Source organism: Magnolia sinica, chromosome 14 (genome assembly GCF_029962835.1).
Source record: "Magnolia sinica isolate HGM2019 chromosome 14, MsV1, whole genome shotgun sequence".
NCBI classification, from domain to species: domain Eukaryota; kingdom Viridiplantae; phylum Streptophyta; class Magnoliopsida; order Magnoliales; family Magnoliaceae; genus Magnolia; species Magnolia sinica.
Window position 1 is genome coordinate 41807275 of NC_080586.1, and position 72089 is coordinate 41879363.

At 41.3% G+C, this 72089-nt stretch overlaps 1 protein-coding gene across 3 annotated transcripts; it reads right to left on the reverse strand.

The window, feature by feature from the left end:
• Positions 1-10554: 10554 nt before the first annotated feature.
• On the reverse strand, positions 10555-55886 carry LOC131224828 (ABC transporter G family member 3). Of its 3 annotated transcripts, none has more exons than XM_058220236.1 (12): positions 55687-55886; positions 54405-55084; positions 54177-54256; positions 18581-18867; positions 18246-18417; positions 17609-17722; positions 17331-17459; positions 15474-15665; positions 14853-14945; positions 12536-12808; positions 11620-11727; positions 10555-11020 (listed from the first exon to the last, which is right to left on the reverse strand). In XM_058220236.1, the coding sequence occupies exons 2-12, from the start codon at positions 54877-54879 to the stop codon at positions 10760-10762; spliced, it is 2184 nt and encodes a 727-aa protein (XP_058076219.1). In that variant the 5' UTR covers positions 54880-55084; positions 55687-55886; the 3' UTR covers positions 10555-10759. The 3 variants fall into 3 exon arrangements, with proteins under 3 accessions (XP_058076219.1, XP_058076221.1, XP_058076220.1); XM_058220238.1 differs by having other exon boundaries at positions 14853-14939; positions 55687-55884; XM_058220237.1 differs by lacking the exon at positions 55687-55886 and adding an exon at positions 55233-55575.
• Positions 55887-72089: the final 16203 nt, after the last annotated feature.

A 72089-nucleotide genomic window follows, 5' to 3' on the forward strand; every position in this document is an offset into this window, starting at 1 on the left:
AAGGGTACTCTCCCTATTTCTGCATGCATTGAACACATATTGTTTGATTCTGGTGCATCGCATTCTTTTGTGGCTGATGATTTTTGCCGATCGACCGGTTTGCCGATGGAGTCTACTCGTGAGGGATTGTCGATGTCGACGCCCTTGGGGAAAACTGCAGTGTTAGACCGATTTTTCTTGTCTTGCCCCGTTCTGATTAGGGATATCTTTTTGCCTGCTAATCTGTTCATATTGCCAGTGTCCGAGTTTGATGTCATCCTGGGCATGGATTGGCTCGCCAAGTACCATGCCATATTGGACTGCTCCGCGGGGACAGTCACGTTCTGTATACCTGGCATGCCAGAGTTCCAGTTTGTTGCTGAGCCCAAAGGAGTGCAGCTTTCCTGCCTGTTGTTGTGTGTCATTGAGGAGTTAGCTGCTTTGAGTATCGACCAGCTGCGAGTCATTGGTGGTTTTCTGATGTGTTCAATGAGATTCCGGGGTTACCACCTCGTCGGCATACTGAGTTCCAGATTGATCTCGTGCCCGGTACTGCGCCTATTTCGAAGGCCCTGTATCGTATGGCACCGTTGGAGTTACGAAAACTACAGAAGCAGTTGGATGAGTTACGCGAGTTAGGCTTTATCCGTCCGAGCAGTTCGCCGTGGGGATCGCCGGTACTCTTCGCGAAGAAGAAGGATGGCTCGTTGAGACTTTGCGTAGATTACCGCGAGCTCAACAAGGTCACGATCAAGAACAAGTACCCTCTTCTAAGGATCGATGATTTGTTTGATCAGCTGAAGGAGGCGCAGTTCCTTTTGAAGATAGACTTGTGGTCCAGTTATCATCAAGTTCGGGTCCAAGATGAGGATATCTCGAAGACAGCCTTTAGGACGCGCTATGGTCATTTGAGTTCCAAGTCATGTCCTTCGGACTGACCAATGCACCCGCAGTATTCATGCAGTTGATGAACGAGGTATTTCGTTCATAACTCAACTAGTTTGTTGTGGTGTTCATCGACGACATTCTGATATATTCGAGGACCCGAGAGGAGCATGAGCGGCATCTGAAGATTTCCTTATAGACCCTCCGTGCACACCAGCTTTACGCAAAGCTAGAGAAGTGCGAGTTCTTGCAGGAGGAGATGAAGTTCTTCGGTCATGTAGTTACGAGGTAGGGCGTCGCAGTGGACCCTTCAAAGATTGATGCCGTGCGTCAGTGGGGCCAGCCCACGAACGTGTCCGAGATCCGCAGTTTTCTTGGTTTGGCGGGCTACTACCGATGTTTCATTGAGGGATTCTCTCATATTGCAGCCTCGTTGACCAGGTTGACTGGGAAGGGTGTCGAGTTCGTTTGGAGCGATGCTTGTGAGTAGGCATTTATGGAGCTGAAGGACCGCCTCACGTCCGCTCCTGTCCTCACTCTTCCCTTTGGGAGTAATGATTTGTTATATTTACCGATGCCTCGCGAGTTGGCTTGGGTGCTGTCCTGATGTAACACGGGAAGCCGGTGGCTTATGCGTCTCGCCAGCTTAAGGTCCATGAGCTGAACTACCCCACGCATGATTTAGAGCTGGCAGCAGTGGTCTTCGCACTGAAGGTGTGGAGGCACTATCTCTATGGGGTGAGGTTCGAGCTCTTCTCTAACCACAAGAGCTTGAAGTATCTATTCTCTCAGTCTGAGCTGAACATGAGGCAGAGGTGTTGGATGGAGCTCCTGAAGGACTATGATTTTGATCTTTAGTACCACCCAGGCAAGGCGAACGTGGTGGTGGATGCCTCAGTCGTTAGCCATGAGGCCTGATGGCGCACATGATGATTCAGGAGTGGAAGATGCTTGAGGATGTGTCAGCTTTTGACTTCGAGATCGGCTTGCAGTCTTTTATTGTACAGTTATCGAGCCTGTCGATTTAACCCTCTCTTGTCGCAAGGGTGATCGAGGCTCAACAGGCAGATGAGTTAGTGCAGAGTTATCAGGCTAAGGCAACATCTGAGAGTCAGTTAGATTAGTAAATTGGTTCTGATGGTGGACTTTGCTTCAGAGGCTGATTATGTGTCCCCGATATTCCTGAGGTGCGCAGAGATCTTATGATCGAGGCACATCGATCGCGGTTCTCTATCCACCCTGGCTCGACGAAGATGTATCGCGATATGAGGCATCAGTATTTTTGGGCGGGGATGAAGCGCCAGATAGCCAGTTTTATGGCCGTGTGACACATGCCAGCGTGTTAAGGCCAATCATCAGAGACCCCCTGGTCTATTACAGCCGTTGAGCGTTCCAATGTGGAAGTGGGAGCACATATTTATCGATTTTATCATGGGTTTACCGACGACTCAGCGCATTTATGACGTCATCTGGGTTGTCGTGGACCGTCTGACGAAGTCAGTACATTTTCTTACAATTCGTGAGACTTGGCATTCGGACCGGCTCGCCAGGCTGTTCGTTGATAAGATCGTGAGACTGCACCGTGTTCCTGTCTCCATCGTTTCAGACCGAGACCCGAAGTTCACATCTCAGTTTTGGAGGAGCTTTCAGAGAGCGATGGGCATTGATTTACAGATCAGTACCGCATATCATCTGCAAACCGATGGCCAGACCAAGAGGGTTAACCAGATCCTTGAGGATATGTTTTGGACTTGCGTGATTAATTTCTCGGGTAATTGGGATGACCATGTGCAATTGGCTGAGTTCACATACAACAACAGCTATCACGCGACCATTAGCATGTCTCCTTTTAAGGCATTATACAATAGACCATATAGATCTCCGAGTTGTTGGACCAAGGTTGGAGAGCGGCGTCTCCTAGGTCTCGAGCTTGTGCAGTAGATGTCATAGGCTATCGATATCATCAGGCAGAGAGTTCGCACAACTCAGAGCCTGCAGAAGAGTTTTGCTGATCATTGGCGTCGTCCCTTGGAGTTTATCGTTGGGGACTATGTGTATCTCAAGGTCTCACCCATGAAGGGTATGGTTCGTTTTGGAGTAAAGGGCAAGCTTGCCCCGAGATTCATAAGACCTTTCAAAATCATCAGATGCGTTGGCGCCGTGACCTATTGGCTTGTCTTGTCATCTCAGTTGTCGGGTGTCCACAACATTTTTCATGTCTTTATGTTGAGGAAGTGTAGGTCAGACATCGTTCCCGTTATTGATTAGCAGCCGTTGAAGGTTCGTAAGGACGCTTCTTACATTGAGCAGCCAGTTCGTATTCTCGATCGAAAGGAGCAGGTCCTCCGGACCAAGGTCATTCCCTTGGCGAAGGTGCAATGGGGCCATCATAGTGTGGATGAGGCGTCTTGGGAGCGTGAGGCTGAGATTCGAGAGCGTTATCTCCATCTTTTCGATGTTTGATTGTAAGTTGTATTGTGTTTTAATTATATATGATGTTATGTTTTTTATTCTCTTATGAGTTATGTTTAGTTGCAATGGTAGTGTAAATTTCGAGAACGAAATTTTTAGTAGGTGGGGCTGTAAGGCCCGTATCCTAGTTCGTACCGTTTCGTATACTCCCGTGATCCTTCTTGTCGAATTCCGGCAACCAGCGACTTATAATTGACGTTTGCGCGTGACCCTGAGTCGTATCCCGTAGATTTAAGTGGGCTCAATCCGAGACTTGTACCATTACGACTGCACTGTCGCCGTGGTTCCAACGCCGCGACTCGGGAGATGTGAGCCCACGTTTATTTAGAAGAAACACCGTGCGTTTGCAATCACAAGAGAATCTCTACAACATGTCCCATCAATCAATCAATCAATCACCTCATGTTAAATACAACAGCAACCCCAAAGTCAACTCTCTCTCTTCTCTTATACACCCATACATGTCAAGTACAACCATCACCTCACATCCATCACCTCTCTTACAACCACCCTCTCTCTCTCTCTCTCTTCACATGTTCCAAGCAACTAAAGTGGTGGACATCCAAGCATCTCCAAGGAGAAAAAGCGTTATGTGTGGCCCACTTCCCATCCTAAGATCCATCATCCTAGCCCTTCATTTCTCATCACCTTCCATCAAAGTGAGAGACATGGAGATCGGCGTTCCATTGGACCAAGAAGATCGAACGGTGGGTGTTTTTATAGGCCTAGATTTTTATGTTTTAATGATGGGCCAAGTGAGACCTACCGATTGATGGTATGGATCTCACTTTGGATCCTACATGTGGCCGATGGCCCACCTTGATTCTCATGATCATTCCATGATGGGCCCATTTTCCATAGACCCCATCATGATGTTTATTTTTCTCGCATGAATAAGGTCATCTAGACCTTGCATTTTGGTGGAGAAAGGATCTCCACCATAGATTTTGATTAGTGGGCCCATATGTAATTGGACCCACTTGATGTATGTTGTTAATCATGGAAGGGAGGGCCCATAGTGCCGGGGTGCCTCCATCACTCGTTCTCTCTCTCTCTCTCTCTCTCTCTCTCTCTCTCTCTCTCTCTCTCTCTCTCTCTCTCCCCTTATTGTTGGCCCCCATGATGTATGCAATTTATCCAAGTTGTCCACCTTCGTGGGACCCACTTAATGGATGTGTTGGATCTACACCGTCCAAGCCATGTGGGCCCTACCCTTTGGTGATGGAAAACATAAGTATCAGATTGATCTAAATCAAGTGGGCCACGTCCATGTGGGACCCACCTTGATGAAACATTTATTCACGTCATCCGTCCAGCGTCCAGGGACGTTAGACGTGTTTTGTTTTTTTTTTAAGTGTGAACAAACAGTGAGATGTACTAATAGCAAAGGGCTGCTCATGCAGGCCCCACCTTGATGTATGGGGCTGATCCACATCGTCCATCCCGTTCCCCTGTTCATTTTAGGCGTTGAGCCGAAAAATGAAGTTAATCCGATTATCTGGGGGGCCATTTCATAGAAAACATTTGTTTTTACTGTTTAAATCCACTCTGACCTTTCTATACACCGAAACATGCCAAATATTGGGCTTGTTTGATCCATATTGAGTCCTAGAATCCAATGGTTGAGTTGGATTTTTTGGATGCGAGCCCCACCTAGGAAAAACCACAAAAAAACTATTTTTAAAAAAATAATAATAATAACATGCAGCCCCTGCTACTGCTGGGCATCCAGAGGATGCTGCAGCAGCGTCCTGCTGCTGCATCTCTAAAGTGAGCCAGGGACTGTGGGTCCCCAAACGTAGGCCCCACCGTGATGTGTGAGAACATCAACACCGTGCATTTGGTGGGCCCTGTGTGACCTTATTTACAGAATGGGTGGAAAATAAACATTATGGTGGGACCCACTGATGTATGTATTGTAATTCACACCTTCCATTAGTGTGGACCCCACCATGAGGTATGTAATTTATCTATGTCGTCCATCCCTATGGGACCCACCATGATGCATGTGTTGCATCTAAACCATCCAACCATTTTGAAAGATAATTTTAAGGCTTGTGATGGAAGAAAAATGAAACAGATCTAGGATCAGGTGGACCACATTACAGAAAAACAGTGGGTTTGAACATCCACCATTAAAACCCTTGGGCTATAGGGTTTGGACTAATATGATATTTGTTTTTCCTCTAAATCCAGGTCTTTGTGACCTTATGAATAGGCTGGATGGGAAACAAACCCTATGATGGGGCTCACTGGAATTTAACCGTGGAAATCATTATCACCACGGTTAAATATGGTACGGTCCATTTGATCGTTTGATATGGTTCATTTTTATATAATACTCTATGTGGATCTCTTAAAATAGATGAGTTGGACTTGGCCCATTTGATTCGGCCCACTGATTCTGCCCATTTGATTCGGCCCACTGATTTGGCCCATTTGATTAGGCCCGATGTGATATATAAGGCCCATTGTTGAGGCCCACCATGATGTGATGTATGAGGCCCGTTGTTGAGGCCCATGGGTCGAGGACCAATGGGATGTACATTGCAATGTGTAATTTCATCATGGTTCATGTAATGATGTTTATGGCGGGCTATGACTTGGGAGCAATGATGGTTTGACGTCCACATTATAAGAATAATGTTTGTTAAATGTCCGCATTGTAACTTTTTCTATGGCCGATTGATAGGCCCATACTTGTGTGTAAGCCATCTAGGCCCATCCTTGTTGGAAAGATAGTTCATTACCATATAATATGCTTAGTATAATTCTATGACTCATGCCATACGCATCATATGTATGCTTGATATGAATAGTGACTGATCATAGCATATGTCATTGGGCAGATTATTTATGGGACTCACTGATAGGAATTACCCACATGAGCGCGTGGTACGCGCAGAATTGCTACATGACTGGACGGTGTGACTCATGCATCTCGTATATGTGTGACATGATCATTGTACACCCTAGCGACATCAGGGTCGTGGCCTCCACAGGCACATCGTGGATGACTGTATCGGATACCGAAAATACTTGGTTCTAGCACTGTGGACATTTAGGATGTCCTTAGGTGAAAGTTTTAGAACCTTTTTGGTACCAGTAGATGCTCCAACGTCTAGACCGAGTGGATACACGAGCGCCCAAGTGCCGAATACCAGTTGATCGTGTCTCCCACTGTGTCGTGGTCGGTTAGAAAGGGGTGTGGCCTTATCCGTCCGAGTGAGGGTGTTGTAAGTTAGGCTAAGTTTGACCAGCTCGCAAATAAGTTCGCTATCAACGAGCCGGGTAGGTATTGGCATACTACTGGTCAGGTGGATAGTTTGGTCTATTCTGCTCGCTAGGCTGTGTGGCTAGGGAGGTGGTAGTCAGTGTGGAGTTTACTAGACCCTAGTAATATCACAGAGAGAAACTATACTGATATGTGTACTTGATGAGGACTGGAATGGTTGTTTTGCATCTCGTATATGACATTTGGCTACATATACCTCGCATCGCATGGTCTTGGTATGGCCAATAGCATTCATGTCTTGCATCACATAACCTTGGTAGGACTGATTGTATTCATGGACTTACCCGCACATTTTTGCATTACTTTGATATTGTATTCTTGGCACTTGCCTTGTGCACACACTTACACCACCCTCTAAGCTTTTGTAAGCTTATGTACGACCGTTGCGTGCAAGTGTCGTTGGATCGCAGCAGCGCTGAGGAAGGAGTGCGTATCGGATTATTTTAGAGTTTATTTTTAATCACCTTGTATTTCCCTTTCCGCATTGTACTTAAAGTTTTTTATATAGTGGATATGTGGTGATGTTGTTTTGTGACTTGGTTATGCTTGTGGTTATGCTCCATTACAAAAAAAAATTATACTGAAAATCCTCCTTGTAGGATCCCAGGATCGAAATCTGGCATATGAATGCCGGGAGCCGAGAATGAGGCACTGCGGAGGCTGTCGGCGTCGGATCCGGCGATCGAAAATTTGTGAGCCCGTTTTCCAAGGTTGGGGCATAACATCGTATGTCCATGAAAAATATACACCCAGCCATCTTGAAAAATAATGCCACGGTGAATACACAGAAGATGCTCTGACTGCTGAACTTTTGCAGTGTGTGGCTACATCACCGAAAGCCCTATAAAGTGAGTAGAGGACTAGTGAGTATTTGTGGCCCTCTGCCAATGCCCCAGTATCCACAAATACAATAGGCCTAACCGCATCTTCCCACTTGGAGCTTGGAAGTACAATCGGGCTAAGCCAATACGTTAGGAAAGCTACTCGCTCACCGTAAGAGTTGTATTCAGCACGGGCCCTGATCTTTTGGCGTAGATTCTCTCCGTGTCTTGAGACTGGCTATTCTTGAAGCTGTGAAAGGAGTGCAAAATATGATAGATTCAATAGCAGAGAAATTCTATATAGATATGATAAGGATAGTGAAAAGGGAAATCAAGAAATATACCGCAATACTCTGGTAAAGTGGGCGAGCCGTTAAAGATGAGGTATTTTCCGAATATCAGGAAATTTGGCCATCTCTCTAAATAGCTCTATAATCGTTTTCGAGACCAATGGCTGCCTTTGAGAAGGAGAGAAGTGTGTATATTCTTCATTGGTTGGCACGGATTTATCAAAGAAACGACCAGTTATAGGGAGCTATTCTGTACAAGTCTCATAGGGTGATATTGACTTCACCCACTGGCAAATGAAAAAAAAAAAGTTTTTAGGCACCAATACTCGAGGAAGCCTTTGAAAATCATTGTATCTTTACAAAAATATTCTGAAGTAACCTCGATGGCATTATAGAGGCCGATCTCGATTAACACTACGGCGTGCTTCTTCAATATCGCTTTCATCCTGTTAGAATAGTAAGCACACAAGAATAAAAAGTCGTGGGTGCAGAATTCTTCATTACTCCACAAGGAACTCCGGTCGCGAAAACGTTGCTACACTGTCTTGTAGAAGTGCGTGGGGGTACAGAGTTTGTGGGTTATAACAGGGGATGAGGAATCACATGGGGGAGATATCACCTATCTTTTGCCTCGACCCTCTCCTCGATAAAATACCCTTGAGGATCTGTGGCTCTTTCATGGTCCAGTTCGCAGTATACATGAGCCTGTTTTGAGTCATTTGGTCAGTGGGTTCGCTTTGGAGGATGGAGAAGTGACGATGGATATTCATGGGAATAATGATCATCTTGCCTCTAAAAGGAATGTTAAACTTGATTACGTCCTGTTTAACTTTCACACTCTCCCAGGAGTTCTGAAGCCGTTTTTTGTTATGTTCCTTAATTTTCTCCTAAAATTGTTGTCCCTTAGCCTTTAAGTGCTTCTTCTTTGAGAAAGAAGGGGGCAGAGTATCTTCTCTAGCAGGAGGTCGCAGACTATCCATACAAATATTTGTAGTCGATTTTAGCCACGTTTCCCAATCAACTTCTTGACCTTCCTTTAGAGGTCTCTCGATATCTCCTATTATTATCGCGTTACGGATATGGGTGGCCAAGGCATATATGCAATCAGAGAAGTCATGAACCAGAAGAACAGGTTCTTTGAAAAAAGCAAGTTGTCTCCTCGTGATTTTCACCCTCCTTTTGGGACGGTCTTCATTTGAAGGAGCAGGGGCTGTAGATGCTGATTGCTGGGGAGGAGTTGCACCTTCTTGAGGAACGACAAGGGTCCTCTTGGTCCTAGCCATCTTGGATTACTTTCAAAATTTCGGAAGTGTTCAGGTATTCAGTGAAAAATCTATTGAAGCAGAAGTGTTGCGCGGGATCTCCGTTGCGCAAGAGGTCAGTTGTGCAGGTGTTCGGTTGCGCAAAATTAAGTGTTGCGAGGGAGTTTTATTGCGTGCAAGAGCTTCCGCCAGAAGAAAATTTCTTACTAGAAGTGATGCAGTGCTGGTATATATAACCTGGCAAAACCCAACTAGCTATTGCGTAGACCTGATAGCACATTGCTTTGCACGTGACTGTGCAACAAGTTGAGAAAGGAAATTTTTGTGGAGAATGAGGTTGATCCCACATTCATTTTGAAACAAAATTAACAGAGGATCAAGGGGGCATCTATTGGGGCACAAAAATTAGAAATCAAGACATGAAAGAAGGGGAAAAGAGGAGATTCTTATTTTTTGTAGTACGGAGGTTTTACACGGGCCAGATGGTGGCCCATTGCGCGTGCAATGAAGTATGTTAGTGCAAGAGAGGAATTCGCACGGTTGCCTATAAAGACCCTCCTCCCCCCTTCATTTGATTCATTCACAAGTGCAGAACTCCAAAGGATTCTAAAGAAATTCAAAATTTCTCAAAGGCATCTTTCAGGTATTCAGCGGAAGAAGAAGAAGAAGGAAACATGAGAAAGCACCTGTCGCACAAGCGCGTGCAATAGGAACCCATTGCGCAGCGCGCAACACATCTATTGCGCGTGCAATGGATTATCCTCGTGCATATGTTTTGTTGGTTCTTCGTAAAGGCAGTAATCTTCAATGGAATTTGATTATTTCCTTTAAGATTATCATCCCAGGTGAATCAAAAGAGTAATAGATGATTCTGAAGGATTCTCAAATCCGCACAATTCATCTTTCATAAAGACAAATACATCGCAAGCCGGAATACAGCCGAAATCATTATTCGAACCATTTCTATTACTATTGTTGTTGTATTCATCGAACATACTTCGTATTGAAATCAAGGAAAATATGAGAACATAAACGAACTTTAGAATCAATAAAATATCCGATGATGATTGTTCTTTCATTTTCCTTTGTTATTATTAAATACATATATTCCAATCGCAATACATTCGCTTCTTCTCGAAACAACCCATCAGATCCAATAGCCTAGACGGTGGCCAGAGAGATCAGCTACAGTTGAGATTGCATAGGAGAAAGGAATCATGTACTCTCCTTTTTTTATCCTTATGCATGAACTATCTTTTTTCTTTGAAGTTTGGTGAAAGCAACTTGTCCTTTTATGGGGTGAAAAGAGAGTTGAACAAATAATCTTCCTGCATAAGGAAATTCCCTATGGTTAAGGAAAGAAAAAAAAAAATTCACGGGTATGGTTCCCCATAAAAAAGCTTCTCTTCGAAGCAGTGCCACTTGTACATGTGTGACCCACCAACTAGGATTGTATAAGTGGGAACCAAAGTGGCCCAAATCCAACGACCTGAAGCTCGTGACCCCAGTCAATGCACCACCTGTGCCCAGTATCTCGACAAAAGCCTGTTAAAAAAATAAAATAAAATAAAAAGTTTTACAAGGGTTCCCTCGAAGGCCGGAATTCCAAAAAGTACAGCCCGATTGTATTGGTTGGGTACCACATCAAACCACAGTTTCAGACTCACTCGAATAAAACATCTATTTATAACAAAACTGACCGTACAAGCTGCATTACAAAAGTAGCTGAATACATGACCACTATTGAAACAGTTTTCACCTCGCCTTCGTTGTCATGTTCCTTTTAAGCCCATAAAATCTACAGGCAGCTATGTTTTTCCTTACATGAAAATAGAGCAAAACAAACAATATAACACGATACCCAACCGCCATTAGAAACAAGACCAGTAAATTTCCCCACTTTGCATTTCTACCAAGAGATATATTGTAAAATGCACGGAGAGCCTGCACACCTGAAATGGCCCTTACCTGCCCAACTGCATATGAAGTTCCAATGTACTCATTTTCTAATAGTCCCTGAAAATATGAAACATAGAAAATGGTTTATCAGGAAAACACTTTTAGGATAGCAGTGATGGGAAGCAGTACCATGCAACAAAAAGCTATGTACTTCTTTAATCATCATTATCACCATTGCGTTTGTCACTTAAAATACAAATGCACACACCCACCACACATAAGCATGCATGTACTTCAAACTCAACCATGAGGCCCCACCATGGGTGGGGTTTAACCCAAAAATCACATTTACTGGACAATCTTGACAGTCAGATAAATAGGCATTTGCTTGCTCCATTGGATGCATTGCCTACTGCTTTCTAAATGTCCATTAGATAGTCATCAGCAGAAAGTTATGACGATAGACTTGGAGTGATCTTTTAGTTAGGACCTATCACTGTTACAGACTTGACGGTTTGGATCAAGTTACATGCACACCACACATACAACCAGAGTGATCATGCAAATGACGGCACCATGCTCTGGTAACGGTAGGATGGTTCCTCGTGCATGAAAGTCTCAAAAGTCTCATGTATATGGGTTATGCATCACATATTACTGTAATATGATCATTATCCATAATCAGTATTAGCAGGAAAGGTGAGGAAATTGCTTACCTGGATGGAATAAGTATGGAAAGCAATATAGGACATCGGATACTTCCACACAGGGCCAGGCAAATCATTTCGTATTCTGAAATAGCCAGCTGCAAGCATCATAACAACCTGAGAATAACAGGAAAATATGATTGTCAGAATTGAATTTCTTCATCCTACATAGACTACTAACAACACCACCCCCAAAACAAAAACAAAACAAAAAAAATAATAATAATAAAAAATGCCAATGGCCTGATCAATTACCATCAAAGTTGGGTTCAGATCGAACTATTTAGACACATTTGTCCAAGAGTGTCTGAACAGGCTTGTTTGAATGGATTATTTTGTTATATCATCCACAACACTATATTTGAGCAAGCATATGCCGCTCTTATACACATTAGGCACATGTGGACATATGTTGCGCATTTGTAGATTAATGTGTGGTCATATGTTGTGCATTTGTAGATTAATAATGGTATATGTGACTCATGAGTTACTTGAAGATACATGGTAACACATGTCAATCTCTTGAACATGCACAGTGACACATGGCACGGGACACGTGTGTATGTACATATAGGTCTGACACATGTATGGTGGTTGAAAATAAATGGTCTCACTTATGGCACGTTCATACATGCCGCTTACATGGAAAATGTGGCACATGTGCCACGCATATGTACAAAAGATCATTGCTCCTTCATGTATATGGGAAATGGGCTAAAATCGACTTCATGTCAGGATTGCCCGATCCACAATAATGGTTAGTTTTTCAGAAAAGCTTGTCTTTGGTTTCATTGAAATTAGTGACATATCCAAAAAATGATTCTGACAACCCGTGGACATGTGCTGTGTCCAAACAAGGCTGTCCAAATGAAAGTTTTTCAGTAACCAAATCACCCCTAAATTTGTAGTAAGGGTGTGGACATACATGTAGAGATGACAACGTCAAGATGCTCTGGAAAAGCTTGAGCCAAATAGAAGCAACGACTAGCATGAGTCCTTCGTTAACCAATAGGCACATGAAAAAGTTCAACACAAAATACATCAACAAGCTAAACTCATCCCTCATCCCGACCAGGAAGTAGAAGATCAGACTCGAGGATATGGAAATGAGGAATAGGAATGGGATGCTGGCAAGAAGGTGCCCGAGTATGAATGTTAACGCCCCTGAATGCTGGTTTGACTCTTCATGGATGTATATCTGCAAGACAGAAAGCAAAAGATTAAGAATTAGGTTTTACAAGAAAAGTTCAAGACCAGTGATCACGGGTTCCCATTTCCAACTCTCTTACATAAAAGAGAGAAATTTCAAATCATTTGTCATATTGTTCAGATTCATGTTGGAAGTTATGGATTAAGTTTGATGTTAGCTGCCAACCTGATGCAACACTCTTTTATCCAGGCTGGGGACTACCAATGAGAACATAAAACTACCAGAGGGCCAATGTAATAGACTGTTACATAGGTTTATTATTATTAAGCGCTATCGAAAAGTCTATTACATAGGTTGATTACAATCAACAAGTTCAAAAATGTAGAGATATGCCTCCAGAGTATTATGTGATCATTGTGTACCACTCAAACTAAAAAGAAAATTTTATAGGATGGTTATAACACTAGTTATGCTTTATGCAACAGAATGTTGAGTAATTAAGGAATAACATGTTCATTGGTTGAGTGTAGATGGAATGAGGATGTTGAGACGGATGAGTGGCAAGACAAGGATAAGAATTAGAATGAATGCATTCAAGGAATTTAGCAGAAGCACCAATAGGTAATAAGTTGAGGGAAAGTAGACTTAGATTGTTTGGTCATGTGCAACGGAGACCAAGAACTGCACTCGTTAGAAAGAGTGAGTTGGTATAAGTTGAGGGCTCTAAAAGGGGAAGGGGAAAGGCCCAAAAGGACATGGGTGGAGGTAGTTGGAAAAGACTTGATCGCCTATGGCCCAAATGAAGTTCTGGGCCTTGATAGAGTGGCATCGTGGAAAAGGATTCATGTAGACAACCCCAATTAGTTGGATAAGGCTTAGATGATGATGATTATGAAAACATTTGTTTGGCCCATCTTTTGCAAATTCCAAGCCTGCGAAAAACCATACATATCGACTGAATAGATCCTGTTACCAATAGATAGATGACATGGTTGTAAGTTCCTCTTTATGCATCAGGTTTGCCCACAGAGTAACATCCCGCAAATGCAAAATCTACGAGCACCATAAATAATAGAAATAGAAAACCATCTGTTCTGTATAAAGCAAAAGTATTTCAGCGCAAGGATGATCAGGAAACTGACAATCGGTTCTTTTCTCAAGGTCAGGATATGCATACCATCCTGACTTGCCATGTCAGGCAGGGATCATGCTTCAGTGAACCAGACCATTAGATGCCACACAGTGGGTGGCAAGATCCAAGCCATCCAACCGATGCCCTTTTTTCTCGGACCATAACCACAAACTTTTACTCAGCCGTCTATCTGCAGACCTTTGATCAAAGGGCTAGAATCTTCCACAGAAGAGAGTTGCAGGCAATGTTTTAAAATCCGCTTGGCCTGTTTTGGCCAAGAAATATGCATCAGCTAAAAATATGAAAAACAGAGGAAATTAACATCTTACAAGTAGAAGTCGTCACTTTCATGGAGGTAATTACTTCTCCTTTCTCTTTTCTTTTTTACTGACTGGGTTTTGAGGTGACCCAGCCCATTTTGGTCACCAGTTCTGCTCCAAACCAGTTAGAATGACTGTGGGTTATCTCCTATACATGGCAAGGTACACATCAATGATCCAGATCACCAAACCATCAGCCCACTTTCTGAACTTGGCATATCAAGACAGCATGCACATCTAGATGCATCGTGACCTTATAATTTCCTCTCTTTACTATTCGCAAGCTTGTTAACAATGCTTCACTGAGAGAGTAAATCCAAGATTCTACGCCAACATCATGTAACAATTGATGAATGACTGACAGACTCAAACCCAAACTGGGATAAGTGATGAGACAAACATGACACAAGCTCCATTATGTCAAACTGTCAATGACTAATTTTGCCAAAGACACAGAGCACAGCAACATAATAGAGGTACTGAAGAGAAAAATCTGAAATATGACACCACAGACTGGCTCTGGAGTTTGAAGACTATACCCAAAGACAAAAAAGAAAACGAAGAAGTAACAAGAACAATACTAAATGATAGCTGAATCTTAAACAAAAGTTGTTAAGCAAAGATTCCACAAAAGTTTTACCTTGATTTCTTTTATGTGAGCAGGTAGTCCAGCAACGCTGAGAAGTGAAGTGAGTGATACAAAGACAAATACTGCTGTAACTCTAACCTGCAACTAAGAGAGGTCGAATAAGAAAAGATCTCCATGCCTGCACATACTCTGCATTCTTATACACCCTTGCCCACAGCAAAGACTACGTTTTGTGCCTCTATACTCCTACATAAGGTATCATTTCTTCTTGAATTGGAGGCTTTATTAGCATAGCCTTTCAGTTGCTCTTCCCCACCAATTAACAACTGCATTTAACGTGGGCCAGAATGACAGCCAAAAATCTCCAAATACCCACCATCCAGATGCATTGATCAAGGAGAATTGGCAATCCGGCAGTGGGCTTTTTCGTTCTATTGATGTGGAAAGGGCTAATTCCTTGAGATAGCAAAAAGCTTCTTCTATAAGAAACCATGTTAAGTAAAAAGATTATAGCGGAATTTAAGACAAGCATACGCATGTATGCTTATAATGTATATTTTGCGAAGATAATACATCACTCCAAGGTGTTGAGAAAATCAGCAACGATATTCTTCGATTCATTACAGGCTCCAAGGATAATTCAATGTTGATGTTCAAATTTAAGAAACTCACCCCTACAGATGACAAAGAATGACCTAGGTTGGAAAATATGGTTCCAACACAGAGTGTGAGAAGCACATATAGAACAAGTCGAAGCCAGAAATACTTCCATTCCCTTGACATTATCAATAATGACCTCCACGTTAAAACAGCTACACGTGTGGCATTACTAGCCCTTCCTTTGCTCTTGAGAAGTGGACCTTCCTGTAGCATGTCAATTGCAGATTAGTTAGTGTGGACCAATAAGCCACATTCCAACAGGTTCATTCAGCCATTTCCAGTACAAATAAAAAAAACTTTTATCTCACATGATAACCTCTAAAGCTCAAATTTCAGAAAGAAAAGTAAGAGAACGAAGATATAGGTGGGAAAAAAAAACAAACAAACAAAACAGTTGTTACAGATACAATTCAAAACAAGTTTGAATAGGGTATTGATGGAAGCTATGTCAAAATGAAACATTTCAGTGGGAAAATGAAGGACACCATGGCAGAAAATAACATCCCCATGAAAGCAGGACTAGCAGGTCAGCTTGTACCCTAGTGGTAGGGATGTAAGGTTTGCAACGTTGAGATGACCGATTCATTTCCAATTTACCCTTCACACGATCATGTATGCAGACGTGCATGAAGGCGTGCCCACACACACACACACACACACACACGCACAATGTTTTCAGCATCGACGATATCGGCTGATATATCCCATAATATATCTTGTATCCCACCTGTGCGATACGAAATGCCCAAGTAGTGTCTAAAATTTTCGCATTGCAGGATATATCACAATATATTGCATGGTCTTGCAGATATTGAGAGATATCGCGACCAGTCCTTCACAAAAAATACTTTGTTTCAACGATATCGACAGATATCGCATGAACGCATGGGAAGTTCAGGTCAGAGGGCAGAAAAAATGAAAAATAAAAAATAAAAACCATCCAAACCCCCTTCAATCAGCAGTCAATTGGCCCCTTCAGAGTATTTAGGAGTGTTGATGAACTCATCGTCACATACACTCTAATTTTGGGATTTGGAAAAGATGGGCCGATCTGCAGAAATTTGAAAAAAATTCAAAATGTATCCAAATTTCCTCAAATCGGAGAGTACCAGCATTATGTTAAAGAGGATCTTCATTGGTATCATTCTACCATGAGCTGGGCATAATATTGTCAGTTTGTGGAGCAGTGGTATTATGCTCAGCCCCGTCAAGATGGAGACGATGATTTTGAGCCACCCTGTAGCTCTATATGGGTCTAAGCTGCAACCACACACATTATTCATAGGTATATTTCTAGTTTTCCTCCTTTTTCTTTTGAATATATTGCTTGTGCGTTCATACATGTCTTCTTACATTTATAAATTATATAAATTGACTTTGAATATACTTGCATCAATTCAGTCAGACAGAGCATAGACTAGGACCCCATACAAAGGAAACCTATTATGTACACTTGTTTTTTGTGATGTTTTGATTTCTAAGTGTATATTGATGTCTTTTTTTAACACTTCCTGAAGTTTCATTGATAAATTTGACCAATTTCCCAATATTTTCACATGTTTCCCAACAACAGCGATGCATTAATGCGATCGAACCGACATATCCCATGCGATAGCCAATATGTATCCGCATCCCAAGGGTGAGATACATTACGCGACAATGATACGGAAAACATTGCACATAGACACACACAGGCGTCTTTGCATGACAATAACTTCTCATCTAGGACTCTAGGACACACTAATTCAGTGCATTTCCTATTCCATCCCCAACCAAAGGTTCTTCATAAAGTCAAGGTATCTAATATTTCCCTACAATTTATCTGGAAATAAAGGAGAAAAAGAACCATGTAAAGAGTGCAAAAAGCACCTTCTCAGTGAGTCTCTGTATCATTGATTCAACTGCGGCAGCATCACTTGATGATTTGTACGTAGCTTCAAGGGTACGGATTGCAACAGCTGTGTCCATATTCACTGATGAAAAGTCACCATGGTCATCCTGGTAAAATTGTTCCCTTTTCCTTGTCAGTCGTATGCTTGAAACCCTTTTGCAATGCACAAAGACAAATAACAGTGTGCTCCTATCTAGATGTGCAACAACATAGAAGTGGAACCCCAAATTAGAACATTCTATTTTCAAACAGATACCTGCCAATTCTTGCACATGGCTATGATCCTATCAAAATCTGTATTTATCGCTCGTAAGAAGTGATCTGATGGACTTTGCATAATGGGGCAAGGAAATCCAGCATTTGAAAAGTGCTACATAAGAAGAAGAAAAATCTGACGTCAAGTTAATTTTCTTCTCATGTGTAAGGAAATAGAAATAGTCTGTGGCATGCTCTATCAGTCTATTCACTTTGTTCAACCTTTACAAAAGACAAAGGAAGAAAAAAGTAGATCTCTTCATTTGCAAAACAGGATGTTAGTTGATGAATGCAAATTCGCGTTTCACATCATCATCATCCAAGCCTCATCCCAATAGTAGAGGTCAGCTACATGAATCCTGTTCTGCCATTACACTTATCAAGGACCATAACTTCATGCCAGTCCACCCTAACAAATTTGCATTTCACATATTCCACAAAAATATGACCAACAACCATTGTGACAGATAAACATGAAATGCATGCTGAATTTCTTGAAAGGAAGAAAAGATGACAAGCGGTGACTGAAAATGGAGAAACAGGGTCCACAAAACACCAAAATATCAAGGTCTTTTCTATGCAAACCCAACATAAGGAAACAGGGAAAACACCAGATTAGTTTATTGATAGAAACACACCTGCAGGCAAGCTAATGTTTCTCCAAAAAATAGTGTATTGCCATTAGAAAGCAGACAGATCCTATCGAAGAGGCCAAATACTTCTGTGCTACTCTGGTACATTGTAAAAATAAGAGTGCAACCAGTGCTTGCAAGTTTCTTCAGCGTCACCATCATCAGAAGTGCGGACACACTGGAAAGAATAGTAGTAACATTAAACTAAAACAGCAGGAGCTGCACAACAAAAAATCATGACTACAACACTTTGACCAGAAGGAGAACATGGTACAAATATACTACGCAAGGATAATGTTAAAACCAAATAACAATGGGTTAATAAAGTTCCTTGAAGAAACCTGTCCAGATGATAAAGAGGTTCGTCTATAAATAGGATGTGCGGCCTCATCACAAGCTCCCTAGCAATGCTGACACGCCTCCTCTCACCACAAGGGAGACACTTTGCATAACAGTGGCCACCAATGAGTTTGTCTGAGTAATCCCCCAAGGACATGGCTAGGATTGCATCCTCTACCAAACCCTTCTTTTGAGAAAAGAAACCAGGAAGCTGCAGAAGTGCCGAGTAATATAACATCTCTCTGACAGTGAGGGACCCAATCAGGCTATCATCTCTATCAACATATCCCTGCAAAACTAAGAACAGGATAGATAAGTAGGAATTCCGTATCGCCCTTTTGAAATTGGCTGAATATATTATTTTTAATCCTTAACAAAAAGAAATATGATCTCTAATACGCAATTATGATTAACGAAAATGAAACAAACTCATTTTTAGATGTCTACCAAACAGGTCCTTTCCCTTTGCTAGTGGATGATCTCAGCCATTTCTAGAACACTAAAAAATTATAATTGATGAGTTATATACTCAAAGTATTCGGTACTGGTAACAGTGGCCATAACGGTCACCACTGTTACCGATACGGTGGCGTAACGACTGTCACAACCCCTGTAATGGTTGAAAAAATAAATTTGCCTGAAAAGTTCTGAAAGAATATTTAGAAATCTAGAATAATGTAAATATTCCAAATATGTATTGATTTTTTGTTTTGAACATGTTTATGATAGCATAACAGTCCACTCTTTGGTGAGAGTGTTGTATCTGGTTGTTTGGTGAATTTGTAAACATGGTTATGTGTCTCTAATATTTACACATCATAATCAAGCATTAGAATTAGAAATCGGAGAAAAATGCATAAATACCACTTTATTTTTTGAAAAAAATGGCCATCGAAGTTTCTATTCGCCCAAATCGCTTCAATCTACGGTTTTAATCCTAAAAAATATAATAAAAATGGTTGAAATATATTGTAGAATAATTTAGGACAGTTTTTGGAATAGGAAAATTGGAAAAATGAGAAGAAAAATGAATTTAAATGGGAAAAAAATTTTTTAAAAAAAAAAAAAAGATAGCCATTTTTCAACCGTTACGGGGGTAACGGTGTTATGCCCCATAATGGCCGATATGGTCTCAGAAAACCAGCTGCAACTTTTCGCCCCCGTATCGTGTAATTGTCATGGCCATTATCTATACGTATCAACCTTTACGGTCATAATGTAACAAATACCAATGTTTTAAATATCAACAATATCAACCAATATATCACACGATATATCTTGTATCCCACCTGTGCGATACGAAACGCACATGTAGTGCCAATATATCCCACCTATTCGATCAAGTGAGCATTTTCAATTTTCGATTCATGTTTTTGTTGTAAATCACATTAAACCAGTGTCAAATGGTTACAAATCTATTATTCTTCATGTTTTCCATGAAAAATCTTGGATTTGGAACTTCGATTTTGAGATTTGGGGGAGATGGGTCAAGTTGCGAAAAATTGAGACAAATCAAAATTTCTCAATTTCTCACAAATCAATTGCAATCTTTGTATCCAAACACAAAATTAAACATGTATGTAACCTGATCTAGTAATTCTTCTTTTGCTTTTGAATGTATTGCTTGTGTTTCCATACATGTCTTCTTATGTTTATAAATTATAAGAATAGACTTTGAATATACTCACATCAGTTCAGTTGGAAAGTACATATATTAGGACCCCATACAAATGAAACCTCTATTATGTGTACTTTTTTTTGTTATGTTTTAATTTCTAAGCGTGTATTGATGTCTTTTTCAACAATCCCTGAACTTTCATTAAAAAATTCGACCAATTTCCCAATGTTCCTATGTTTCCCAACAACAATGATACATTACGCGATACAACTGGTATATACCATTCGATAACCGATATTTATTCGTATACCAAGGGTGTGATACATCATGCGATAACGATATTTAAAACATTGACGGATACGGAACACCTTGTATATACTATTACATAAAACCCTCTAGGTTATATAGGAAAACAAAAGATTTCCTATGCATCGACAGTGGGAAGCTTAATGTACACCATGTTGTGTACAAGGCCAAACGTTGCTTTTGCAATGGGAGTTGTAAGGTGATTCCAATGAAAAAATCATTGGGCTGCATGAAGGAACCAGGTAATTCTTCTCCTTTGTCTCTTCCTTCCTCTGGGTAAGGGTCTTTTATTTGCGAATCATGGTCATATATGCATAAAGGCCTACACAGATGTAAATTGGGCCATTGGTGTAGAAGACAAAAGTCGACTACAGGATATTGTGCTTATGTATGAGGAAATTTGGTCAATTGAAAAAGCAAGAGACAAAATGTGGTGGCTAAGTCTAGCGATGAGTATGGGGCTATGACACACGTAGCAGAGTTATTATAGCTGAAAATTTTGTTGTGTGACTTGAGAATCAAGGGGAATGCTAACAAGGTAGCCATTCGTACTACTTTTAGAAAAAATCCAATTCATCATGACCATACCAAGCATATTGAAGTTGACAGACACTTCATTCATGAACAAGTTCTCTCTCAAGATCTTTGTTTACTATTTATAACACACGCACGCGCGCGCGCACACACAGGGCATGTTAAGAGATGAGGTTAGAAGGGCTTTCTTGTAATATTAGTACTAGTGCTTTTGGTAGTGTATACTACATAGTGTATAGTGTAGCGTTTAGTTAAAACGCTACGTAGCGCACACTGGTAGTGTGCCTCCCATGTAGCGCACGTTATGGAGGGTTAGCATACGCTACATAGTGTGTAGTGTGTATTGTTGGCAGCGTACACTACCAGCAACTCTCTCTTTTTTTAGTTATTTTGAATCTTAGTCTTTGGGGTCTTTTGGAAATGGTTGCAACTCACATGCATCACATGTGGCAATACCTTACATCAATTTGGACCATCCAAATTATGGTCCATATCGTGCTGACTCTTCATCCACGTAGTTACACCCATCGGACAATCTTAACCATTTGACTTGGGGCTTGAAATTGTACAACTGGAGAGACTTCAAGTATGATAAGTAGTACCAGACTCATAAGTCTTTAAAAAAAAAAAATTTACTTAAACCACTTTCAGAAGGGTTTTAAAAACACTACTCAACTCTAGTAGCGTTGCTTCCGACGCAAAAAAAAAAAAAAAAAAGAAGAAGAAGAAGAAGAAGAAGAAGACTTTCGATTTCTCAAAATACAAATCCATTTGAAGCAAAATTTTAGGGGTTTGATCGGCCGTATCAGAGGATACTGCAGGTGGAATTCCAACGGGCATAAAACCAAAAACAGAGGAAAAAAAAAAAAAGGATTTCCCCAATCTGATGTTCATGCGGCTGTGGGCCTTTCCGATTTGAGATTTTTTCTTGATTTGAAAGAGATTAAAGGTATGTGAAGTAGTATCAACCTCAGTTACATTGTTATGCTTTTTTCTTCTTTTTTTTCCATATTTGATTGACACTTCTTCTTCTTTTTTTTTCATTTTTCTTCTCTACATGGTTGCCGTTTTCTTTTTCCATCTTGGGGATGTCAGTTCTGTGGAATAAGCTTGTTTGACAGTATTGGTTGCGTAAGGTCACTGTTTTACTGTTTTGCATTGAAATGGCCCACTTGTAGACCCATTTTGCATGAAAATGGCCCATTTAGAGACTCGTTTTGCATGGAAAATTCAAAATGGCATATTTTAGTGTTGCATACACTACAACCACTGTTTTAGGACTGACTAACTGAATTCTTATTACTGTTAATCTGTTAGTTGCTTAATGTTCACCTATTTTCTTTCAATAGTGTGGTTGTGGCCCTACAAAAAATTGTGTATATTTGTTGATCTGTGAATTTGTGATGTTTCAGTAAATTAAGAAAAGATTAGAGATGTTGGAAGGCAAAGAGAGAGAGAGAGATTTTGCATGGAAATATGTTATTGATGATCACTAAAAAACACATAGGAATTATGTACTATGCAAGTTTTATGGGCAAAGGTGTACGGGAGGAGTGAAGTGCTTAAACTTGGCCAAAACCCATGTTGGGATTATGCCGTGCCTGGAAGTAACAGAAGAAGCAAAGTGGGAGTGTGCAAAGGCTCTTAAGGGTCATCATGAAGAAAAGAAAAAAAATAAAAAAAATGAGGTGTTCCGTGACATTGGGAGAGGGGGATCAGCATATTTATCGGAGTCTAGTAGCGTAGGGGGTGGTGATAATGATAGTGGTGTTTGGTTCTGGTTCTGGCATGGTAAGCCAACCAGTAAGAGAACAGGGTCCAGTGGACCAATTTGTAAATAGTGAACAACAACAAGATACATTAAATTCAAAGTGGAAGAAGGAAGAGAGAAAAGAAGTTTGTAGGGTGATTGAGACATTTTTCTAGCATTCAATTTGTGCAGTAGCCCATACTTTCTTGTTATGTGAGGCTATTGGAAAGTTGCATTCAACTTGTGCAATAGCCCATACTTTCTTGTTCTGTGAGGCTATTGGAAAGTTTGGACTAGGTTTAAAGCCACCATCTATGCATCAGATGAGGAAGTGGATACTCGAGGAGGAAGTAAATAATGTTGAGGAATTAATGAAGTGGTATAAGGAATCTTAGAAAACGTATGGTTGCACAATTATGTCTGATGTTGAACGGATGGGAAAAATAGAAGCATCATCAACTTCTTAATAAATAGCTCAGCTGGAATAAAGTTTTATAAGTCCATCGATGCTTTGGATTCTATAAAGGATGGCAATTTATTATCTTGACGATGTTGTAAAAGAAATCGGGGAAGAGAATGTGATGTAGGTTATTACAGATAACCATTCAAACTATGTGAGTGCCAGGAAGAAGTTGATGGAGAAGAAAAATGTTATATCAGACTCCATGTGATGCGCATTACATAGACTTGATGTTGGAAGATATAGGAAAGATGAAGATGACTCCGAGACACTCGAGAAGGCAAGAGAAATTACAAAATTCATAGTTATGGGCATGGGATAGTTATTAGCATGATGAGAAGCTTTATAAACAATACCAAGCTTCTATAGCCAGCAATGACATGCTTTGCCACTGCATACCTCACCCTTCGTAATCTTTATAAGCAAAAAGCAGCTCTTCAAGCCGTGTTTTCATCAGAGAAGTGGTCATCTTGTGCTTGGGCTAAAAAGCCAGAATGAGTGAAAGTACGAGCTATTATAATATTTGATCTGAAGTTTTGGCCACAAGTTTCTTTGTGCGTGAAGAGCACCATGCCATTGGTGAGTGTGTTAAGCAAAGTGGATTCAAAGGAGAATATTGCATTCAATTGCAATCAAGTAGAAAAGAAATCAACTTCTAATTTGGAACAAGATAGATGAAAGATGGACTCCACAGCTTCATCACCCTTTGCATGCGGCTCGATATGTTTTAAATCCTCATATATGGTATTCGGACAAGTTCTCTTCACATCCCTAGATAAAAAGTAGGCCATATGAGTGCATGTTGAGGATGATCCCTGATAGGAAAGATCATGTTACTGTTAATATTCAATTGGATGAATATGAATTAAAAAGAGGGGACCTTGGCTCTGAGTTAGCAATAGATACCATGATTAATCGTTCACCATGTGATTTTATATTTGCACTTTTATATTCTCTATGCATAATATGTTTGTGTAATTGATGAAAACATCTAATATATTTTTTTTTGAATTAATGTGTAGATGATTGGTGGGCACGCTTTGGAGAAAGAACACCACAACTCGAGAGATTTGCAATCCGAATTTTAAGTCTCACATGTAGTGCTTCGGGTTGTGAACAAAACTGGAGTACTTTTGAGCAAGTTTCTTTTTCTATTAGTTTGATATGTTCTAAAATCTAAATTAGTTATTTAGTATATTAATAAGTTTTTTATGTGAATCATTATATGATAGGTCCAAACAAAGAAGAGGAACAGACTGGAGCAACAAAAGTTGAATTCTTTAGTTTATGTCATGTACGATACAAAGTTACGGGGGAGAAGCATGAAGAGCAGAGCTGAAGTGGACCCTATAGAGAGGATTACTGAGAAAGAAGACCCCACTTTTCCTAGAGATGCATCTTGGCTTGGAGAGGATAGACAGGCAGCATTTGATGTTAGCACCATTCCAGATTTTGATGATCCAGCTAATAGCAATGCACCATCAGATGGTGGTCCAAATCCTACCCCTTTCTCCAATAAAAGAAAGGCTACAACTCCTTTTAAGTGAGTTAAAAAAGAAATTCCAATGGATCTCTTATTAATGTGTAGGTGGTCCTATCGGATGATTTCTTGCTCCTGTTGTACAAGAGAGAGATAAGGATATACAAGAGGTGAATGATGTAGATGAAGATGTTGATGACGAAAGGGTTAGTGGAGGAATGGATGATGATGATGACGACGATGATGAGGACGATGACCTCTAGACCTCTAGAGTTTAGAGTAGAATGCTTAACATTTTTAATCTGGTTTGATTACATGAACATTATGGAACTTGTACTTGACAAATTTGTGACTAGAGACTTGGGAGATTGTATAATCTTTCTTGTTTTTGTTCTTTTGTTAGTGATCTATTTAACATCCTATGCCTTTTCTTTAATTTTTCTTTGCTATTTTTATATTTATTTATATTATTTGTCACATTTTAAATTATTTTAATTAAAAAATAAAAGTATTGTGTAGCTTACGCTACACGCTTCAGAGGGCCAAATGGTATGTTATACACTACACGCTTCAGCCCTGGCTACTCTCTCTGCATTCTTTTCTCCTCTTTCCTTCTTTTTGTCTATTTCATCTCTCTTGCAAGTAATTTACATGGTATCAAAGCTATATCATTTCTAATCTTTCTTCTTCTCTAAATGATCTTATTTCTTCTTTTCTTTCATCCCTTGGTGCCCCTTATCTTGCTTGTGCTGAAAATTTCTTAAGAAATCTACGATTCCTTTTGTATGTCAGGCTTTTCGTAACGGCCCATGTGCATGGGAAACTGAAGTCATCAATTTCTTGAATGATATCTACTCACGTGTGGGCTATTTTCCAAAATTGGACGTGGTGTTCATGACTATATTTCTTCGTGGGCAGTTGCAAGTGGTGGACCCGTGGGCTGAATCTTTTGCTTGAGGTGATATGTGCATCGTGTGAAGTGTTCAATTATGGTGTTCATCGATTGGGATTAGGTCAGCTCGTGTTTGTGCTTATGAGGCACCTTTCTTTTATTTCTTATGGAGATAAAATAAAAATAAAAAAAGTGACCCAAAATCTAAATTTATACAACTCATCTGATTTTTAGGGGTCTAGATAACGTCTATTAAGTTAAATGGGACATTATTTACAGTGGTCTAAGCCAATCCAATTTTTTCTCAAAACCAAGGGAAACTTGAGATATCTGACCACAAGGAAATATGATGAAGAATCCAATACGTCTGACCAATGAATATAGGAAAACACCCAAATTATGACCTGGTTATGGAATAATATGGAACCCTCCATAAGTGCAAATGTCATGTTTCTGCATACAGCTATGGAAGTGTGGGATGTTCTACAAGAGATGTATTCATCTAAAAAAAACATCTCTCTTAATTGTTAGTTATATAAAGAAATATCCAAGCTCTAACAAGGAGATAAATTGTTGGTGAATGCTATTCCAAACTCAAAGGACTGTGGAAAGAACCGGTGCTAATGACAGCTTGACTCGAGCATCGTTCTCTAGTCGGGGCTATGGTGGTGGCCGTCGTGGAAGTGGTCATGTTGACATGGGAAGTTACCGTGGCAGAGGTAGGAAGTGCACGTATTGTGGCTCTCCAATCATTCCAGTGAAAAATGTTGGGACCTCCATGGGAAGCCCGCATGGGTTAATCAAGCTTCCCACACTAGAGATCAGCGGGCCTCTGACTAATTCTATATCTATTGCTCCACAGACACATATGATTAGTGAGATGGTTACTCTACTTATGAAGAATATTCTAATTTACTGAACAATCTACAAAATCGGTATGTTCCTACTACTTCTACAGCTACTTCCACCCATGCGGCTACATTTGTGACCTCAAGTATGGCTTGTTCAAGATCCAAGTCTCATACTACACGGGTAATTGACTCTGGAGCATCTGACCATATAACAAGTCAATCTAATGCTTTTTTTTTCCTTTTTTTTTTTCTTTTTTTGTCTATTGATGGCTTATTAAGAAGCTCTATTATCACTTCAGCATATGGCACACATTCCAAATTATGTGAAATGGGTACCATTCATGCAAGTCCCTCTCTTTCATTATCCTCTCTTTTATTTGTTCTAAAATTTCCTTCAAGCCCTTTGTCTGTTAGGAAACTAACCAAATCCCTTAATTGTTGCTTCACTTTCTATCATTCATATCATATTTTCCAAGACTTAAAGACAAGGAGGAAGATTGGTAGAAGATATGAGCATTACGAGCTATACTATCTTGATCGTGATGTTGTGGGCGCACGCAACAGCACATAAAAACATCTTAGCTTATCAGTGATACTATTATCTCGGTCATATATCATTGAAGTTTCTTAAGAGTGTCATTTCTTCCTTGTCATTGATGTCATGTCTACAGTGTGATGTGTGTAAGTTGAGTAATCATCACCTTTTCCACCATGTAATGAGAAACGTTGTTTAGTTGTTTTCTCTTTAATTTTTTCAGATGTTTGGGGTCCAATTAAAATATCTTGTAGGTCTGGGTTAAAAGTATTTTGTTACATTTATTAATAATTGTTTGAGAATGATATGACTTTATTTAATGAAATATATATCTGAATTATTTTTTATTTTTAAGACTTTTCACATGGAAGTGCAAAATCAATTTAATTCGAAAGCGCCTGTGTCTCGGTCTAATAATGCAAGGAGTACATGTCTAAAGCTTTTAGTAAGTTCTTTTTTTTCCCCTAAAACAAGAATCCTACATTAGACATTATGCTCACACACCCCACAACAAAACGAGATTGAATGGAAAAATCGTCTCCTTGAGGTAACATGTGCTCTCTAAATTCACATGAATGTTCTTAAGAGTTATTCGAGTGATGCAGTACCCACAGCATATTTCTAGTAAATTGGATGCCCTCATCTATTTTAAAGGGTCAATCACTTTATCAAGTTTTGTTCCCAGATACTCTGTTGTTTCTTCTATCTCCTAAAATTTTTGGATATGTTTGTTTTGTCCATCGATTGGAGTCTAGCCATGATAAGTTTCAGAACTCACCACTCTTCTGACTAGTAAACATGATGTGGGTTACAAATGGGCCTACACAATCAAGTATCATCCCGAAAGTACGGTTGAACGGTTGAAGGCTTGCCTAATTGCTAGGGGTATATTCAAACACTTGGTGTTAATTACAGTGAAACATTCTCTCCTTTGGATAAGTTGAATTCTATTTGGGTTATATTGTCTATAGCTGTTAATCGTGGTTGGCCCCTCCTCCACTTTAATGTAAAAAATGCTTCCTTCATGGTGATCTTATAGAGAAACCTCCCAAATCTGATGCTCAGGGGGAATTTGACATAGTACGTAAACTGTGAAAGGCAATATATGGGTTAAAACGGTGATACAAGACTGATGCATGAACTAAGTAACATGTGAGATCAGATAACCGAATTAAGATATTTAACCAAAAAAATAGACAAACATCACTATATTCATCACATATATCATGAAAATCAAAAGAAAATCATGCGTAATCATGGCCTAAGCTACGAACATCGTAACATAAGATCATTAAATAAAACGAAACTAGGATCTAATGGATGTAGGGACATCCAATTAGCATAGGGTATAGTCTATTTTAAAATAAGAAACCTAATACATCCTGGGGTGAAAATTAAGGTTTGGGTAATTTGGGGAAAGTTAGGGATTTTAGGTTTAAGGTTGGGGTTTCGGGGATGGAGGAATAGGGTTTTGATATAATAAAGGTGGAAAGCTAAAAGGGGCAGGTCGGATTCACACGTATGGTTGTACGGTCACACGTGTGGCATGGGAGGATGGGTTTAGGCCGATTAGAGTTTGGTTTGTGGATGGGTATGGAAAGTTGGATTTTTGGAGAAAAACGATGATTTGAGATGGGAGAATTAAAAACCTGAAGAGAATACCTGGATGGAGAAGAAAAGAGAAGATGGTGTGGGGATAGATGGAGACCTCGTACATCCGTTGATGAAGATTAGCCTCGCACCAATCTTCCTTCCAAATCGCATAGAAGTGTTTTCAAATCGAACGAAGATGAGAAAGAAAGCAATAGTTTCTCTTCTTGTTTTTTAATCACAAAATTCAATGAGGGAGAGGTCACACACGCCCTTCTCTTTTTATACATCCAAGAAGTTTCAAAAATTACAAAAATCTCTGTCTTGTGAGCTTTAACGAAATTAGCCCTACTCTAAATAAAATCAACTAAAACACCCATAATGTGTCCAAATATAAAATAATCAAAAAACTAAATCTTAAAATATGATAAAGTCTAAAACTGATGTGGACGATCAACGATCAATGGCCCGATCATGTGATCCATGCGATCCAATGGCCCGATCGTCGAGTCCCTCCGATCCAACAGTCTGAATCACTCCATAAAGCAGCCCATGTGCATCTTCCCAGTGTTGGGTCTTCTAGATGCTCGCACATACACATGGGGTCTTCAGTACGATCACGGGTACTCGCCTAGCAACAGAAAAATCGGTGCAGCCTTCCTTCTCTGATACGTACGTAAGGGTGTACGTAACATGATGTCCTCATCAACTCTCCTCGGCTAAGAAGAGTTCGCCTCTGGCGGACTAAAACTCCTGTAGCGCTCCAAAATGTCTAGATCTAAATGCTATAGCTCATCCTTTGTAATCCACATACTGTCGATGATGCAGGACATGAAATTGGAATATGATATGCAAGATTTTACGCTTAGATCATACTAATTCAAAACAATAATATAAAATTTCACATCCCACACAAAAGTCCAAACATTCAAGCAAAGGGAAATCTATACGGGTCCACGCCTACACGGCTAGGACTAGATCAATAAAAATTATAGACCAAATAATGATCAAAGGGAAATAGAAATCAACCACATATACATAAGAATCAATCCCTAATCCAAGGGATTCTCCAATTTCAAATCAAGGAACCCTGGGGTGAGAAAGGGGGCAAATAAATTAAGGATAATGCAATTTAGGGCTAGGGTTTATGAAAAACTGGTATGAGAGGGTAAAATAAGAAGAAAACCTGAACCGAAAGACAGTTCCCGCGCGTGGACAACAACAATGGCCCAGACGCACGTGCGTGTGATCACGGCCGCACGTGTGTGGGGCCCACTATTCAGAAAAAGGCTACCTTAGCCCTAGTCGGCCAGGGATGGACTCTAAAACCCCCAAATCTCAGCTAGATCCGATACACGGTTTGTGCGTGGTGCTCCGCCGAAGTTTCAGCCCTCCTACAGGGCCAGAATCTGGAATTCTGCTGTAGAGAGAAGATTTGCTACAATAGATGACTGATTCAAAGTGTAGATGATGGGGTGAGATGAGAAGAAGAGATGGTGAAAGATGGGTAATAAAGATAGCGATGAATGTGGACGAATCGGGATAGATGTAGCTTCACACCACAGTAGTTAGTCCTTCGATGAAGGGAGGGCTTCACACCCAATTAGGCTTCACAAGTCAAAAAGTAGGAAACCACAAAATTTTTATTAATCTTTAATAAATCAAAAGAACTACAAGGGGTGCCTATTTATAGGAAAACCATATACCCCAAAACTCGCGCCATGTGCGCAACGTATTACTTTGCGATGAAGTAAACTAAAATAAAAACCAAACGAAGAAATCTAAAGCGTTCATGATGTTCTAAATAATAACAATAAACAAAACCTAAAATATGAAATCAATCCGACTAGTGGGCCAAGATCATGAGATCCCATGGTGGGCTTTTCTTGATTATTGAGTCTACTCTTTTGAATCAAAACTTCGTCTCCTAACTAGGAGGCCCTCCCTGGACGTTGTCATCAAGCCAAATCGACGGTGGAGCCCTCCTTCGTACATACGTGCGTGAGAGGCGACGCGTGTGCACGTGATGTCCCTATCAATTCTCCCCCGCTGCGAAGATTTCGCCACTGGCGAAATAAAATTCCTGAACCGCTCCAGGATGTCAGGATCAAGTCTCTGAAGCTCCTCCTCAGTGAGCCACGTGCTGTCTGAAACTGGGCGTGACTTCCATTTAACCAGGTACTTCTGAAACCCGCCGTCCGACGTTGAAACTATCTGATGGTCCAAAATATCCTCTATTTCCTCTCTGGGTGTGTGAAGGTTAGGTATGGGGAGCAGATGCTGGGAAGAAAGGTCAGGAAGAGTAGGTATGGGACGTAGAGGCTAGGAAAATGGGTCGGGACGAGTAAGTATGGGAGATAGAAGCTGGAAAAATGGGTCGGGTCGGGACGGGTAGGTATGGGACGTAAAGGCTGGGAAAATGAGTTGGGAAGGGTAGGCATGGGAGGTAGAGGCTGGGAAGAAAGGTCGGGAAGAATAAGTATGAGAGGTAGAGGCTAGGAAAATGGGTCGGGACGAGTAGGTATGTGAGGTAGAAGCTGGGAAAATGGGTTGGGATGGGTAGGAATGGGACGTAGAGGCTGGGAAAATGGGTCTGGAGGGGGCCATGGATCAAGGGAAAGGTCTGGGGAATCAGGATAGGCGAAAGGCTGGACAATGCATCAATGGCCCCTTGAAATACAATTAGATCCTCCACATAAAATGTGTAACTAATTCCCATGGAGGGTGGAAGATTTGCCACATACGCATTCAGACCGGTTCGTTTTATAATTTTGAATGGTCCATTGCTATACGCATGTAATTTTCAAACGGCTCCCTGAGGGTACCGCTTTGGCCTGATGTGGATCATCACAGTCCCTTACATTGAATTCCTTGAAACATTTATGTTAGTCTGCAGAAAGTGAGTAATGTTCATTACTAGTCATGATCTTTTGCCTGATTTCTTGATGCCATGAATGAATGTGATGCGCAAAAGACTCTGCAAGCTCTAACGGCCTATGGGACACTAACATAGGGATAAGATCAATAGGTTTCCCAGGTTTATAACCGGTAACAACTTCATAAGGACTGAGACCTGTGGACCTATCGACAAAACTATTATACGCAAACTCGACTATAGGTATTACAGTGTCCCATGTTCTGGTATGCTCTATATTCCTCCTAGGGGGAGACTCATCCGGTAGATTCATCAAGAACGACATCACGAAACTCATCCACTACCGGAATGGCCTCAGTGGGTAACTCTACACTAGCATCTGGTGCACTCTCTCTAGCCACGAGGCCGCACATGTTATACCCCTCAAAATAATGGCCTTGATGTCCCTCATGGGGTGGGGGTACGGGTGCATGCCCATGACTGATTCCTTGGCCACCTCCATTCATTAGTCTATCATCCCGACTACCTGCCTGAGATTGGCCGTCTTCCCTAATGGTAGGGTTTGTCCTGAGAGAGGCCTTTATTTGGTCAAGGTGTTGATCTATGCTTTGTTCCAAGCACTTACCCCAAGACTTGATCTGCTAGGACAGCTTGTTTAGTGACTCTAGCAGTTGTTACATGTTTAGTGTAGGGTGTTAGCCAAAACCATGACCCGTACATGTGGGCATACAACTTGCTAACTCCAACTAAGGACTTTCTATGATGACTATATGCAACTAAATAGGACTAAATGATCCTATAAGACTATATGAAGGAAACTACGCAGTGCTACTAAAATCCAGCAACATAGTTGTCAAAATAAGGGAATAACAGAAAGTTACAGCAATGTGAATTGCTAACTTTCTGCTAATAGAAATTTCAACAACTAATATCAGGGACTACGGTCTTCTAATAGCTATATGTGATGAACTGGATGCATGAAGGACTCAAACAAACTAACCCTAACATGTAATGTATTCCCCTATAAGAACCCTAAGCTCTGATACCAAATTTGATGCAGGACATGAAATTGGAATATGATATGCAAGATTTTACACTTAGATCATACTAATTCAAAACAATAACATAAAATTCCACATCCCACACAAAAGTTCAAACATTCAAGCAAAGGGGAATCTGTACGGGTCCAGGCCTACACGGGCTAGGACTAGATCAATAAAAATTATGGACTAAACAATGCTCAAAAGGGAAATAGAAATCAACCACACATGCATAAGAATCAGTCCCTAATCCAAGGGATTCTCCAATTTCAAATCAAGGAACCCTAGGATGAGAAAATGGGCAAATAAATTAAGGATAATGCAATCTGGGGTTAGGGTTTATGAAAAACGGGTATGAGAGGGTAAAATAAGAAGAAAAACTGAACCGGAAGACATTTCCCGTGCGTGGATAGCAACAATGGCCCAAATGCACTGCGTGTGATCACGGCCGCACTTGTGTGGAGCCCACTATTCAAAAAGAGGTTACCTTGGCCCTGGTCGGCCAGGGATGAACTCCAAAACCCCCAGATCTCAGCTTGATCCGATACACGGTTTGTGCGTGATACTCCGCCGAAGTTTCAGCCCTCCTGCAGGGCCAGAATCTGGAATTCTGTTGTAGAGAGAAGAATTGCTGCAATAGATAACTGATTCGAAGTGTAGATGATGGGGTGAGATGAGAAGAAGAGATGGTGGAAGATGGGTAATAGAGATGCCAATGAATGGGGGCGAATCGGAATAGATGTAGCTTCGCACCACGGTAGTTAGCCCTTCAATGAAGGGAGGGCTTCGCACCCAATTAGGTTTCACAACTCAGAGAGTAGAAAAACGCGGAATTTTTATTAATCTTCAATGAATCAAAAGAACTACAAGGGGTGTCTATTTATAGGAAAACCCTATAACCCAAAACTCGCGCCATGTGCGCAACCTATTACTTGACGGTGAAGTAAACTAAAATAAAAACCAAACAAAGAAATCTACAACATTCATGATGTTCTAAATAATAACAATAAGCAAAACCTAAAATATGAAATCAATCCGACTAGTGGGCCACGATCATGAGATCCCATGGTGGGCTTTTCTTGATTGTTGGGCCTACTCTTTTGAATCAAAACTTCGTCTCCTAACTAGGAAGCCCTCCCTGGACGTCGTCATCGAGCCAGATTGACGGTGGGGCCCTCCTTCGTACATACGTGCGTAGGAGGCAGCGCGTGTGCGTGTGATGTCCCCATCAGTCGAAGATCGGCTTGTGCTTCCACTTGATAAGGAATTTCTGAAATCCTCCATGTCAAGTGAAAACTGCTTGAGTATCCAGTATGTTTTAGTAGGCAAGGAAGGTAAAGGTGGTAATGGCTCGAATGATCGGTAAGGTAAGGGTCATGGATTTGGGACTATGACATGGTCTGTGGGAGGGTCTGTGGATGGATCAATAGGTGAAGTGGCACAACCCTTTAAATGTACTAGATCTTCCACATTAAAAGTAGAACTAATTCTCATGGTAGGTGGAAGGTCTACTACATATGCATTAGGACCCAGTTTTTGCATTATTTTATATGGTCCTGCGCTACGCGCTTATAACTTTTTAACAGCCCCATGTGGGAACCACTCAGGCCTCATGCGAACCATGACATAAACTCCTACTTGGAATTCATGAAACCTACGATGAGAATCAGCAAACGCTTTGTATTTTTCATTACTTAACGTTAATTTGCTTCCTGACCTCACTATGCAACTCATGTGTATGACAAACTCATGTGCGGACTCAGATGGCCTATTGGACACAAACATAGGTATGACATCTACAGGTTTCCTAGGTTTGTAGTGCACGAACTCAAATGGACTCATGCTTATGGACCTATTGATGGAACTATTGTATGCTAACTCGACTATAGGCAAAACGGTATCCCAAGTTTGGACGTGATCACCCACAAGACATCTAAGCAGATTTCCAAGACTTCTATTGACAACTTCAGTTTGACTGTCTGTCTGAGGGTGATAGGCAAATGAAAATTGAAGCCTTGTCCCCATCATGTGCCATAATGTCTTCCAAAAATAACTCACTTCCAAAAATTAAAGCGCACATCACAATCAGACACTATGGTCTTAGGTAGACCATGTAAACGCACTACCTCCCCAAAGAAAAGCTTAGCCACATTGGAGGCATTTAACATTTTCGAGCACAGAATGAAATGGGCCATTTTGGAAAATACGGTCCACAACCACGAATACGGAATCGTGTTTCTTGATAGTTTTCGGTAAGCCCAACATGAAATCCATACTAATATCCTGCCACAGAGCATGGGGTACTGGCAAAGGCGTATACAATCTTGTATTTTGTTTCCTTTGCATTGTCAGATGACAAGTCCTGCACTGCCCAACAATCTTGGCTACATCTCGCTTGAGACTTGGCCAGTAAAATCTATCCTCCACAAGAGCAAATGTCTTATCCCTCCCCAAATGACTAGCTACCCCTCCTGCATGAAGTTCCCATACTAAGAAATCACGGAGGAAGGAGGAATGCAGAGTCTGTCACCTTTAAATAGGAACCCATAGATGATGACAAACCCGCGACTGTCAATCGACTAACCGTCTCGCAATAAAGCATACAACTCACCAAAGTCTAGGCATGTAGGATACTCTTCTCTCCGCCGATCAAACCCAGTCACTTCCATTCTCATACTTTCGAGTAGAGCGCCACACGACAACTAAGGGCATCAGCAGGTTTGTTCTCGACCCCAGCCTTATGTTTAAGAACGAAAGAGTATTCCTGAAGAAATTGGACCCATTTGGCATGCCTAGGGTTTAGTTTCTTCTGAGAACTGACGTAACGTAAGGCCTCGTGGTCAGAGAACAAGACAAATTCTTGCAGTAATAAATAATGTCACTAATGGCACAAGGATTGGATGATTGCATAGAACTCTTTGTCATATGTGGAATATCGTTGTTTTGCATCATTCGAATTCTCACTAAAGTAAGCAATAGGGTGCCCTTCTTGACTGAGCACACCACCTATACCTACCCCAGATGCGTCACATGCGAGCTCAAAGACTTTAGAAAAGTCTGGAAGGTGCATGACAGGGGTTTCGCTCATCTTGCCCTAAATCTCCTTAAAAGCTTTAAAGGCAACTTTAGTCCATACAAACTCCCCTTTCTTGATGCAATCCGTGATGGGAGCCATAATAGAGTTAAATCCTCTAATGAACCGCCTATAAAAAGTTGTCAAGCCATAAAAGCTTCGCACCTCATGAATATTGCGCAGTTCAAGCCATTCAACTATGGCACGGACTTTCTCGGGGTCCACTCTCATGCCCTCAGATGATACAATGAACCCTAAGAAGATAACGCTCTGACATAAATGTACACTTCTTAAGGTTAGCGTATAGCTTTTTAGTTCTGAGGACCCCGCAAACTTGCCTCAAATGGTGGAGGTGTTGTTCCTTTGATGTGCTATAGATAAGAATGTCATCAAAATCCACCATAAGGAACTTACCCATAAAGGGTCTCAACACTTGGGTCGTCACTCTCATAAATGTGCTCAGGGCATTGGTCAAGCCAAAGGGTATGACTAGCCACTCGTATAGCTCATCCTTCGTCTTGAAGGTTATCTTCCAATCATCTCCTAGGTGTATACGTATTTGGTGATACCCGCTCTTGAGGTCAATCTTTGAAAAGATCGTGGCACCAGCCATCATGTCTAACATATCATCAAGAAGCAATATGGGAAACCAGTACTTGACCGTGATTTTATTGATGGCTCGACTGTCCACACACATGCGCCACATGCCATCTTTCTTGGGCGTGAGAAGCACTGGCGCGGCACATAGACTCATGCTCTCTTGAATGAAACCCTTTCTGAGGAGTTCATCTACTTGCCTCTTCAACTCCGCATGCTCCGTAGGATTCATTCGATAATGAGAAAGGTTAGGTAGAGTCGACCCAGGGACAAAATCGATAGCATGCTGGATGTCCCTCATGGGGTGGAAGCTCATCTGGTAAGTCCTCTAGAAATACATCGTGAAAATCATCCATAATTGGCTTCACCTCAAGGGGTCCCTCTACACTAACCTCGGGTGTAATTTCTCTCGCCACTAAGGCGTACGCCATTGAATCCACCGTAGTCTTCCTCTCAAACTCCTTAGCGTTGATCACATGAAAAGACTTAGGTTGGGATTTCCTCATTTCCCTTGGGTTACCCGACTTCCCCTCAGTTTTCTTCTCCACATTGCTCTTTGGTGGGAGAGGAACTAAAGATAATTTTTTGCCTTGATGCATGAATGAACATACATTTGAGCGGCCATATATCATCACATCGTGGTCAAATAGCCAAGGTCGTCCGAAAATGATGTGTCCAACATCCATAGGTAAGACGTTGCACCACAGCCATTCTAAATAGGATCCAAAATTAACGGGCACGAGACATTGCTAGGTAACAAGTATGGAAGATGCATCCACCGATGACACTCTATGGGGTTGAGGGTGCGGTTCAGGTTTCAACCCCAAACGGGATAAAGTGTTAGTGGAGACCACATTGGTACAACTGCTACTATCGCTGATCACCTTGCAATTCTTCTCTCCACATTTTGCATAGGTGTAAAATATCGTAGTCCGGTGCCAATCATCATTCTCCTTATCAATGGTCAAGGCACACCTAACTACTACAAGTGGTGTGGTCTCTTCTCCTTCTACTTCTTCATCACTAGCACCATTGATGTTGGGTTGACAAAATTCTTCTTCAAGATCGCCCTGTTCATCTCCTTCTTTCTCATCATCATCAATTACCAGGGTTTTGTTTCTCTCTTTTGATGGACATTGATGTGCAAAGTGACCAATCCCATGGCAATTAAAGCCTTGTGTTTGCTCACCTCCCCTAGAGCTAGCACTCGTTATCCCCTTTCCTTGACATCTCTAGGGTTGGATTGGGACCCAATTTGGGGCCTAGACTAATTCCCCACGTTAGGCTTAGCCCCTTGAGAGTAAGTCTTGACACTGGATCCCAAGAGTCAACACTTACCAACTGGTGCCTTGAGGTAGTGTTCAATGTCTTGCACCACTTGGTACATGTGCTCCAGTGTACCAACATCACAAGAATAAAGTTCTGATGGGGATGTCACATGCACGCGCACGCACGCCACCCCCTACTCATGTACGCACGAAGAAGGATGGCCCCACCATCGATCTGGATCGATGACGACGTCCAGGGAGGGCCCCCTAGCTAGAAAACGGAATTTGGTTCCTTGAAGTGGGCCCGATAATCAAGTAAAGCCCACCATGAGATCTCATGATCGGGGTCCACTAGTCGGATTAAGTTCATATTTTAGGTTCTGCTTATTTATATTATTTAGAATATCATGAACGCTTTAGATTTATTTGATTGGTTTTTATTTTAATTTACTTCATCGCCAAGTAATAGGTTGCGCACATAACGCGAGTTGTAGGGTATAGGGTTTTCCTATAAATAGGCACCCCTTGTAGTTCTCTTTTTCATTAAAGTTGAATAAAAATTCCTGCGTATTTTTCTACTCTCTGAGTTTCTGAGTTGTGGAAAATTTTCAAGTGGGTGCATAGCCCTCCCTTTTAAAAGGGTTAAATTCAAGTGGGTGCGAAGCCCTTCCTTTTCAAAGGGCTAACTACCATGGTGCAAAGCCACGTTTATCCCAATTCGCCCCTCTATTATATTTCATCCATCCCACGATCATCTTCTCTTCAAATCCGCTTGTTTTGCAGCTATTCGTCTCTCTTCAGCCAGTTTCCAGAATCTGACCCTGCAAGAGGGCTGAAACTTCGACGGAGCACCGCACCCCAACTGCACATCGGATTGTGACGAAATTTGGAGGGTTTGAAGTCCCCCTGTGGCCGACTAAGGCCAAGGAAGCCGTTTTGGGATTCAGGCCCCCACCACACGTGCGGCTGGCCTCCCGCACACATGCGCCCGACTCGAGCCCGCTGTTCTCACGCGGGAGCTGTTCCTGGTTCAGGTTTTCTCCCTATTTTCCCTTTTTTTTCTTACCTATTTTCATAACCCTAGTCCTAGATTGCATTATCCTTAATTTATTTGTCCTTTTTTTTACCCTAAGGTTCCTTGATTTGAAATTGGTGAATTCCTTAGATTAAGGATTGATTGTCATGCATGTGTGGATGATTTCTATTTCCCTTTAAGTATTGTTTGGTTTATAATTTTTATTCATCCAGCCCTAACATGTGTAGGCCTGGACCCATCTAGATTCTCTTTAATTGAATGTTTAGACTTTTGTGTGGGATATGGAATTTGTGTAATTGTTTCTGAACCAACGTGATCTTAAGCCTGAAATCTTGCACATCATATCTGAATTTTATGTCCTGCATCAAATTTGGTATCAGAGCTCAGGGTTCTTGTAGGGGAATGCATTACATGTTTAGGGTTTGTGTAAGTCCGTCATACATCCTATTTCCTCACATATAGCTGTTTAGAAGACCGTATTCCCTGATATTAGTTGTTAAAATTTCTGTTAGCAGGGAGTTAGCAATTCACATTGCTGTAACTTTCTGTTAGTCCTTTATTTCGACAACTATATTGCTGGATTTTAGTAACACTGTGTAGTTTCCTTCATATAGTCTCATAGGATCATTTAGTCCCATTTAGTTACATATAGTCGTCATAAAAAGTCCTTAGGTGGAGTTAGCAGTCGTATGCCCCCACGTACGGGTCGTGGTTGGTTTGCACCCTACACTAAACATGGAACGATTGCAAGAGTCACTAAATAAATTGTCCCAACAGATTGAGTATTTGGGTAAGCGCTTGGATATGGACCAATGCTTTGAACAACTTGATATGCGCATTACCCAACTAAAGGCCTCCGCCAGGACAAACCCCACCATTGGGGTAGATGTTCCATCTCAGGCAGGTGGCCATGAGGATAGACCAATGAATGGAGTTGGCTAAGGAATCAGTCATGGGCATGCACCCATGCACCCACCCCATGAGGGACATCAAGACCACTATTTTGAGTGGTACAACATGGACGGCCTTATGCCTAGAGAGAGTGCACCAAAGGCTAGTGTAGAGTTACCCACTAAGGCCATTCCGGTAGTGGATGAGTTTCGTAATGTCTTTCCTGATGGTCTACCGGATGAGTCTCCCCCTAGGAGGGATATAGAGCATATTAGGACATGGGACACCATACTACCCGTAACTGAGTTTGCATTCAATAGGTCCACAAGTCCAAGTCCTTTCGAAGTCCTTACTAGTTACAAGCCTAGGAAGCCTATTGATCTTGTCCCCATGTCATTGTCCCATAGGCCATCAGAGTCTGCAGAGTCTTTTGCGCATCATATACATTCATTACATCAAGAAATCAGGCGAAAGATCACTACTAGTAATGAACATTACAAATTTTCTGTAGACCAACATAGACGTTTCAAAGAATTCAATATTGGGGACTATGATGGTCCGCATCAGGCCCGAGCGGTATCTTCCGGGGGCCATTCGTAAGTTACACGCACGTAGCACTGGACCCTTCGAAATTATAAAACGAAACGATCTCAATGCGTATGTGACAAATCTTCCACCCTCCATGGGAATTAGTTCCACATTCAATGTGGAGGATCTAATAGCATTTCAAGGAGCCATTAATGCATTGTCCAACCTTTCGTCGAACCATCCTGATTCTCGTCCAGCCTTTTGTCGAACCATCCTGATTCCACAGACCTTTCCCTTGATCCATGGCCCCCTCCCGACCCATCTTCCCAGCCTCTACCTCCCATACCTACCCTTCCCGACCTATTTTCCCAACCTCTACCTCTCATACCTAGCCTTCACACACCCAGAGCGGAAATAAAGGATATCCTAGACCATCAGATAATTTCTACGTCGAACGGCAGGTTTCAAAAGTACCTAGTTAAATGGAAGTCACGCCCAACTTTAGACATCACGTGGTTCACTGAGGACGAACTTCAAAGACTTGATCCTGACATCCTGGAGCGATTCAGGAGTTTTATTTCGCCAGTGGAGAAATCTTCGCAACCGGGGATAGTTGATGGGGACATCACGCGCATGCAGGCCGCCCCCTACGCACTTACACACGAAGGACGGCCCCACCGTTGATCTGGATCGATGACGACGTCCAGGGAGAGCCCCCTAGCTAGAAGACGGAGTTTTGGTTCCTTAGAGTGGGCCCAATAATCAAGTAAAGCCCATCATGGGATCTCATGATCGGGGCCCACAAGTCAGATTAAGTTCATATTTTAGGTTCTACTTATTTATATTATTTAAAACATCATTAACATTTTAGATTTATTTGATTGGTTTTTATTTTAGTTTACTTCATCGTCAAATAATAAGTTGCGCACATGGCACGAATTGTGGGGTATAGGGTTTTCCTACAAATAGGCACCCCTTGTAGTTCCTTTTTTTCATTGAAGTTGAATAAAAATTCCTGCGTGTTTTTCTACTCTCTGAGTTTCTGAGTTGTGGAAATTTTCAAATGGGTGCATAGCCCTCCCTTTTCGAAGGACTAAATTCCAGTGGGTGCGAAGCCCTCACTTTTCGAAGGGCTAACTATCGTGGTGCGAAGCCACATTTATCCCAATTCGCCCCTCCATCTTATTTCATCCATCCCACGATCATCTTCGCTTCAAATCCGCTTGTTTTGCAGCTATTTGTCTCTCTTCAATCAATTTCCAGAATCTGGCCCTGCAGGAGGGCTGAAACTTCAACAGAGCACTGCGCCCCAACCGCGCATTGGATTGTGACAAAATTTGGAGGGTTTGAAGTCCCCCTCTGGCCGACCAAAAGCCGTTTTGGGATTCAGGCCCCCACAACACGTGCAGCTGGCCTCCCACGCACGTGCGCCCGACTCAGGCCCACTGTCTACATGCGGAAGTTGTTCCTGGTTCAAGTTTTCTCCCTATTTTCCCTTTTTTCTTACCTATTTTCATAACCCTAGTCCTAGATTGCATTATCCTTAATTTATTTGTCTTTTTTTTAGCCTAAGATTCCTTGATTTGAAATTAGTGAATTCTTTGGATTAGGGATTGATTGTCATGCATGTGTGGATGATTTCTATTTCCATTTGAATATTGTTTGGTTTATAATTTTTATTCATCCAGCCATAACATGTGTAGGCCTAGACCCACATAGATTCCCTTAATTGAATGTTTGGACTTTTGTGTGAGATATGGAATTTGTGTAATTGTTTCTGAACTAACGTGATCTTAAGCCTGAAATCTTGCACATCATATCTGAATTTCATGTCTTGCATCAAGTTCTCATTGGATCTCAAATCAGAGGCCCATCCTGAATCTGGACAATGTAACCATTGAGTCCTCTTCAATGTCACATCGCATCATGTACTCCTCAAACTTAGCGATGTAATCTGGAACGATCATGGAACCCTGGCGCAAAGCCTGCCACGGGTCTAGGAGCCTCTGACGATAAGAAAGAGGGAGATATTTTTCTCTAAGGACCTCTTTCATCTCGGCCCAATGTACAACTGTGGGCTCTCCTTTCCTTTCAATTTTACGCTCCATTGGTCTAAAAAAGTTTGGCCTGGTCCACCAACTTCATCTTGATAAATCTCACTCGACGGGCATCAAACATATCATACCACTCAAAATAGTGGTCCGTGTCTGCCAATCAATCAAGGAATGCTTTGGGGTCCAAGCGACAATCAAAACTGGGGGCATCAACTTTCACACCTTTCATGACTTGAGCATCTAGATCATAACACTCATAACGCTCCTCACGTGGTGGTGGCACGTGTGCTCGACCACCGGCAACGCCTTGGCCATGATCATGCTCCTGCCTATCAACTTGATTTCCAGCCTGAGATTGAACGTCATCCCTAGTATTGGGTTTTCCTGTAAGGAGGCCTCAAGTTAATTGACGAGTGCATTGGTCGCGGTTAATTGAGTGGCAGTGGTTCTATTGTGTGCTTTAATGGTCGTCAGACGATTATTGATAGCATTAAGAGCCTCGGCAATCTGCTCTAGATTCATAGTGGGATGTAAACCAAAACCACGTCTTAAAAGAGTGGGCATACACAAGGAAACTCTAAAAGGAAACCCTGGATGTGACTCTAACCTAGATGCAACACAAAAATCCCATATGGCCTAGATCTATATGGGGACACAACAAAATCTAGAAAAAAGGCTGACTAACTCAACGAAATATGTCCTCTTCGCAGAGCTAGTCACACAGGGCGAAGTGCCCGAAACCTAAACAATTTTTTAAAAAAAAATTAAAGGGTTTCTGTAGAAAATTTTCACCACAAAGTCGGATTGACAATAGACTAAATTACGCTAAAACTGTTCTTTGATCCAAATTTGATGCAGGACTGATGCATAAACTAAGTAACATGTGAGATCAGATAACCGAATTAAAATATTTAACAAAAAAAACACAATCATCGCTATATTCATCACAAATATCATGAAAATCAAAAGAAAATCATGCATAATCCTGACCTAAGTTACGAACATCGGAACATAAGATCATTAAATAAAACGAAACTAAGATCTAATGGATGTAGGGACATCAAATTAGCATAGGGTATAGTCTATTTTAAAATAAGGAACCTAATACATCTTAAGGTGAAAATTAAGGTTTAGGTAATTTGGGGAAAGTTAAGGATTTTAGGTTTAGGGTTGGGGTTTCCGGGATGGAGGAATAGGGTTTTGATATAATGAAGGTGAAAAGCTAAAAGAAGCAGGTGGGATTCGCACGTATGGCCGTACAGTCACACGTGTGGCGTAAGAGGATGAGTTTAGGCCGGTTAGGGTTTGGTTTGTGGATGGGTATGGGAAAGTTGGATTTTTGGAGAAAAACGATGATTTGAGATGGGAGAATTAAAAACCTGAAGAGAATACCTGGATGGGGAAGAAAAGAAAAGATGGTGTGGGGATAGATGGATACCTCACACCTCCGTTGATGAAGATTAGCCCCGCACCAATCTTCCTTCCAAATCGCATGGAAGTATCTTCAAATCGCATGAAGATGGGAAAGAAAGCAATAGTTTTTCTCTTCTTTTTTTTTTTTTAATCACGAAATTCAATGAGAGAGAGGTCACATGCCCTTTTCTTTTTAAAAGATCCAAAAAGTTTCAAAAATTACAAAAATCTCCGTCTTGTGAGCTTTAACGAAAATAGCCTAACTCTAAATAAAATCAACTAAAACACCCATAATGTGTCCAAATATAAAATAATCAAAAAAACTAAATCTTAAAATATGATAAAGTCTAAAATTGATGTGGACGATCAACGATCAATGGCCCGATCATGTGATCCATGCGATCCAATGGCCCGATCACCGCGTCCCTCCAATCCAACGGTCTAAATCACTTCATAGAGTAGCCCATGTGCATCTTCCCAGTGTGGGGTCTTCCAGATGCTCTCACATGCACATGGGGTCTTCAATACGATCACGGGTACTCGCCTAGCCACAGGGAAATCGGCGCTGCCCACTTCCTCCTCTGATACGTACGTAAGGGTGTACGTGACGTGATATCCTCATCAAACAGTCTCTGCGAGCATGGTTTGACAAGTTCAACAAGGTTATATTAAATTATTGCTTTGTTGGAAGTGATGCTGATCATTTCGTTTTTGTACAAAAAACTATTTCATGTCTCATCATGCTTGTAGTATACATGGATGATATTGTTGTTACTCTAGAAGTAAGAACAAGTGGATTGAAGAACTAAAGAAGTATCTTCAACAACATTTTCTCACAAAAGATCTAGGTCATCTTCGATACTTTCTTTGTATAGAAGTAGATTGATTCAAAGGATTTAATCTATCTTAACGTAAATATGTTATGGGTTAATCTATCTTAACATAAATATGTTGTGGATTTACTCATGGAGACGGGTCTTCTTCAAGCCAAGCCAATTGACACTCTAATGGACCCTAATCATAAGCATGTAAGTGATTCACGAGATGCAGTGGAGGATTTGGGAAGGTACAAAAGATTGGTTTGAAAACTTATTTAAATATTATTCAACCAGACATATCCTATGCAGTGAGCGTGTATGGCACCAAGACCGCCTCACATGGAAGTAGTTATTCGAATTTTGCTTTACCTTAAAGGAGCACCAAGGAATTTTGTATAAACATAATGGTCATCTTCGGGTCAAAGGATATGTAGATGCAAACTGGGCAGGTTTCTTAGCAAATAGACAATTCACTATTGGATATTGTACATTTGTAGGAGGAAATCTAGTCACATGGAAGAGCAAGAAGTAGATTGTGGTGGCCCGATTGAGTGTCGAAGCAAAATACAGAGCAATCACTCATACCTCTTGTGAGTTGATGTGGATCAAGAAATTATTGCAAGAAACGAGGTTTACATTGCATGTACCTACGCAGTTATGTTGTAATAATCAAGCTGCTTCACACATGGCAAACAATCCGCTCTATCACGAAAGAACTAAACACATCGAAGTCAATTATCACTTAGTTGCTTGTTCCGAAGTGGCTACTTGAAGGCTAATAAGCTCTTGTTGCGATAAGATGAGAACCCTGATATGGGTCTTGGGTGGCATTGTCAATGGCCCTCTCCCCAATGAATGGGGCTAAGAAATATTTGACTCGAACTCTTGTTACGAACATTGTTACAGTCACTGCATCATTGTCATCATTGCCGTCAGTCACTACCATTGCCACCATCACCGCCACCACCTCCCCTCCATCGGTCTTTGTATTAGTGTTGCTAAGAGTGTAACCACTATGTGTCTCATACCATCTCAATCCCTATCTGCCTTACTGCCTCGTTAATGGGTCAAAAGAATTGTGGGGAGATATCACTTTGTCTACGAAAGTGTTAACATTGATGCCTTATGATGCTACCTTGTTATCCTAGGATCAGGTTAACGCTCCGCATCGTCCAAATCAACTGACTCAACCTACTTGTCAAGTGGATCCTGTTGGCTTTATGTTTACCCTACGAAGCTAATTTTACTCGATTAATATTTTGTTGATTAGAACTTGGTCATTAGTGACCTTCATTGGTGACTCAACCTACTTGTAAAGTGGGTCCTGTTGGCTTTATGTTTACCCTACAAAGCTAATTTTACTTGATTAATATTTTGTTGATTAGAACTTGGTCATTACTGACCTTCATTGGTGAATGGTATAGGGTCACAAGTGACCAACTTATTTATGTGCTTTGTTATTAATTGTGATTGGAAACTTCGACAAATTAATGGGTTATAAGGGTTTGTTATGAAATCTCTTTTGTGCCTTGGGGAAAGAATTCAATGGAGATAATTACCCAGGTGGGCTATTGGAGATTTGATGTTTATTCCTAATTTGTTTACAGTCATCGTATGTGATGTGAATCGATGAAGTTGGCAAAATCTCTACCATTGGGCATTCAATTGTTGTCGCCCTTCACGCATGGGAGTACATATGCTCATCTCTTTATCAGGATCTAGTTTTAGGCCATTGAATACCTATATTGGATGGATAGCATCAAGTTCCTAATGAAGAGTACCCATTAAGCTTGGATTAGATCAACTCGATCATGCACCAGCCAAGACTTGTCCTCAAACCCGAGATTACAAAGGGACTTTAGGGGTCTTTATGTGAGGCAGGGTTTTGAATACACCTTTTGATGCTACATCAATGGCTAACACACGTGTTATTGGGTTCTCACGCTAAGATTCAGTTGAGGCCCGATGTACTTCAAAACGGAATCCACTTTTTGCCCGGGACAAGTTTAGTGGGTAGATCTAACCTTTTAAATGCTCTATCAAGCTCGAACTAGTTAGCTAGCATCATTGAATGTTTTTTAAAGGTTTTATAAAGCTTTTCAACCGTTAGATTTTTTATTTTCACCATAGATTTGTTTTTATCAAGCTCAATGGAAGTATGATGATCAGGTCTTTTGATATCCAATTTGAGCCTTACATTAGGTTTTAGAGGCCTGCATTGAATGCCACAATAAAGTGGAATGACATATGTCTATTTAGGTATGTGGATTAGGCAGGACAATGGAATTTTGATGTTGTAGGAGATATACTAAAGTTCTTAGGATGACAAAGCACCAAAACATGTGCTACACTGAAAGTCTAAAACCCTAGAGTTGATCCTAGAAATGGATCATATTCTCAAGGGGAATAGATTATAGGACTAAGCCCAAAACACCACCCCTTTTATCCCCTCTAGTGGACGTCTACGGTAGGGGGGAGAGAGAGAGAGAGTCATCCCTTCCCTTCATCATCTGTTGGTTCATCTGATCGAGAACCCCTCTTCTCTAACCATTATCTACAACCCTATATAGTAGAGAATTAGTGGGTTCGGTTCTACTCTTTGATTGGGGACCAATTAAAGAGATATCTCAGTTTAAGAATGAACGACATAGATTCTTGGCATAAAAAAATCTTGCAGCATCAAGGCATGATCTAAACCATCCAATTTGTTTATATCTATATGCGGATTGATCTTGCATGATTAAAATTTAGTTTTTGAAAACTATTACGCTTCCTCGATTAAAAAATCACAACAAAATTGGTATGAGGGAGGTCTCATGTTAGATATAAAACAATTTCTTTGATAGCTTAGATATGTGGATTTGATTATTCTTTCATGTTTTGCTTCACTCAAGTTGATAAGGTATTCATGTAAAATCCCCATTTGAAGTTTCATGCAAAACAAATCCCGAAATTGACGTATCTTAAGGATTAAATATATTGATTGTTATGGGAAAAACCGAACTGACTGACGACATGGGACATGTATACGTCATGAGGGGGTGACAAGACGATGTTGGCGAAGAATCGACAAAACAAACTCGGAACTCGGTAATAAAACTCATCGACCGACCTGATCATTCCGACCTCGACCTTGGATGAGAAATGTCCAGAGAGAATCCCGCATCGAACCGGGCCAAGATTGATCAAACAAGATCCCAACCGAAGATCACGCCGATCAAGGCAGGATTGGAGATATTCTCGGAAGCATATTCCTACTCAAATGCAGACCCTTCCAGCATGTCTGACATATCCACTAAGATACGCAAACTGCCTAAAGAACCTATAAATACGCCCCCTGCCTTGGGAGAAAGGTATGCACAAAAAACCCCAACTTCGGCTACACCTACTCTTGTTTAACCTACCTAACTTAGGTATCGAAAGGTCCCCGGCCACAACTAGTGCCCCCATTGCCCTTTGTTCTTTACCAGTGCAAGTACCCAATAGCCTGTAAGTGAAGCTGCGAGTTTATCCAGATTTGAGCGATAATAGTTTGGCGTCGTCTGTGGGAAGTGGGAACCAACAACGAAATCATTAAAGTTCCCCAACATCAACGAGGCCAACCGCTCTTCCCCTTCTCCCACCTCAATGGCTAAGAAAAAGGGAAGGGCATTGGCCGCCACCAAGCCGGTGCAGGAGGAACAACTTGAGAACCTTCAGGCTTCACAGTCAGGCCCCCAGCTTGAACCCCCCTTCACCAGTAATCGCACAAAGATCCTAGAACAGGGGAAGCTAGCTCGTTTATCTGGAAAACCAAGTAGAGGCCCTGACCGGCAACATTGACCGCATCATGAGGATACTGGAGAGGCAGCATGCCCTCCCCGACGACCAAAATATAGAGTTAGGGACAACAACCGAACAGTCACGGCAAAAAACAAGGTCCCATGGGGGGCAGAGCTGAAAGAAATTCAAGATCAGCTCGGAGACATCCAACAGGCCTATCAAGCCATTGTCCATTATTTAACAAAGCCTTATAGCTTTTTCAACTTTAACATCAATTTGTGGTTGACCCACCCTTCTACTAAAGGCGACCACCATTCTTTAACTTCAGCAACGAGCTCGTCCTCCTCAAGCCACATCAACTTAAAAGGAAAAGCGAAAGGCTCTCAGCATCCCTCGCTTGTTTCCAAGATAACCAAGAAGTGGTCCAAAGTGGGTCTCAGGGCACCACACTAAAAAACACATGGGTAGTGTTCTCTCACTTAGCATATATCAAGAACCTATTGAGAAGAGATGTATCCAAATTTGCTTGGTTATTTGACCAGAAGAATCAGCACCACACAAGGGGAGAGCTATCAGCCCATGATCATCGATTCAGTGAGAGAACTCCAACATGCATGATGTGATATGGTCGCCTCTTCTCCTCTCTTGGAGGAAACAAACTACATTAAAGTTCCCACCCATGCACCACAGATTGTTCCACTTCAACCTCACACTATTGAGCTCTCCCCATAATTCAGCACTTTGGCATTGATCTCACAACCCATACTATCTTAAAAATCCACCTGAAGCTGCCACACAATTCCTACAATAGCACCAAGATAAAGAAGAGCGAATGGAACACATCCAAAACCTAAAAAACATCCATTCACCACCCCACCGCTATACCAGCTAAGGCTACAATAGGATCCAATGGGGAGAAGAGTATACCACCGTACATCCCTCTATCTCAAACCCTTTATTTTTTAGTAGTAAGGCAGTTAGAAAAGATAAGTATTACATGTATGGTACCCCACATGTATATCGTAAACAGTTTGCCACCCTCAAATATGGCGCATTTCAGGAGTTTACATACTATACTCAGAGCAATCAAATGGGAAGAGTCCTATGGAGGCTCCATCATGCTCCTCTTGGGAGCATCTAGATGGGGGAATTTTCAATACTGTGTCAACTTCCATCAACATTTTGAAGGAAAATATCTAAGTGTCACTCAGCAGTAGAGGCAGGATGGCTGGTGTCGTAAATGGGTTTTTTAGGTCTGATTTGATATGAAATTGGTATGAGGTTACTGATGGTTATGACAAAAATCCGACTAGGGAAGTGGATAGAACCCTCCCCCATCTAGGTGGTGGAAGTTCAATGGTGAGGGATGTTTCATTGGGAATCATGGGCAATCTGGAGTGGTAGTCGTTAAGGATGAGCTTAAAGTTCAAGCTCGTGTTTTCGTACTTGGTTGGGATCCATGATCTAATTGAGCCAAAATGGAGGCTATTTAGATAGAGATAAGGTTGTGGAAAGAAGTTAATGTAGAGGCATTTTCACACCGGGCTCGAGTGGGGTAGCCTGTGGGATGCAGGGGCACACTCGGGGTGGGCGGCCAATGTGAGGCGAGTGGCTCGTGTGAGGCGGGCCCTACCCATGTGAGGCGGAACCCATGTGATGTGGGGCCCACGAGGGGGGTTCGGCCGAGGACCTAACCCATGGGATGTGGGGCCTGCGCTATGAGATAAAGGGATTGATTTGCCATGGTCTATCAGTTCGAGCTTTTAGAGCAAGTAGTTAGTTGTCCTGCATCAGATGTTGGTAACGGTTGGCGGTAGCATCAACCATTATCATGAAGGCAACTCTAACTATCCTGTCCCATGGGTTTTGGGGTTTAGATCGGCGTCCGTAGTATCGGTATCATTATATGTATCATTGACCAGGGATACAAAAACATGTATAGATATTGCCAATATTAATGCCAATACCAAGAAATGTATTTCTAATTGGGGGAAACATTGGGAAAACATAGGGAAAAGATGGAATTTTTTAATGAAGCTTCAAGAGATGCTAAAATAAACATATTTACATATTTAGGAGTAAAAATTTGCAAAAAAGAACCATACATAATAAGTTTCCATTTAATAGGGGCATGAAGCATCTGTTGTCAAAAACAATCAGTGCAATAGTAGCCAAAATTACTTCATACATTCATACATGTCTACCCATCCATACAATGATACCTTTGTTCATCCATCCATGCATATATACATATATTGATAAATCCATGCATACATGCATACATCATACATGCATGTCTATCCATACATACATACATCCATCCATCCACGCATACATACACTAATACATCCATCCATCCATGCACACATCCATACAAACATTCATCCATCCATCCATGCATACATCCATACAAGCATACATACACCCGTCCATGCATACACCCATACAAACATACATACATACATCCATGCATACATACAAACATGCATCCATGCACACATACACACACTAATACATCCATCCATCCATGCATCCATACATGTCTATCCATCCATCAATACATCCATGCATACATACATTAATACATCCATCCATGCATACATACACTAATACATACATACATCCACCCATCTATGCATACATGCATACAAACATACATCCATCCACCCATGCATACATATAATATACATACACATAGACATGGTCCATCCATCCATATATGCACACATACATGCATATGCATACAATACATACATGCATGCATCCATCCATCTATGCACACATAGATGCATGCATTGTATGATACAACCATACGCCCATGAAAAAAAAAATTGAAATGAAAAAAAAAAAACATATTTTTTATTTATCATATTTTTAAAATCTTTATTTCCCAAGAAATTGACCTCAACAATCATCAACATACAACCATAAATAAAATGGGAATAAAACAAAACAACTATCTAAGAAAAATATGTTGAGGTTATTTGTTCTAGTTAAAACAATTTTTTTAATTAATTTCCAATATTTAAAAAAAAAAAAAATCTAAAGAACAAAAAAATTTACATGAATTGGTAGATCGGCCAACACTCATCAACATACTAAAATTTGGGCCCCTCAGTTAGTTATTTTAGGGGAGAAAATGGAGGGAAATTGGATTTCCCCAATTTCAACCCCCAAATCTTTTGATTTTCAACTTAAATTCATCTCAATGCATGAGAATCATGCATAGACATGTATACCAAAAATAGAAATAAAAGCATTTTTTTCCTTATATCTGGTGTTCCAGCCCATTGAAGCTTTCGAGTGTTGATTTTCCCCCAAATGAGTGATTAGAATCACAAAACTTGAAAAGGAGTGGTTGAAATCCACCCCCCACCCAAATCCAAAAAAAAAAAGTAATTTTTATTTGTTTTCGCCTTTCCACATCAAGTTGCATTGGTGATAATATCGTCGATACAAATGAGGGTTTGAAAAAGGCTTTGTGTATCGATAACACCGCAGATAACTAGAAATATTAACATTTACGGGAGTTTTGGAATCGCCTAGCTGGCAATAGCGGTATTCAGTGATATTATCAATAAAATCGTCAATATATCGAACACAAAGCATATAGCTAGTGTTCGTTCTAAGCCAAGATCAAACCCTGATTCTGAGTATGATTGGGCCCTGCGGTGGTAGAACCTAGTGAACCGGACGCACTTCCTCTCCTCTATCTTAACCCCTCACTTTCTATGTTATATATACCCCAATCCAATCTCGAATGGTCTTAGTCTAGATCACCACCTTAGGAACTACAATTCATTGTAAATGAAATCAAAGGCGCTTTATAGGTATGGCTATCTATAGTTTCCTTTAATCTTATCTCTAGAGAGGCTACTTAGGCAGATGCTCTAGGTAAAGAATTGTTCATGCATCTACATTTGCAATGCTATCCATTGCCTAAATGGATAGTGACCTTTCTCTTTTTTAACAAACTTGTGTTGCTTAAAAAAAAATGGACCAAAAGGGAAAAAACTAAATTCAAAGGAAAAAAAAAAATCCTTCTATGATTTTACTAAACAAAGTGTAAGAGGAAGAGAGATCGAATTCAGGTGCTAGACCAAAGATGAGTCAGTTTTATCCTACATGCTAAGATGTATCAGGAATTAGTCCAATTGCCTAAGCTAAAATTATACATTTATATCAAGGTATTCAATAACAGAAACAGATGTCATACCAGCCAGCCTTATGGTTGTTACAATACAGGCTGCAACAGCCATTACAGCCCCTGTCACTTTTTGAAAGAAAGGAAATGTATCATCCAATGTCGAATCACTGTGGACTATTTATTTAAGAACGGCATTACGACATTGTATTGCGTAACAGGTCACACCATTACAGTTAAATAGCGGCCGTTAGGTAACCGTTTTTTAATACCATGATATATAGACAAACGATAAATGATGATTAATGCAAACCCCTAAAGGGGAAGCAAATAGATTAAAGAAAAGTAGAAAGATATTGTGGGAAAGGAGCAACAATCCTCTAGCCGAATGCTAGAGATTAGGAATGCAAGATTGTGAGCAAACTCAACAATCCTATAGTAGACTAGTCTTTAACTAGAGATCACTTCCCCCTTTCAACAACTACCAAAGAAAAAAAAAGAGAATTTTCATAAAAAGAGAATATCATTCAACTTATCTTATTCCATAGGCCTAGGCCTCATCGATAATCAGTCCTTAATATATGCAATAAAAACTATGGAATCAAAAAATAAAATTCCTTAGCTAGCAAAAATCTGAAAAATAGGAAACTACCTAAATAAGAAACCACTTAAATAAGAAAATTCTAAGATTACTTTTCACCTAATATAAAGATATCAACGGAAACTAGCTAATGAAGAGATTTAAAAGAAATGGAAAGTAAAGTTATTTCCTACTATAGAGATTTGTCTAAAATGGAAAGTGGGTCCTTTCTTGTGCACACTTGCGGAGCATGCATATGTGGGATCTGAGGCAATTGCATCAAAGATGAACCAACAATGCTAGCATAGTAAAAGAAAACAATTAATGATAATGATGATGATGATGACCAAAATGTTCCATATCCATTACGATATGGCCGTAAAGGCCAATACATATAGGTAATGTAACAGCCATGACTGTGACATGATACAGGAGTGAAATGGGGCAGTTGGTTTTTTTGGACCGTATAAGCCATTACAAGTGCCGTTACGGCTGTTACAGGGCAAAACGACCATTACTCCCATAGCGGTCGAAAAACGACCACTTCTTTTTTCTATGTAAATTTATTTTCTTCCTCATTTTTTTCACTTTTCTCATTCCAAATAACTTTTTACATCATTCCAAAAAGTGGTATATATGCATTTTTCCAATTTCTAATTCTAATGCTTGATTGTGATGTGTAAACATTAGGGGGACAACCATGTTCATAAATTCACCAGAAAACCCAATACAACTCTCTCACCAAAGAGTAGACCATTACACTACCATAAAATGTTCAAAACAAAAAACAAAACAAAAAAGAAACAAAAAAAAAAAAAAACAAAAACAAAAACAAAAACAAAACAAAACAAAACAAAACAAAAACAAAAACAAAAAAAGAATACAAATTTTGAATATTTACATTATTCTAGATTTTCTAAATATTTTTTCAGAATTTTTTGAGCAAATTTTTTTTAACAGTTACAGGGGTCGTAATGGTCGTTACGAAGGTCGTAACGGCTGTTACGGCCCCGTATCAGCCGTTACAATCAATACTCGTATTGGTAACAGTGGTGACCATTACGGCCACCGTCGCCTTGATGATGACAGCATTGACGATGACGGCGATGATGGTGACGATGATAATTAACCCATTGCTTCAACAGGCCATGAGGATCTTGGTGTAGATCATTCCTGCAAGGAGCAGAAAATTGTGTACAAGCATTTGGTTGAGCACTAAGTAGATGTGGACATGAAGCACACATTTTCATTATGTTAAAATTAAAATAATGACAAGAAGTCGAGTCATGGAACGAAACGAAACCAAGTAGCTTCAACAGACCACAAGGATCTTGGTGTAGATCATTCATGCAAGGAGCAGAAAATTGTGTACAATCATTTGGTTGAGCACCAAGTAGATGTGGACATGAAGCACACATTTTCAGCATGTTAAAATTAAAAAAATGACAAGAAGTCGAATCATGGAACGAAAAGAAACCACAGGTGAGATGACTGAGCTCTTACATATGACCCATAAGGTAAGGAGGACTTTGCGCCATTCACAAACACTTCACCATACATTCTAGCAGAATCACGCAGTCTTCCTAAAGTAAGACTGGAACAAACATTAGCTTCCACTTTTAACCTTCAATGACACGTCAATACAACAAATTGAAATGCTCATGTAGAAATCAACAAAGAAACAAAAAGACAAATATCAGAAATAACAGCAATCAGCTAGATGACACAAACCTGCAAGCGCCATCAATAATGTGGATTTCCCCGATTTTGCGGGACCCATGATAACAGTAAGTGTACCCGGCAGAGCGTATCCATTGGAACTCTTAACGACCTTATCGGAGTACTTCCTCTTCCCCTTGATCATAACTGTCAAGTCCTTCCACACAACCGATGCCCCTGCAATCTTCCTCGCAACAATTGAACCCTCCGGCAATGGCGGGGATAGCAGCGACCCACTATTAAGCTTAGAGAGGGATGGGGAGGCTGTTGCTGTCGCGGCATTGATTGAGTCACCCCCTTCTTCCTCAACCCGCACATCGATTTCTGTGTCCTCCCACTCCGGGGAGTCCTCAAATGAGATGGGTTGGCGTAGAGAACCCGGTTTACGAAGGTAGAAGAAAGAACTTGACGGGACTCTACTGGTGGGACTACTCGCCGATGAGGAAGACGACCTGTAGTTTTCCGAATAAGACTGTATTTCCTCCATTATCGTTGGTCACACGGACCGCAATCTCAATCCACTGAAAAACGCAATACTTAGTTCTCCAAATAAGATGGCAGACTTGTTCCAATCTTATCCCAAGGACCCAAATCTCGACCCATCAAAAATAAATTCCAACAGCCAAAAACGCTGTGTTCCAGGACTAATCCAACCAAATCTCAAACCCTTGGAAACTACTTCAGTCCTGCTCCTGCATAAGAATCCAGAAAAACATGTACTTAGGGACAGCTAGGGAGAAATGTGAAGTAGTCAATCCGACTCAAATCACAAAAGAATGTGAGTCTAGTCTGACTAGAGAAAAGAAATCATCTTGATCACAATATTTATCAGAACGCAACTTGGGGCCACCAAACACAACACAAAAAGCGGAACTGGATGAAGGTCACTGGCATTTGCAGAAACCGTAGCGTTACAAGGTACATCCAAACACTACCAAAACCTTCCTCTCGCCAAACTCATTTAGAAATCAGAAGACCTAATCATCCTTCATATTACAAACATTTTAAAAATAAAACGAAACAGAGAAATAGAAAGAAATAAAATTAAATTTCAAAATTTAAAAAAAAAAAAACAAATTACACTTCCTTTAAAAGAAAAATCCCAGAACCGACATGAAATGCAACTCCTCCCTCCCAAAACCCACATTTCATACGCGCACAAATATCAAAAGAAGATGCTAGGAAAAGATAAAAAGCAGGCCCAAACAACCACTTGTTACAAATACAGAACCAAACAAGAAATGATGGACAAAAAAAAAAAAAAAGGGAAAGGCAAAGAAGGGGACATTCAAACCTAGCTACAGAAAAGGAGGGGGAGCTTTCACAACGCAAAGCGTCGAAATTGTGCTGCTGAAGACGCTTTTTCTTCTTTAGTAAGGCTGCAAAAGGCAAATGGGGAGAGAGAGAGAGAGAGAGCTGGATCGGAGCGAGGGAAGAGTGATTTTGTTTTAGTGGAAGTGAGAGTGCCAGTGATGAAGTTTCTTTTTGGATCTTTTTGACCTGCTCTTTTTCTTGTTGCTGTCCCCGGCCCCATTGTCCGCTACTCGGGTTTTCAGTTCTCACGTGTGGGCCATGTTCCAGGCACTCGGTTTCGCTACGACGCGGATTAGGTGAGGCAGAGGTAACAGCCTAAAGGGCGTGTTTGGGCAGTGGGATTGGAAGGGATTAGGTGGGATGGGAATCATCTGGTCCTGTGACAATGCCACTCCATGTTTGGGAATAATGGAAAAGCTTAGAATTATACCGGATGGAATTGCATTGGGTCCCGTGCCAATTTCACTCAATTTTAGCAAGTTGTGTAGGTCCCACCATGATGTGTGGGCTATATCCACACTGTCCACCCATTTTTTGAGATTATTTTAGAGCATGGGCCAAAAAATCATGTAAATCTAAAGCTTAAGTGAACCCCATCATAGAAAGCAACGGGATTGAATACTTACCGTTGAAAACTTCTCTGGGGCTACATAAGTTTTGGATCTACCTCATTTTTAGGCTCATGCCATAAAATGAGGTTACAAAACAAATGAACAGTTTAGATATAACATGTGTGTATTATTCTCAGTAATTTCAAATAATGGTGGGTATATCCACTCAATGTATCACCGTATTACCAACAAAGCATGAAATTAATCTTATCCCGTGGCAACATGATACAATCCCTCCATGGGTAATAATTATGTTTTTTGAATCCCATCCTACCTAATCTCTTCTAATCCCACCGCCCAAACAGGCCCTAATGGTTGAGGGCGCAGCTTAGGTGGATCCCTGCTGTGGGGTACACCGTGATGCTCAGGTTGTCCATCTATTTTGACCGCTAGTAATCCCAAAAACCAAGCAGAAACAAATATTAGGTGGACCATACTGTTCATAGTTATTTTGAGGTTCAGCTCTGCAACAAATGGTGATAAGTGCGTGGGCGTATTAGAATTGGGATTACAGTTCCAATTTAAAGACCCCGAGTGCCAAAGTAGGAAAACACTGAGTATGATATCTGAGGAGATCGGTCACTTATTCAGCCACTCGCTCAAAGTGTAAATGAATCAGGTGATAGTCAGAAGGTAGAGCTCGTCCTTTGATGACGGGTTTCTCCTTGCCTTCCGAACTTTCTTAATGCATAAAAAATAGAATGTAAAGGATAATTGGAAATCGACCGCTAAAGAGTACTCATAGTACAACTACAACTATCGACTATTGTATTTATGCTACATATTATGCTAAAGAAAGCAAGAAAATACGATAAGTAAATGATTACTCTAAGAGAATAGAACTACTAGATGAAATTTGGGATTACACTATGGAATGTAAATTTGACAGGATAATTGAAAAATAATTGATTTGTTGATTTGTTTGGGTTGGTGTGAGACGATTTTTCCTACTGAAATATTCTTCTATTTATAACTTTGATCCAGCTATTCTAGATCATTCCCACGATATGACGATTACCATAATTATTTCTGCCCTCATTATGCTTCCAAATTCTTCCGACGATCTTACATTTCTTGAATCATTGACCTATGTTTAGCATTCATATGGACTCGACCACTGGCTAATCGATTGTGTTAGTCGCTTGAACTCGGTCGTGCCTCAATGATTATTTACCATGTACACTACACGTGATAGCATTTAGAAATTCGATCACACATTCTTATAATAATCTTTCGATTGCTAACCTCATATACATGTGATCCACACGAATCTGATTGAAACGGGATCTAGTCAAATGAGGTATAAAAATTGCCCCCTCTCATTGCTGTCTTTTCGAAGAAAAGGCTATGACGTATGAGTATTGAGATTGAATATCTACTGTAAGGCCCGTATCCTAGACCGTACTATTTCTTAGACTTCTGCAATCCTCCCCGACGATTTCTAAAAACCTCCAACCTGTAGACAGCATTTGCGCGTAACCCTGAGTCGCATCCTGAGTCGGCTCAACTCAAAACTTATACCCTAGCAACCGCGTCGTCGTTGCGATTCCAACGTTGCGTCTTGCGCACCGATGCGATACCCAGGCTAGGAGTTGTGGGCTCACATTTATTTCAAAGAAAATGCCGTGTGTTGTGAATCCCAAGAGAATCTCTACCATTTATCACATCAATCAATCAATCACAAGTCAAGTACACAACTCATCCCTCTCTTACACAAGCCATCCCCAAAGTCAACTCTCTCTCTCTCTCCACCCATTCCTTTCTTACACACACACACCCATTTCTCTCTTACACCACCGTCCCTCTCTCCCATCCATCACTCCATCCCATTTCATTCTCCACCATTTTTCCAAGCTTCCATGAGAGAAAATCTCAAAGAGAGAAAAGAGAACCCAAGATCAAGGCCCACTTTCCTACACCCTCATCTCTCATCCTAGCTATTCAACCTTCATCATCCACCCTTAAAGAGAAAGCTTAGGAGCTCGGGAGATCAAGGAGCCTAGAAGAAGTGGAAATCGATGGGTGTTCCAAGCACTAGATTGTGATTTTGATTTAGGGTCCACATGATATGGGACCCACTTGTTGTATGTGATGTATATGGCCACTTAGGGAGGGCTCATAGTGGCAGAGCCCCTCCCCTCCATCACACGACTCTCTCTCTCTCTCTCTCATTGTGGCCCACCTTAATGAATGGATTAGATCCACACCATCCGGCCACGTGTACGGTTGGAATTCCACCATGATGTATCATCCACACCGTCCAATGAACGGGCCTGGATGTAGGGAAAACACATATATTAGCTTGATGCAAGGTAGTGGGCCACGTGTGCGTGGAACCCACCTGATGCATGCATTTCATCCATGCTGTCCATCACCCACCTGCGTGGACCCCACCTTGTCTATGTCTTGTGTCCAGGTCGTCCAGCACGCTGGACGCTGGACACTGGGCAAAAGCATCACACAAAATATATATATATATATATAATATTACATGGTGAGCCCCATGTGGGACCCACCTGATGTGGGAAGCAGATTGGCTAGAATACCTCATACCAACTATGTAGCTGCCGTACTGATGTCAGCAGTTCTGTGGGCCCTGATCATGAGGGATGTGCTATATCTCAATCGTTCATCTGGGACCCACCTAATGTATGGATCTCATCCATGCCGTCCGTCCATCTCGATGGGACCCACTATATATGTTTTATACCCACACCGTCCATCTGTTTTATACCCAAATCGTCCGTCTGATGAACGGTGGGCCAGCACCCGCAGCAAATAGTTGTTGTACTTACGTCAGCAAGCTATGGGTCTGATCATGGGTACATGTTATATCCAAACCGTCCAGCAGTGGGTCACACTGCGTAACGTGAGCAAGTTCTGTGGGTCCCACATAATACATGTGTTTTATATAACTGTCCGTCCATGGGACGTGGACCCCACCTAGCGCAAGTGTTGCATCTACCGTCCAGCCCATGGATGGTGGGTCCTACAATGATGTAAGTGTTATAGATGGACAGTGGGATCAACCAAGATGTATATATTTTATGTTCACACCGTCCAGTTGTCTAGATGGTGGGAACCACTGAGATGTACGTGTTTCATCCATGCCGTCCACCTGTTTTACAGCCACGCCATCTATCTATTTTACATCCTCGCCGTCCATCTGTTTTACATCCAAACTGTCCATCTGTTGGACGGGCTGCTAGTTCGACGTCTGTAAGTTCTGTGGGCCTGATCATCATGTATGTGTTAGATCCAACCATCCATCCACTGCACGAGCATGTCTTAAGGGTTGAGAAGAAAAAATAAGACAGATCTATCTATCGTATGGACCACATTGCAAAAACCAGTGGAGGATTAAACGCTTACCAGTGAAACCCGTTTGGGGTTCCAGAAGTTCTGGATCAATATGGAATTTGTTTTCCTCTTAATTCAGGTCTTTGTGACCTTATGAACATATTAGAAAATAAACGTTATGGTGGGCCCTAGGAATTTTAAATGGTGAAAATCATTATCTCCACTGCTATTTGTGGTATGGTCCAGATGATCTTTCGATCATTATCTCCACTGCGATTTGTGGTATGGTCCAGATGATCTTTCGATCATTATCTCCACTGCTATTTGTGGTATAGTCCAGATGATCTTTCGATCATTATCTCCACTGCTATTTGTGGTATGGTCCAGATGATCTTTCGATCATTATCTCCATCGCTATTTATGGTATGGGTCCAGATGATCTTTCGATATGATTCATTTTTTTAGGTAATGCTCTAAAATGATCTCTAAATATAGATGAACGGTGCATATAGTCCTGTTAGGACGGTGGGCCTACTTGATGTATATGAGGCCCATTGTTGTGGCCCATATGATGAGGCCCATTGTGATGTATATTAGGCCCGTGTGAGAGGCCCATTGTGATATATATTAGGCCCATGTGACGAGGCCCTTTGTGATTGTTTACGAGGCTCATTGGGAATTTGTGAGGCCCACCATGATGCATGCACGCCGTCTATCCATTTTCTTTAGGCCATGGGCCCTGTCGCCTTATGCAAGCCCACCATGTATGAGTAATGGGCATGCGCTGTCCATCCATTTCCTCGATAGTCGGAGGGCCGAGGGCCCCGTTATGATTCCAATTCTGATTCCCAAATGGACCACTCCTAGGGAGCAATGTTGGTTCAATATCCACATTGATGGGCAATGATGGTTAAACGTTCACATTGTGACCTTCCCTTAGGCCTTTGTTAGGTCCATTCTCATCCTTCTCTGAGTGGGTTGACCCAAATCGTTGGGCCCCACTGATATTGCATGATCTATCTATTCTTTTGGGCTAACCCAAAATGTTGGGCCTTCATTGGTTACTAGTAGGATTGTTTTAATCTTGGACTTATTTAGGCCCCTTAGGGCATCTAGCGGGCCACATGATAGTATGGTGAAGAAAGCTCGTTCCGGATCCTTAGGATTATAAGTAGGCCACATAGGGTCAACCTTGATATGAGGAGAATTCATCATCACCATAGATGGAAGGATCCGTGCTATCAGATTTGGTATATCGACAGTTGAGGGTTGATCCTCATTTTATGGATCTATTGTCCATCTATGGACCTCTCATTGTAAATAAGCCAATTATCGATGTCGACTATGAGTACGTGCTAGTATAACATCATGATACAAGCCATTGAGATGGAATGAAGCCCATCATTATTATATTAGGCTTATTCTCATTTTCCCTTAGTGGTCTAACCCAAATTGATGAGCCTCTATTATTATTAGTATAATCCATCTCGCCTTATTGAGCTATCCCAATTCTTTGGGTCCCTATTGATGCTAGTATAAGTACCCAAACCTGTAAGCCCACTCTTAGGCCCATGAGTAGGCCATCTAGCCTCATCCTTGTTATGAGGAGGATGCATCATCACCTCTGGCCATAGGTAGAAGAATCTGTGGTATTAGGTTTAGCATATCCACTATTGAGGACTGATCCCAATGTTATGGATTAAATATGTTGTCCTTCTATAGACCCTGTCATATATAGGCTGACTATTGATTACGACTATGTTAGTATACATACCGAGTATGCGTTAGCATAACATTATAATTGTATAAGGTCATTGCGAGGTTTATTGTGGTTATATGAGGCCATTGTGATTATATGAGGCCCATTATGATTGTACGAGTCCATTGTGATTGTACGAGACTCATTATGATTGTATGAGACCCAGTCATGATGTATTAGGCCCATCATATGTGTGAGGACCATTATATGCGTGAGGCCCATTGTATGTGTGAGGCCCAATTGCGATGGTGTGAAGCCCACTATGTGTAGATGATTATGTGCACACCACCCATTCACTTATACGGGCCATGAGCCGTCTTATACTGGCTCACCATCATGCATGTGATTATAATCATGCTTGGTATACTTCATGATACATGCCCATATGCATCATCCGCATGCTTGTTATGAGGAGAGATTAAGTATAGCATATGCTATTGGGCTGGTTGTTTATGGGACTCCCTAAGAGACGAAGTTGTCCCACATGAGTGCGCGGTACGCGCAGGTTGATGCATGACTGAATGGTATGACTCATGCATCTCGCATTTGTGATATGACCACCGTACGTCCTAGCGACATCAGGGACGTGTACTCTACAAACATATCGTGGACGGTTAGATGAGACACCGAAAATGTTTGGTTCTAGTATTGGGGTGTCATAGATGTCCTTGGGTGAAAATTCTTAAACCCCCAGGCCAGGGGATGACCCTAACATGTAGACCAAGTGAATGCATAAGCGTATGAGGGCCTAATACCAGGAGGTCACGTCTCCTACTGTGTCGTGGTTGGTTGGGAGGGGGTGTGGACAAACTCCCTTAAGGGAGTAGACAATGTTAGGCTGAGTCTGACTAGCTCGTAAATGGGTCTGCTATCGATGAGCCAGGCTGATATTGGTAGGCGGATAGTGATGTCTCTTCCACTTACCCAGTTGTGCGCTTGATGGGGCTGCAAGCTGGCGTAGAGTGTACTAGACATCGGTGATGATCCCAGAGATATATGGTATTGATATGTGGATTTATTGAGCAGGAGTTGTATACTCTGCATTTTACTCATTCATTCATTCATTCACTATCCACTTGGGTTGGTGGCCGTAACTAATTTGTTATGTGTCTTTCGCAATGGTCATGGTTTCCGTTGGGGCACGCGACCAACCTGAGATCAGGAGTTTACCACATTGAGTCTAGCTATCCAAATTTAGGTATGGGACTGGTTTAGATAGAAGTCCCTTGTGATGGACCCCACAGCTTATAATACTACATACTATCATCCCGACTTCACACTCCAGTTTGGTTATTTCTTTCGTACCGCATATTGCATTGTATTCTCAGCTCACAGCATTTGGTTTACAATGCTTCTGTATTGAATAGCCTGAATGAGATTGATGGTATTATGGACTTGCTAAGATCTGCATATTGCATTACGTTCATAGCATATGCCATTTGGGTTACTATGTTTCTACATTTATATGGCCTAGATGATGCTGATTGTCAGGCCTGTGTCCTAAACTATACCGTTTCATAGACTCCCGCGGTCCTCCAGGTCAAATTCTAACGACTCGCAACGCGTAGATAGCATTTGCATGCAATCTTGAGTCACGTCCTATCAATCTGAGTCGACTCGACCCGAGACTTATACCCTTGCGACCGTGCCGTCGCCGCAATTCTAACTCCGCGTCTTGTGTGCCAATGCGATACCCAGACAAGGAGTTGTGCGCCCGTGTATTTTTCAAAGAAACGCCGTGCATTATAGATTCTGAGAGAATCTCTACTAAATATCACATCAATCCATCAATCAATCAAGTCAAGTACAACCCATACCCTACCCATCCCTCTCTCAACCTTTCCATCTCATCTCTTACACACCCATCACTCACCCATCACCCATCCCTTTTCATCCCATCACCCACCCCCCCCTCTCTCTCTCTCATTTTTCTACTCATTTTCCTAAGCACCAAGAGAGGTGACCGTCCAAGCAAGAGAAAAGGTGAGAGCTCTTTGTGTGTGGCCTACTTTCTACCCCAATATCCCTCATCCTAGCCCTTCAATCATCATCATCCTCCATCAAAGAGAGAGCCAAGGAGTTTGACATTCCATCGAACCAAGAAGATCGAACGGTGGGTGTTTTATAGGCTTAGATTTCATGTTTTGATGATGGGCCAAGTGGGGCCTACCGATTGATGGTATAGATCTCACTTTGGACCCTAGGTGTGGCTGATGGCCCACCATGATTCATATATCCATCCCATGATGGGGCCATTTTTCATAGACCTCATCATGATGTTTAATTTCCTTGTATGAAAAGGGTCATCTAGACCTTGTATTTTAGTGGAGAAGAGATCTCCACCGTTGATTTTGATTTGGTAGACCCACATATAAAGGGACCCATATGATGAATGTTGTATGCATGGAAGGGATGACCCATAGTGTCAGGGTCCCTCCATTACACTCGCTTTTTTTTTTCTCTCTCTTTTTGTGTTTGATCGTGGCCCACCTAGTATGTGTTGATTGATGGTGGGGGACCACAACTATATAGCTATGGTATTGACATCAGCAAATTCTGTGGGGCCCACCCATGATATATGTTGTAACGCCCTAGAAATTGGGGGTCAAGTAGATGCCCAACTCCCGAGTTCTAACGCATCACTTATGCAACATAGATAATGATGATTAAATGTTGTCTGTATTAGTACATTAAACATAAATGGGATTAAACTAAATTAACATATCACACTCCAGAGATGATTAAATTTAAGCAAGCGGAAGACTATGATAGATATATAAAACATATAAACTTTTGTAGGTCCCTAGAGTGTAAACAAGTTACCAAGTTAAATATATACATGGATACTCCCAATATGGACAAATGAATATACATGTGTATTCTAAAATACAAAAAACAGGTGTAATGACATCTAGTCAGCATCCTTGTAACCCCTTCGATCAGAACATGGTCTACATAGACCTACCTGATAGCTGCATATAGGAGAACTCCTCGTCATCATAGAAGTCAGGCTCCGTCACGAAAGCCTCATCATCATCTGCAACTACAACAGGATCTGGTTGATGTTTTAAAACACCGTGCTATAGTGGGAGTGAGTGATCAACTCAGTGGAGCTATAAGGCAAAGGTTAACATGTTATCAACTCAATCAAGCAATAATGATAAAGTAGTACAACAATCATATCCTAAGTACTCTTGTTAATGCAGGAATGGTATGCGATAATGATGTATGCCCTCGCCTACACTCCCTCAGCGACATCATCTCACGATCGCGACATGCACCACTCCGGACACGTGCACTTCCTCGCTAAAGCACCGTGCAATGAGAATACATGATCGTGTTAACCAAGTTCTTATTTAGGCTTATTCATACAACAGATTCGGGAAGCTAAGGTACCTCCCTTATATCATTACCCAAACAATGATCCATCTAGGGTCGTCAATCCTAGTCAATCACATATGATGGACATGTTCCAGGTCGCCACGGAGAGGCTTGTCACCTCAGCGCAGGCCTAGTTTATACGCAAGGTCACTATGGAAAGGCTCGTCACCTTAACGTAATCCTAGTGTATACTCGATGTCATTACGGGAAAGGCTCGTCACCTTAGCATAAGCCGACAGCTCGAATATAGTGTCTCATACTACCGTATTCGGCTCACGAGTTTGGGTTTTACTGGTCACTACGGGAAGGCTCGTCACCCTAGCGTAGGCCGACAGCTCGACCACAGTGTCCCATACCACCATGCCCTGCTCATGAGTCTTAGCGGATCGTGGTACCAAGGTTAAATAGGCTTTTCACTGGTAAGTTGGTACCTTAGATTCAAGTAGTAACGTCCATATATGGTGAACATACAATAGGCCAATTGGGTTACTTGACAAGCTCGACTAGTACGAGCATACGTTGAATTAATCAACATGGAGCGCATACGCACTCTTCGTGGCTTAACCACTGTTGATAATCACCATACGACTCGAATTCGTCGAACGTATCCGTCGTGGCTAAGCAGTTCGGCCGTCAATTGTAAATCGTTACCAATTGCCTGGACTACATGGTAGCCTCAATCACACTCCAAACAATAGTATTCACATGTGGTAGTCAAAGACAGCATGTGACAACCAATCTAAATATAAATCTCATTTGAGCATCTCAACAAACAAATAATACACATGCTATCACACATAGGCATTTCATCCACAAATCACATAGTCGTAAGATAGGTTACCTAAAGAAAATGGTAACTATAGATGAGGGGATTGAAAATCCTATCTTCACACCCTCATTAAATCCATTTCAACAAGCATTTTCTCATTCAGACATTTTATCAAACACTTAGGCTACACATATTAACATACATGTAATAAATTAGTTATAACCTATATTGTAGCAAATCCATTCACAAAGGAGTTGCCACACATACAACAATCATATATTATCAATCAATAATCATGGCAAGTACTAATCATAATTCCATATTCAATCAAACATTTCAACAAACACATAGAATGCATTAAATAACATAATACACATATATACATAATATACGGATAACATCACATCTAAACACATGTGATAGAAATCAAGTTAGTCATAAATCATTAACTGACATTGAAAGCCTTGAAAACCATAACCTAAACGTTTATAGTCCGCACCTTTCGCCGATATACTCGTATCGAACTTAGTTTGAATACTACGTCTTTGTCTATGATACAACGGTTACCTGAATCAAGAAATAAGTTAGCCATTTCGTCGATTCATCAACTTGGATACCTAAAACAGATTAGGGTTAGGATTTCTTACCCAAAACAGAATCGGTATCACCGGTATAGCGACACTGATGGGGTGATTCAGCACATGGAGTGGTAATATTGAATTCCAGTGACAATCTCAAGCTCTCACTCACTTCTCTTCACTTTCTCCTTCTCTTTTCTCTCTTTTCTCCCTTAGGGTTTATAGAATTCGTTTGGCATGGGAGATAGAGGGTTTAAGGTCCTTATATAGGCCCAGAACGGGTCTCAATGGCCCCAGGGCCATGGTATACTTAGGTTATAGCCAAAGAGCGGCTGTTTTGGTCCAACGGAGCACATCTAGAGGCCCATTTTTTGCGTTCGGTCTAGGGAAAGTTTCTTAACATTGGATCTAAGTCAGGTTAAGTTTTTAATCCAATCGGATTCATGGATCGACCGCGGTGGACCTAATTCAGTTCAATGGTTGTCGACACTCGATCAGGGTCACAAGTACACTGACCTGTGTAGGGAAATTTCCCTGATCCGAGGGTATAGTTGGGTCAGAATCTGACGGTCTGAAACCTTAGATTTGGCCTGCAAGTGAACGGCCCAGATTACTTAAGTTTGAATCTATTTTCTAAAGATACTCGCGTTTCTCACACACTTCGCCCCGGGCTCAAGTTGTGCGTTTCAGGATACTATTTGGACTTGATTTCTGAGATGGTTGTCAAGTCTAGTGAGACGGTCATAAGCGTATAGTTTTACAGTAATCAAACTTTTGATGCACGGTCTAGGTTCGATACGGAGTTTCGTGATGCTCCGAGAGCAACCGGGTTTTGGGATTGATCCTAGGTTTCTCGGTAATGTAGCATTAGCGATTCTACTAGTTTTGGGTCTTGTAGTTCGTATAGAAAGTAGTTCAAGCTAATCTGCTTATTAATTCAGTTTAGTACTTAATTAATTTTCGTCTAATTCCTAAAGAATTTGGTCCTTAGTGCTTTCAGCCCGAGGTGGTACTCGGGTCTTTGTACGAATTTTTCCGAGACGTTACATATGTATTTTATCCATGCTGCCCATTAGCATGGCCCCACACATGTGTGGACTTCACCATGAGGTATGGTCATGTAGGACCCACCGCCTGCAGCAGATTGGTTGGTGTACGTGTACAACAATAATAAAGCCACCGTATTAACATCTGCAAGTTCTGTGAGCCCCACACATGATGCATGTATTTAATCCACACCGTCCATCCTATTTCCCAGCTAATTTTAGGCGTTGAGCCAAAAAATGAAGCTAATCCAAAACTCTGGTAGGCCACATCATCTAAAACAGAAGTTTTATGGTTAAAAATCTGTTAAGGTCCACTGTAATGTTTCTTCACGTCAAAACATGTTGAATATTAGGCTCGTTAGGTCTATTACGAGCCATAGAATCCAATCGAAGGGCTTGATTTTCCTGATGCGGGCCCCACCTATGAAATACTTCAAAAAATAAAAAATACTAAACAGCAGACGTTGTTGCTGCCAGTGTCTAGAGGACGCTGCAGCAAGCAATGTCCGCTCTTGGTTGGGCGCAGGGTCAGTGGGCCCCACCACATGCCCCACCTTGATACGTGTTGAACATCAACATTGTACATTTGATGGGTCCCCTTTTATTATTGGGACATCCCAAAAATCAGCCGTTCACAGCACTTAGGTGGTCCACACCAGCAAACAGCAGGGGATTGAACGTCTACCATTGAAACCCTTTTTTGGGTCATAGAAGTTTTGGATTTATATGAAATTTGTTTTTCATCTTAATTCAGGTCTTGTGACCTTATGAACAGATGGGATGGAAGATAAACGTTGTGGTGGGCCACGCATGTGGACCCACCTTATATCCACACCGTCCATTGGTACGGACGGTGGGTGTCACGCAGCATGCAGCTGCTATTGCATTGACGCTAACAAGCTCTATGGGTCCCTGCATGATATATGTGTTATATCCCATCTGTCCTTGGGCGTAGGACCCACCATATATATGTGTTGCATCCACCATACAGCCCATGAACGGTGGGTCCCACCTTAATATCTTATATATCCACACCGTCCAAGCATGGGACGGTGTGGCCTGCCATGATACATGTGTTTTATATCCATCCACACTGTCTAGATGGGACGGTGGGCCCTCACTTGATGTAAGTGTTTTTATCAGCACCGCCCGTCCGCGGGATCCACCTGATGAGCATTGCATCCTCACCATCCAATGGGTTGGACGGTGAGGTGATACAAATGTCAGTTTGATTCAAAACTCTGGTGGGCCACACAAGTGGTCCCACCTTGATGTATGTGTTTTGTGCCACACCATCCATCTGTTGGCTGGACGTGTAAGGCCCACCTTGATGTATATGTTATGCATGTTGCCCATCCATTTTACTAAATCATGGACTGCCCCATTAGGCCTAATATGATATATGCCGAGGCCCATTGTGATGTATATGCGGCCCATGAGTGAGGCCTATTGAAATGTATTTATAGCCCATGTGCCGAGGCCCATTGTGATGTATCTGTGGCCCATGAGTGAGGCCCGATGTGATGTATTTATGACCCGTTTGGTGAGGCCCATCGAAATGTATTTATGGCCTATTTGGCGAGGCCCATTGTGGTGTATTTATAGCCCATTTGGTGAGGCCCATTGTGGTATATTTATGGCCCATTTGGTGAGGCCCATTGTGGTATATTTATGGCCCATTTGGCGAGGCCCATTGTGGTGTATTTATGACCCATTTGGTGAGGCCCAATAAGGTGTATATGTGGCCCATATGGAATGTACAGGGCTCACCTTAATGTGATGTATTTATGGCCTATGTGAGCGGCCCATTGTGATGTATATTAGGCCCTTGAGTGTCACGCCCCAAACTCGGAAACCGGCTCACAAAATTTTCGATCGCCGAATCCGATGCCGACAGCCTCCGTAGTACCCCATTCTCGGCTCTTAGCATTCATATGCGAGATTCTGAACCTGAGATCCAACAAGGAGGATTTTTTTTCCAATGTATATTTAACTCATAATAAGCATAACCACAAGTTTACCCAAATCACAAAGGCAACATCATCATCACATATCCACTAATATAAACTTTGAATACAATGCTAAAAGGGAAATACATATGTCAAAATAAAATCAAAGCTCCAGAAGACAGCTGCACGCTCCAAGCTCAACGTCGCTGCAACCTAACATCACCTACACACATCTATTGTGCATAAGGTTATAGAAATCTTAGAGGGTGGTGTAAGTGTGTGAGCAGTATATGCATACTCAGAATGTAATATCAGAGAAAATGGAGATACTGATAAGTCCACGAATCATACAATATCAGAGTAAGCAGAAATAAATTAGAGTAAGCAGAAATACTATCAAGTCCATAAGTCATACAATATCAGAGTATGCAATACAAATCAGCTATGCAAATGAGGAGTCGAAGAGAGTTAAATATCAGATGCCGATGATACAATGCAATATGTAAATCCTGCTAAGTCCGTCTAGGCCATATAAGTGTAGAAACATAGCAACCCAAAATGCCATATGCCTGCGGATGTAATGCAATATGCAATGCAAATGAAATGACCAAGCTGGAGTGTGAAGTCGGGATGATAGTACGTAGTATTGCAGGCTATGGGGTCCATTACAAGGGACTTTAATCCAAACTAGTCTCATACCTAAATTTGGATAGTCATATTCAATGTAGTAGACTCCTGATATCAAGTTAGTTATGCGCCCCAACTGAAATCCTTACCATTACGAAGATACACAACAATTAGTTGCGCATCACCAACTCGAGTGGATAATAAATGAATGAATGAATGAGTATGCAACTCCTACTCAATAAGTCCACATGTCAGTACCGTACATCTCTGGGATCATCACCGGGGTCTAGTACACTCCAAGATGGCTACCGCCCCAGCCGGCCGTGTAGCCCAGCGAGTGTAAAAGACGTCACTACCCGTCTGCCAGTAGTATACCAACGCCTACTCGGCTCATCAATAACGGGCCCATTTGGGAGCTGGTCAAACTCAACCTAGCTTATAACCCCCTCCCTCGGGTGGATAAGGCAACACTCCGTCCCAACCAACCATGACACAGTGGGAGATGCGACCTACTGGTATTCGGCGCTCAGGCACTCATGTATCCACTTGTTTTAGACGTTGGGGCATTTTCTGGCCTCAGAGGTTTAGGGACTTTCACCCATGGACATCCAAAGTACCCAGATGCTTGAACCAAACATTTCCGGTGTCCCATCTGGCCATCCACGACATGCCTATTGTAAGTGCTATAGTTTATATCCCTGTCTGTTGTCAAATTTGTGGTGTCAAAATCACTGTTATGTTATATATAACTTGCATAAGTGAAGCTCTCTCAAGGATCAACATTCATGAACAAGCTAAGCTCACAAGATAAGACTCAAGCTGAAGAATATAAGGCAGTTGGTAAAGAACTGAAGACCCTTTCAAGATTGAGCTACATCAAGATTTCAAGATTGATCTACATCAAGACTTCAAGGCTTATTCTTCAAGGTCACTTGTTCCTAATGTTTCAATGTCCATACTTCATGATTGAGGTTTGATTGACCATAGGTTGACCTTAGAAGTAGGTCATTTCGGATACATAAACTGAATGTTTATTTTACATGAGTTTGGTCTGTTCTTCGACTAGTCCTAGAACTTCTTCGACTAGTCCTAGACTTGCTTCGACCAGTCTAAGAAATTCCTCGATCAGTCGTGAGTTTGTTACAAATTTCGGATGAAATTTGTTAGGCTTCGACTAGTCCAGGAATCTGTTCGACCAGTCGTAGGAACAATGTCGACTGTATCTTCGACCAGTCGAACATCTTTGACTCGAATTCCAGCGAAGCTTTTCAGGACCTACGACCAGTCGAAGGAGACCTACGACCAGTCGTAGGAGAGCTTCGACCAGTCGTAGAACGGTCAAAGCATATCCCGCCGGATTTTTCAAATATCTGTTATTGCTTCGACTAGTCGAAGAGCTCTCTAGACCAGTCGAAGACCCGATCTTCTCACTTATAAATAGTGCACGAATCTCAGAAGAAATTATCGAATTAATTAATCCATTCAAGCTAATCTTCGTCGAACTTCTGAGAGATAATTCTATGCTCCATCTAAGCTAAGTGTGCTTATTTAATATTCTCTTTCCTTAGCTTTATTTTAATTGATTTTGTTTCTGCTATTCCAATCTAATTTGATAAGAGGAATTATTATTCCCTTTCTTTGGAATCAAAATCAATTAAGGCAAGCCCTATTAGGTTTAATTTAAAATCTATTAGAATTAGAACCATTGTAATTGAGTACTGGACATTGAACTTGGACATTCAATCATCTACTCTGATTTGGTTCTACCGGGCTGCTACAACGAAGGAGATAATTAGGTATTTTACGTTTAATTGTAAATTCCTTTTTGTTTTGGTTTCTTTCAAGATTTGCCAGAAAAATCTTGTTGTATTGGTTATCTGAGGAGAGCCAGGAAAACTCAGAAGTGGGTTTTTTTTAAATTGTGTAAGCCCACATACAAAGACACAATTGTAAAGGTTTTGGGTGAACCTGGGAAAACCTATTTTTAGTGAACGCTAATATCCCCTGTGTGAGGATATTAGGAGTGGAGTAGCATTTTGTGCGGCTGTTGTTTAACAGTTGGTGAACACACAGGCGAACCACTATAAACCCTTGTGTTGTGGCTGATTGATTTATTCTTCTAATCTTTAATTAATTTTTATGGGATGTATGTATGGTGGTGAATGTTGTAATCATTTAATTCAAGCATTGTGAGAATGTTGTAATAGTTTATAATTTATTTTCTGCTATTCCTTTGTCGCTTGATATTCTATTTCTTTTGAAAGTTGTTCCAGCAAGGTTGCCCTGCCATTTTTATGGTGTATGGCTGTCCCTAGAACAATACATTTTTTATTACAATTTATTTCAATTCAGTTTGTATTTAT

Bases quoted from the DNA above. Each gene is read 5' to 3' on its own strand.
- LOC131224828 (XM_058220236.1), bottom strand. From the start codon at position 54,879: ATGGAGGAAATACAGTCTTATTCGGAAAACTACAGGTCGTCTTCCTCA. The intron at 17,460-17,608 runs GTATCTGTTTGA...CAATTTTACCAG, and splicing joins CCATGTGCAAGAATTGGCAG to GATGACCATGGTGACTTTTC. The intron at 11,728-12,535 runs GTATGTCCACAC...TGTTATTCTCAG, and splicing joins TGACGTTGTCATCTCTACAT to GTTGTTATGATGCTTGCAGC.